This window comes from Tiliqua scincoides, chromosome 4 (assembly GCF_035046505.1).
Source record: "Tiliqua scincoides isolate rTilSci1 chromosome 4, rTilSci1.hap2, whole genome shotgun sequence".
Taxonomy (NCBI): Eukaryota; Metazoa; Chordata; class Lepidosauria; order Squamata; family Scincidae; genus Tiliqua; species Tiliqua scincoides.
Window position 1 is genome coordinate 164,926,557 of NC_089824.1, and position 55,996 is coordinate 164,982,552.

Below are 55,996 nucleotides of genomic sequence, written 5' to 3' on the forward strand. Positions count from 1 at the left end.
ATTTATTAAATTGGTGTATTTTAGTGGATAATAAAAGAGCAACTTACAAATCAGGAAATCTCTACTTCAGTTCTCACCATTGCCATGAATTCACTCTAGATGGCCTTATTGAGGTTCCAATCCTAAAAAGTAGTAGCGCTGGCACTGAGCTCTGGTGCTCAGATGGGATGGGGAAGTGGGGAGTGGGTAGGACCGGGAAGCGGTGGGCGGGGTAGTAGGAGGAGCTGGGGCAGGAAGGGGGTGGGACAGATGGACCAGAGTGTCCCGCCAGTCCTCCCCCGGCTGTTGCTGCTGGTTCCTGAACTCTGTGTTGGGCTGGAAGGCCTGACTTGAAGTCCCTCAAGTCTGTACTGGCAAAATAACTGGTGCTGATTTGAAAAGGCTTATTGCAGGGCTTGGGGCTTTCCCTAGGAGACAGGGACTTTTGTCTCCTTCCCCCAAAGAGACCTCCAGCGGTGCTGCAGGATGCAGTGGTAGCTATTTTGGCACCACTGCACCTGGTGGAGCCACTGGCTTTAGGATTGGGCTGTTAGTCGCTCTCTCCCAATCTTAACTCCCTTCACCATTTGCAGTATGGGAATAAAGACATCTGCACTGTTTTAACTTTAACTTTACGCTGCTTGGCTTTATTGTGCCATGTTATTTTTATATTACTGTTTTTATTGTTGTTATCTGTTTCTGTTGCTGTCTTGTGTTTTCTTGCTGTGTCTTTTGATCTTTTTGTCGAATTTCATTACTCTGCTGATGTTTATTCCTTTTCACTGTATTTCCTGTATTTTGCTGTGTTATTGTTTTTATTTTCATTATATCCATAACCTCCTTGGGCACCCTTTGTTAGATATAAACAGATTAAATAAATAAAATAAACTTTGAACAATTGAAGATGCATTGTAACTGCTAAATAAGTTATAGTTTAAGTTGTAGTTACTATAATTGCTTATTACAGTTAAGAATTCGTTATTTTTTCAAAGTTCCAAATAGACCAACAACAACCTGTGAGCTTCCAGGATCTATAGAATGTTGAAGGCACTTGAGCCATGAAAGTATCAGTGTGAGGTAAATGGATCGGGAGGTGGGGAGAGAAAGAGGGAATTCGTCTGCTTGAGTCCCTAACAGTTTGTTATGGCATAGGGCCAAGGATTATTTATTTATTAAACATTCATGTCCCCCACTTTCCCCTCTAATTAGGGAGGCACTTGTGACTCAGGAACTCAAGGATTAGGGTAGGGGGAATGTACGCTGTGAAGTTGAAAAACACTCCCTGCACTATAAAAGAAGATGTCAGGGAGGAAGGATACAAAAGCACCTTTACTCCTTCCTATCCTCTAGAAGCCTCCTTCCTTCCTTGCTATTTAGCAGGGGTTGGCAATGAACGGCCCATGGGCTGGATCTGGCCTGCCACCCAAAGTTATCCAGCCTGCAGTTTCCTGCTCGTCATCAACCAATGGGCATTTTTACCCCAGGAAGCTGCAGCAGTGGCATAGGGACTCTGCAAGCCTGGGCAGATGACTCTGCCATTCCCTGTCTGGCAAGTGACAAACTGGGTGGGAGACTTTGCCTCCCAAGCTGAGCTCCATGTAGCCACTGCACTCTGCACAGCCATTTCCAGGAGTTTAGCAACTTAGAATTTCAGCAGTGACACGACATTGTCCCCAAATGCGTAGCCCCTTGGCCAGAAAAGGTTGCTGACACCTGTTGTATAGCAATGTAGTGCTCAGGTTTAGGACTGGCAGCCAGCCCTGAACTTGAGGACTTTACAACATAACAGACAAGGTTTTCAGAAGGACCGGAAGGAGAAAAAGCGGTCTTTTCTCCTTCTCCTGAAATCTGCCCCATGCAGTCACTGAACAGCACTACAATACTCTTGTTCCGGACTTGTTGAAGCCCTGAACCAAAGCTTTCCTGTTGGGGATGGAGATACATTGCAGGTCCTTCTAATGGAGCAGATTAGAATATCCATTTCACTCATCAGTGTGTGTTAAAAAGGCAGAAACAATAACAATACAAAAGGGGGTTAAACATATAAAAAGGCAAAATAAGGAGTCAAATATGCACCTTTAAATGGAACACATAATGGACAGTGGCTGTGATCTCTATTGCTTTCCAAGTACTGAAGAAAGATTCTGGGAATCCAAGTTGACTGGGGACAAGTCTGCACATATTTCCATTCCCTCTTCACACAGCATAATTGGCCTGAGCAATTCATTGCCACAAGATGTGGTGCTAATCATCAGCTCGGGTGTCTTTGAAAGAGAAAACAGATTCATTGAGGATACGGTTGTCTATGGCTGTTAGCCATGACAATTAAATGCAACCTCCATGTAGAGAGTTCATTAAAAAAAAAATGTTCTGAGCTAGTATCCCTCTAAATTCCAGCTGCTATAAACAGACAACAGGGGAGGACTCTTGCCTTCACATTCTGTGGCCTTCCTGGAGGCATCTGGCTGGCCATGGTTGGAAACAGCATGCTGGATTTAATGGACCTTTGGCCTGATCCAGCAGGGCTCTTCTTATGTTCTGATGATTCACATGTGCTGTGGGTGAGTAGGGGGAACTGCTGCTCACCATGCCTGGGGCCTCTTGCGCTAGATCAATGGGTAGGCCAGAGGAGCGGGAACAGAGGATCCTTTGTACTGACTCCTCTCATCCCTGCTTTGTATGTGTTGCAGCTGCCAGCTTCCCTACAGCATGACCCAGGACTATTCATCCTGGCGGGCAGGGGGTAGCAGTCTGTCAGCATAATCAAACTCTCCACCCCAACTGCTTTTTCTCCAGCTGGGGAAGAGAATGTGACTTAGGGCATCAGAAATGGAAGTATTCTAGGCTGAGGGGTGTGTGTGTGTGTGTGTGTGTGTGTGTCTGGCTGCTCCTTTTATCTAGCACCCCCTGTTGGTGGTGCCTGCAAAGGAAGGTCTCCTGGGACTGCAGTAAAAGAGATCCAGAAGGCATGACCTGGAGAGCTGAGCCCCCACCTCAATAACTGATTGTCCTCCTCTTTTGACAGAATGGTGCTGTGCCTGGCGAAACTGGTAAACGAGATGAAAACATCAAACGTGGCAACTGGGGAAACCAGATTGAGTTTGTTCTCACGAGCGTGGGCTACGCCGTTGGACTTGGCAATGTGTGGCGCTTCCCATACCTCTGCTATCGCAACGGGGGAGGTACATATTGACAGCGTGAAGTGGGGCATGCAGTATGTGAGCAGATAGTCAGAAGGACTCAGTTCTGCCATGGGTTAGTGCTTGAGTGCAGAAAGTGGGGTATGGGTACATTAACTCCTACAGCTGACTCTTTGCCCAGAACTGTAGCATGGAACTAGGGGGGGCTTTATAATGCATCCTAATAATTCTGGAATTTGACTTCCTTCAACCTTCCAATAAAGATTCTAGGGAGAGTTGTGTGCAGGCTCTAGTGAGCACACAGTTCCCCCTGCAGGAAATTTGTGCCATTACAACCAGTATATGAAATGCATGGTACTGTATGTCCTTAAAAATGGCAACTAAAGAAGGCAAATTATGAAAATGTATTAAATTGTGCACAGTGTGGAGGAAGTGGATAAATAAATATTTTGTCTCTCTTTTGTAATATCAGAACTCAGGGTCATCTAATGAAGTAAATTAGCAAAAGACTTGGGACAGTGAAATAATAATTAATGTATGGAATTAATGGTGGAAGTCATGATCTCAGCGTATTGGAATGGCCACTCTTAGATGTTATCAAAAAAAGATTAGAGGAGTTCATAGAGGATAGGTCTATCAATAGCCAATAGAAATGAGAGCTACAGGGAATTTCCTGACTCAACGGCAGGATGCCACAGAGTACCAGTTCCTGGGAAACAACAGTGGAAGAGAGCTACTGCTTTCAAGCTCTGCTTGTGAGCTTTCTAGAGGCATCTGGTTGGGCACTGGGGAAAGCAGGATGCTGGAGTGGATGAGCCTTTGGTGTGACCCAGCAGGGCTTTTCTGACGTTCCTCTGCAAATTTCCTCTTCTTCCATCTCCAGGTGCATTCATGTTCCCTTACTTCATCATGTTGGTGTTCTGTGGAATCCCTCTCTTCTTCATGGAACTCTCATTTGGACAATTTGCCAGCCAGGGCTGCCTTGGTGTCTGGAGGGTTAGCCCCATGTTCAAAGGTGAGAGGTGGCACCCTGTCTCTTGTCACTTCCAGAAACACATTCACCACTTGTAGCCTGTGGTCCTCCTGGGTTGTGTAGGGACACTTGTTCACACATTTGTCTTCAAATGTAGACTCCGGTGTATGGGTTAAACTACAGGTGAGCAGAGCTCTGACCAGTGATGGACTGCATATGCGATGCCGCTGCTGGTCCCTGCACACACCCCAAAGCCTCCAAAGCAGAGGGGAGTTCTGCTCCCCTTGTCTCAGGGGGCTTTTCTCAACCTCGCTCTGCGCACAGCCTCTTTGAGGCTCAGAATGCCTGAATCACTTGAGAGACACGAATTCTGGTTTCTCTCAAGCAATTCGGGCATTCTGAGTCTTGCAGAGGCTCAGAAAAGCCTCCAGCACAGCTTCTCCTCATCTTTGGAGACTTTGTATAGCGTCAGGCCTCACGACGACATGGGTGCCAGTTTGCATCCCTGTCACTAAGCGACATTGCATTGGTTGGCAACCTTCAGTCTCGAAAGACTATGGTATAAGCCTACAGCACCTGGTATTCCCAGGCGGTCTCCCATCCAAGTACTAACCAGGCCTGACCCTGCTTAGCTTCCGAGATCAGACGAGATCGGGCATGTGCAGGGTAACAATTGCTGCAAACTAACGTGTCACTAAGCGACACGTTAGTTAAATTAAATCAGCTAGAAGCAGATCGATGGCTGTTTGCAGTGACAGCATGGCAGCCCATGCTGTTACCTTTTCATCATGTTTACCTCACATGTGGCATTCTAGTGCACACCACAATACAGATGCAGTATCCTTATTTTACACTGCATGCACACACGTTTGCATACACATGGATGTCTTGGTGCAGTTTTCTCTCTGGTTTAATGAACCAGGAACAGGCAGCAACACAATGAATCTGGGGGAAGAGTAGACAGGTGTTCAGAGTAGGTGTGTCAGACCTGACTACAAGTCATTCCTCATTATCCACAGGATAAAAAAAAATCAATGGATCAGTGGAAAATCAGTGGAATAATAGGTTTAAAGTCCTACATCCAGGTTTCTTGCTCCTCTATTGTCACCCCAGAATGCATTGGTTTAGACCAGCAGTTCCCAAACTGTGGGTCCAGGACCCACCAGTGTGTCATGACCCAATTTTTGTTGTGTCGCAAAACTAACAGGGCAGGTTAGGCAACGTGTATCAAGGGTTAAACAAGCTGAAACTTGGGGGGGATGGGACTGCTGCCCAGTCACCATTATAGCCAAACCCCTTGTCATTTATAAAGCAGGCGGCAGCCTCTTGGGCCTGTAAAAAGTTTGGGAATCACTGGTAAAGATGCTATACTGAATTCAGCCACTAGATAGGATGAATAATGGAATCTGGTGGAATGAAATTATAATGATTTAACAGCGCAAAGGTAGGAAATTGGATTTTGGTGCTTTTTTTCATTGTTACAAGGCATTTAAAAGTAGACTTCAGTATCAGTGGTGAGTCAAACCAGTGGATACCAAGGTCCCATTTGTATATGTTACAACCAGATATATGAACCCTCCCCTATCCAGGCAAATCATAAAGCAAACTGACAGTGCCACTTATGGCATGCACACTGAAGGTTGGCCACTTATGCCTTATTACCTTTCTTCAGTGTTTCTCAAACTGTGGGTCAGGACCCACTAGGTGGATCGTGAGCCAATTTCAGGTGAGTCCCCATTCATTTCAATATTTTATTTTTAATATATTAGACTTGATGCTACCTTCGTATGTGACTGCATTTAGGGAAATATTACAGACTTGTACTTTTAACAAGCTACTGTATATACTCGTATTATTTTAACAATGATAGTAAGTGAGACTTACTCCTGGGTAAGTGTGGGTAGGATTGTGTCGTATACTTGTCTTACATTCCCAGGGTTTTGAGCTGCTCAGAGTTGTTGGTTCTGAACCCTAGAGCCCTCAAAGATCCCTGTTCGGTAGTACTGCCACCACCCTGTAAGAGCCAGTGCCTCAGTCCAGGGACACTGAGACCCTCTAGGCTTAACTATATCCTTTATAGGCACTGAGCACTCTTTTTTAAATTTAAAGCCTTAGTCCTTAAGTCATTAGTCCTCAATGAAGATTTGGTAGCTTGCTGAACGGCTAGGCAGGATTCTGAACCTTTGTCCCCAACAGACAATGTACCAATATGGTAAAAAGATTTTTACTTTATTAAGTACATAGGGTTACAAAAAGTTACAAAGGCAGCAAATGCTAGAGGCATAAAAACTTCTAGGAAACATATCAGCATAAAACAACAAAGCTAACTGGCTAACTCTATTATTCTCTAACTCTCACCTGGGCCAGCTTCTTTTGTAGATCCTCAGGCCAGTTACCTAAGAGGCCACATGGTCCTGGCGGGGCAGGATGTGCACCCACCACCTATCTCACCAAGAGACAAAGACCAAAAGACCCTGTCCTACGGAAGTGGGGCTGGATGCTAGCCCTCTCAGCTCTTCCCTCCCCCTGGAGATCTACAGCTGCATTCCATCCTTGATGGGCGTCTTTCTGGCTGCCTAGGTGCTACATTATCACCTTCCATTGAGTTGTAAATTCCTAGCAGCTAGGAACTGCAAGCAACTTCTGTTTTACTGTTTTAGCTTGTTTCAGGCTTTACATGTTACTAGGCCTAAACTGTACATATTCATGACAGATTGCAGCTTAGGATTGTTCAAAATTTTCCTACTTGGTGATGTCACTTCCAGTCATGACATCATTTCCAGTGGGTCCTGACAGATTCTCATTCTAAAAAGTGGGTTCTGGTGTTAAATGTGTGAGAACCACTGCCTTAGTTTCAGTGTTTGCAGAGTTCAATTCTTGTGCATTTTATGCATTATAATTAGCTGCGTTCTCCTGTACTCTTATACCTTAATGTTCTCTTCCTTCCTGCTTTCCCTCATATTTTGCTTTTCCCCACTCCACAGGTGTTGGGTATGGCATGATGGTTGTCTCCACCTATATTGGAATATACTACAACGTTGTGATCTGCATCGCCTTCTATTATTTCTTCTCATCGATGACACGGGTGCTACCCTGGACATATTGTAACAACCCGTGGAACACACCTGATTGTACCGGTGTGTTGGACGTTACCAATAGCTCAGCTGAGTCACCACTCAACCTCATACAGATTCTTAACCAGACTGTCAAGCGCACTAGTCCCAGTGAGGAATACTGGAGGTGATGATGGAGGGGGACTAATGGGTAGGGGATGAACAGGGAACTAGCTGGTCAGTGGGGATGACTCGCCTTCCTTTGTGAGAGATGCCAGCCCAGTTCTCAGTTTCTAGGATCGCATTATGTGGATATAAGCTTCTGAGATAGATGGAGTGTATGGAAAGCAAGTGATGACTTTGGCTGTAGATGGCCTGGAAGTTTCCTGTTTCGTCCCCGTGAACATGAGGAAAAGCTTGATATGCCATGAATGAGTGGAGAGTGTCTGGCTAGGGGACTTCAGTCAGAGGCCGAGATTTCTGAATCTGGAGAAGACAGGCAGGAAAGCTCTTTATTGGGAAGGGACAGTAACTCAGTTGTGCAGGTCATGTTCGTATACAAAATACCCTGATTCAGACCCTTGTATCTCCAGATAGGCAGGGCTGGCCCACCCATGAGGTTGGATGAAGCAACCATTTTGAGCAGCAAGTTGGAGAGGCAAAAAACTGACATGGGGTGTCCCTCACCACATGCCTGCCCACCTTCTCCCCCTGTCCATTACCTGCCTGTCTGCTCTACGCTGCTGATATCTCATCCTTGTCTCACTTGCTATCTTTGGAAAGCAAGTGAGAAGAGGGGGGCAGTAGCATAGCTAGAGGGGTTGCAAAACACTAAGTTTTGCACAGGACCTCACCACAGCATGCAAGTGGCACCTTCTCCTTTGGAGCCGTTCCAGTATGTCCTCCATTTTACTCCAGTGACCCAGAATGGCACCAAAGGGTGAGGCACTGTGCAAAACTTAGTGTTTTGCATCCCATCTAGCTACACTACTGGAGGGTAGTGATGATTCACCTCCTCTTCCAGCACCACTGCCAAAGATTGTGGAGCAAGAGAAGGAGATAGGGGGCCACTGTGATCCTGTTTTCAGATGCCTCTCCTTCCAGGAGAATGAACAGGAAGAGAGTTGCCACTGCCACCTCCTCTCTTCCTCCACTGACCGCCATTTCTTCAAAATGGTTTCTTCTTCTATAGCTCCCTCACTACTCCTTCTGCTCCCCAAATCCCCTCCACTTAACCAATTTTGAAGAAGTGGAAGAGGAGGGAGCAGCAGAGATGAGGTTGCACGCTAACATGTATGTGCCTCCCCCCAAAAGAGCAGGAGACCATTTAGGCACCAGTACAGCCAGGCCTGTAGGTAGGATTGAGAGAGACTGAAGCCAGGGAGGGCCAATTCCAGTCAAACCAACAATACTAACCTAGATGGACCAATGACCTGGAACAAAAGCAGCTTCCTTTGTTCATATGCTGGACCTAAAGATAGTGAGTGAGAAAATGTTTTTGTGTTGCTGACATTTTCAACATTTAAGAACAATGTATTTTGCCTCTTGAATTACAAGATTAGAAAAGAAATGTTGGGGTTTATATTTATCATCTGGTTAACCCAAGCTGCAGTTGTGTTGTGGAACTCCAAGGAAGACTGTAAGCTGGGAGTGAGAATCTAAATTGCTTGTGATTTTTTTTCTGCAAGTCTTGTGATTCCAATGGCCTAGAAATAACCAAAACCTTGAGGCTAATGCTCAGTTGTGTTTGTTTACTCAGGTACATGTGCCTGTCTCCTATTCCCAACAAGTCTGCTGAAAGAGCTAACAGCATAAGACCACCATTCCAACAATAGCCTGGCACTCTTGAAGTTGTTGGAGGCCCTGCTGTCTAGGGCAGAGCCTTTGGGTGGGGCAGGTTGAGGCAAGCAGTTGCAGGTTGGTGTGATGTGCATGCTAAAGATGGATGTGAGGCACCTCGCAACTCTGGCTTATGCTTCTGTTTTCCCTTCTAGGCGGTATGTGTTGAAACTGACTGATGACATTGGGAACCTGGGTGAGATTCGATTTCCTCTGCTGGGATGCCTGGGCGTCGCTTGGGTTGTCGTCTTCCTCTGCCTCATCAAGGGTGTCAAGTCCTCAGGAAAAGCAAGTAGAATTCCCTTTCCCTATAATTTTACTCTGCCTATGCACCCCCTACCTCCAGGGTGTCCTGCCCAACCACCTACAAGCTTTCTCCCCCGGACCCAGTAAGCCTTTTGTGCTGGAGCCTGTGAGAGGGCCCCATGAATATTTACTTCATTCATGGATGGTGTGGTATCAAATCATACACTTCCCTGGATTTAAAAAAAAAAACTGAGCTGTGGATATGGTGCTCAACCATTGACCATTGTTACTAGAGAGCATGATAAGCAGGCGACATGAGTTTGAGATATTAACAGAATATTACTTATTAGGGAATAAGCCCCATTGGACAAAATGGTCCATATTCCTGAGTAAGCATGTATAGGATTGAGCAGTCAGTCAAGGCCTCTGGGGAATTCGTAGTTTCTGGGGCCAGCTTACTACTTTCTGTATTTCCGAATTCAGTCCAACTTTCTCTTTTATTCCCAGGTTGTGTATTTCACAGCAACATTCCCTTACGTGGTGCTGACCATCTTATTTGTGCGGGGGATAACCCTTGAGGGAGCAGTTACTGGAATCATGTATTATCTAACCCCACAATGGGACAAAATCCTTGATGCAAAGGTACTTCTGTGGAATACAGTTTTGCTGCTTCAGGGCCGTAATCCCCGAGGCACGCTTCACAGTCACTATCACACTACACCTCTTCCTACTATCTCTGCTGTAGGGGTTTTTTGGCTGTTGTAAACTGGGCCGGAAGTTATATTGATAACCTGTTTCCCTCACTGACATCTTTTTCTTTGGTAGGTATGGGGAGATGCAGCCTCCCAGATTTTCTACTCATTGGGCTGTGCCTGGGGTGGGCTTATCACCATGGCATCATATAACAAGTTCCACAATAACTGCTACAGGTAAGAAATACTATACAAGCAGTGTGGCAGGGGTGTAGAGAGAATTGGTCAGAATAGCATAGTTCTTGCATCAGGGAAATTTCTATGGGAGAAGGAAAGAATCACAGCAGAGTATATAAGTCTTTATTCATGAGGCACCCCAGCCTTCCAGTTTTAAAGGCTTTTAATTTTAGGCATGACGAACTGTTCTCTAAAAACACGAAGGCTAGAAGCTATTTGTTTTTAGATCAAAACCTGAGGTGTGACACCACAGTCTTGACTAGATCTGTAAGAGCACATACTCAGAACTTAATAAGGTGGATTAGTTACCGCTTATGTACATCAACTGCACTTTTGTAGTCATTGCAATGAATAAAAGTTGGCTTTCCCTATCCTTTTTTAAAGTGATATTTTATGACTTAAAATTTTGTAGTCTTTCTCTCTTCTCCAAGAAGTCACAAGCTGCATACATGAAGTTCTGAGAGGGTCTCCCATCTGGGCATTGGTTAGGGTCAGCCATTCTTAATTTAGAAGAGAGAGCTACATAAGGTGGCTTGAGACCATTTTCTGTAGCTTTTCCCCATTCATTCAATGATTTTCTTGGCTGAAATAGTACAGATCTATCTACTAGTAGGTTCCTTCCCACCATCACAGAGCCTTATTACATAAATGCTCCTTTTTTCCTGCCATTTCATGACTTGGTGTGCCCTCCTATTTTCTTCAGGGACAGCATCATCATCAGCATCACTAATTGTGCCACAAGTGTCTATGCTGGCTTCGTCATCTTCTCCATCCTTGGCTTCATGGCTAACCACCTAGGAGTGGATGTCTCTAAGGTGGCTGATCATGGTCCTGGTTTGGCCTTTGTGGCTTATCCCGAGGCATTGACACTACTGCCTATCTCTCCGCTCTGGTCTATTCTCTTCTTTTTCATGCTCATCCTCCTGGGGCTGGGCACACAGGTAATCCATGAAAATGGGCACATAGGGCAATGTGGGTTGGGACATAGGTACCTACAGGAAAGAAGCACATTTGCAGTTATGACATAGTACCTAAAGAGTGAGTGGCCTACATGAAGCAACAGTGCAACTAGGCAAACAAATACACATGGTGGAAATTTGACTTTGGGTTTGGGCGTGAGTAGACTCTAGTTGTGGAATAATGAGTGTGTGAATTCTCAGTGTGAGCGGAAGGACACACTGGTATATGTAGAGCATAAATATTAGTGGAGAGTAGGATCCAGTTAGACACAAGTGCTGACATGCAGGGACTTTCCAAACATGGTTCAGGTAGCTCAGTGGGAAGGATGAGTGAGTGGCACCAGAAGAGAGGGAGCACTGGGTGATGGTAGATTCAAGGGGCCCTGGAAACACCTCATGAAGAATGGTTATTCTAATTCTGGGCTGGGCAGAACAAGAACAACAGTAAGTCAACAATAAGCCCAAACTTCCTTTAGGGCAAGCTATAGCACAGTGTTGCAAGGACACCAAGAACAGATCATGCCTTAGAGTTAGCACTCCATTGCTCCCAAAGTGCAAAGGCAGACTTGCCTGCTGGCTAGGTCATTTTACAAGCCATCCAGGCTTTTCCTCTGCTCTTCCCAGAAACAGAATGGGAATTGATGTGTATGGAAGTGAAAGACATCTGGCCCCGTTATTAAGGAAGGCAGGGTTATGAGGTTGGAGCCAGCTCAGGATTCTCATTTCAGTTTCTCCTTGATTCATTCTCTCCCCCCAACCTCAGTTCTGCCTCCTGGAGACTCTGGTCACAGCTGTCGTGGATGAAGTGGGAAATGAGTGGATCATCCGTTGGAAAACCTTTGTGACATTGGGTGTGGCCATCCTGGGCTTCCTGCTGGGTATTCCACTCACTACACAGGTATGGGGCCCAGGGAGCAAATATGACTCTGTAGAATCTTGTGTGTGTGGAGAGAAAGGGCAAAGTCATAGAGGTGAGCACAGGGTTGGTGGGAGGCAGAAATTAACCCTGCCAGGGCTGTAGGGAAGAAGATTTGCTTCCATCCAAGACTAACTGCTTTCTTTTCCTCTCCAGGCTGGTATCTACTGGCTCTTGCTGATGGACAACTATGCAGCAAGCTTCTCTCTTGTTGTCATTTCATGCATCATGTGTGTCTCTATCATGTACATCTATGGTAAGTTCACTGCCACTTGCATGAAACCCTTTTCTGGTTTCACCAGTCCATGGCTGCTTCTTTCATGGGCTATGCAAGGTTGGGCATTTGTGTTTTTTCCTTTTCAGAAGCCAAGAATGTTGAATTGTGATTGGCTAAAGTGACTAAATGCTAATTAGGATTCAGCAGGAAAGCCAGAGTTGAGTAGTTAACACATCCCACAGCACCAAACCCTTTGGCTTTTGTTTCTTGTGTTACTATGAACCAGGAACCTTAGATTTGTTGCAGAAGAAAATACTGAAACAAAAGGAGCATTCATTGATAGCCCTGGATTCCAGCCCTGAACTCAGGAATGAGAAACAGAGCTGGAGAAAGAATTAGGATAGACTACTCCATGGTCTACTTTGTCTAGTTTAGTAGTGTAGGCAGTAGTTCTCCTGACCCCCACACAGGACTAATGTTCAGGTAATCTGGAGTTTGCAGAAGAAAATGTGTCCCATTACAGTGATTTGCTACACTCCACTATCATCTTTCCCTCTGCTCCACACAGGACACCGGAACTATTTCAAGGACATTGAGATGATGCTGGGTTTCCCACCACCCATGTTCTTCCAAATCTGTTGGAGGTTCATCTCACCTGTTATCATCTTTGTGAGTGTATGAAGGGAACATCAGGGGGATGGAGGTCTGCAGGAACTGGGTGAAAGATTATGACTAGCTAACTGAATGGGAGTAAGGGAGAATGGTAAGCCTACCAGTACAAAAAAACCCAGTGGAACGGGTGCAGGTCAGAGAGATGCAAGGAAATGGCAAACTGCCTGCCAGCAACAGAGTGGAAGAAGGACCACAGCTGCAAGAGGGAAGGGGTCGCTGGCAGAGTAGTAGGTGCAAGAGATGGAAATGAGTCCAACCTTGTAGAGTAGCTAGAGAAGGATATGAAGATATGGAATCTGGGCAGCAGACTATTCCACTTCCTGCTGTCTTTAGGCTTTGACTCTGTCTTCTTTCCTTTCTCTCTCAGTTTATCCTTGTATTCACTGTGATCCAGTACCGGCCTATCACTTACAATACATACGTTTACCCCACTTGGGCTATCACCATTGGTTTCCTCATGGCGCTATCATCAGTCATCTGCATTCCCATCTATGCTGTGTACTGCATATTGAGCTCAGAAGGGGACTCACTGCTGCAGGTGAGACTATGAGATGGTGGGTGAAGGGATGGGGAAGTCAATGCTTCCGAGACATACAGGGCCAATGTGTTCCTGCCTTGGATCCCAATGGAGTCAGTGAGCTCAAAATCACTAATCTCTCCTCCCTTCTGTCTCTGCAGCGTTTGAAAAACGCTACTCGGCCAAGCCGTGAGTGGGGCCCAGCCCTGGCGGAGCACCGGACAGGCCGCTATGCACCCGCCCTCAGCCCCTCCACAGAGTCGCAGCTGGAGGTGCAGTTGCTGAACCCTGAAAAACCCAAGAGCGATGAGGCTGCAGTGGCTGTTGCCATCACCGTTGGAAGCAATGGCTCTACCCACAGCCAGGACTCCAAGATCTGAACCTTAGCCTGGGAGGCGGGACAGGGAGTCCTCCTTGCTCCTTCCCTTTCCCACCTGTCCTGGTCCTCCAAACCCTTCTCTGCTCAGATACACTGCAGCGCCCCCCACTGGGTGGGGGAGCCCTGGATCCCAGGCTGTGCTGGATTCTGGGGGGGCTGTGTGTTCCCACCAACCCACCCCATTAGTGCCCCCCGTGCCATCTTATAACCCTCATGTTTACAATAATGTTCAGATGGCCCCAATTCACAGCCAGGACCAGGGGTCAGAAATGGGGAGGGTGTGCACTGACTGAACAGTTGGGGTGCCTTGAAGGGTAACAGGAGGAGGCAAAACTGAAGCTTCATTGGCTAGCAGCCCTTGAGGTTGTATTCTGGCAGCTGCACCTGGGCCCAGGGGGTCTAGAATCTATTGGGGACAGAATGTCCCTTTACTGCCCTGGATCAGGGCCCTGGGGCCTGGCCCCCAAAGATGAGCAAATGGGGAATTGGGATGGGGAGGGACAAGGGGAAGTCTGTAAATGTGCTCCGGACATCCTAGGCAAAGCTCAGCCATGGGTTTGGCAGTCTTCAGTTAGGCTGTTGCTGCTGTGTGGACTCTTCCAGAAGATGCATGAAAAACTGCACACTACTCACTAATGCACATGCCTTCCCATTTTCCCTAATATGATCAACATGCAGTTCTAGTCATGGTGCCCATCAGCAGAAACATTCATGTTAGACCTTATTTAGTGAGACTAGCAGATTGGTAATTGGGGGGGGAACGGGGAACAATAGGAGACCTCTCCCTAAAGTGGGTTAAACCCAAGGGGGGAGCACCACTAATCTAACACAAGCATGTGCATTGTTGTCATGCAATTGCAAAACTAGCCTTATTTGCACAAACACACATCCATCCAGAATCACACATAGATGCAGATGTATAAACACGTAGCATCTCGTTCCCACACATATGTACAGTTGAGAGCCTGCATGTTCTCTACTTCAAATACAGGGCAGTACCACAGGCTCAGAGCAGGATATGGAGCCACTATACTACATAGGTGTACCTACTGGCTTACAATGTCTTCTGGGTGTTCACCCAAGCCCATTATTCTTGTACTGACCCGGGGGGGGGGGGGAGATAGTTCTGAAGCAGTGTTTTGTGCCCCTCCCTGGAGAGGAGCAAATTAACTTGAATGGGGTCCCTATACTGGTGAGACCCCCATTGGGACCTAGCCCTGCCCCACCTTCTAAGGCGAAGAGGCAGAGCCAACCATGGTGCTAAAAGCAGATGATGTGCCAAGTCCTGCCTACACCATTTGGAGGAAGCACAAAAGACAAAAGCACAACCTTCTCTGAAGGCTGTCCAAAGTACAGCCTGGGCTCCTTATGGGTCACTCCTCCAGTATTAGTGGGGAATGGAAACTGCCAGCCATGCTGGGCATATGGAGGGGTTGGCTAGAGGCACCAGTCCCATGTTTAACTATAAACCCATCTCCCTGACACAAGGCAGGGCCCGTGCTGGCTCAGGTGGGTAGGAATTACTAATGGTTCTGTCTTCCATTCTCATAAACTTTTGTTTCCATTTCAGTGTTGCTGCCTGCACTTTATCCCTAGAAATGCCAGTGTGGTAAGGTCAGGAAGCCCTGGCAGTCACCATCGTGCCCTCTACCCTGTGGCAATGATGCCAAGTCACTTAGCGGTGCCAAACAGTGCACATAGGGGGCACCCCAATGCTCCCAATCATGCACAATTGCTGCAGTGTAGCTATGGTGCCAATGGCAAGGGTGCAGAGGGCGTATCTGGTTCCTACCCACATGTTACCTGCTCCAGCCATGGGATGAGCACAGTGGCCAGTTCTTCAGTGGCAAATGAGCTGGTAGAGGGAGGACAGGTGGCTCCATGCAGTGATGGTACTTTTGCCCTAAGCCTCCAGCACCCAAACCTTTCCTCATCTATGCACTATTTAATGCATGGTTCCATGTCTGTCCTTTCTTCCCATGTGGAGTGCAGCAACCACCACTGGTCACCTCTTGTTCATAGCAATAATTGTGACATGTCTCCCATACTGTGACTCTCCCAGTTGTAGATTTTTAAAGTCTGATAGATTTTAATGAAATTTATATTCCTGAGCCTAGGATGGTGCAGTCCTTTCTGTGGGGAAAAGGGGGGGGGAAGTTCCCCCATCTTAGCCTCCTCCCACTGCTGACATGAAGCTCATTGCACTGGGTTGTAGATGAGAAGGAAAGTCTAAATCTCAGTTGTTGCTTGCTTGCAGGAGGACTATCTGTGCTGAACAGGAGATGCTACTGCTGCTTTAGTTTCCCCTTCACATAAAGATGAGCAAAGGCCTGCTTGGGCAAAGGAAAGGGCAGGATAGGGTCCCCTTAACACACTGCATTATGAGAGCATAAAACAAGGTGTCAAAGGAGAAGAGAAGGTGTCCTCCATCTAGCTGGGCCCTTTGCAGTGCAGCAGCCTAGTACGGGGGCAGAAGCGGGGCAGTGGGCATGGTTCTGCGGGAGGCATGGGGTGAAAGGCAGGATTCAACCCTGGTATTACAGTCCTGCAGGCTGACACAATCCTGTCTTCTCTGGGAAGGGATGCAATCACAGGTCTAAGCAGCCGAGTGTCATTTTCCTTCCTTGCCGATTTGGATTCTTCACTGTTTTGCCAAAGCCAGCCTGACGGGCCCCTTGCTAAATGATTCTGCTGAGGTTGTGCCAGATGAGATAGAGGAAAAGTCTGATCTCTGGAATTTGGTGGAAAAGCAGCATTAGTAGAAGGGCTGGTCTCCCCAAACTTTGAACTTTTTGCTGAGCCTCTTGGATGACTGCAAGATAAAAGGAAGGAGTCAGTACACAGAAAGAGGTGCTACTCACATATCTCTGCGTGTGAACCATCAATGACAGATATGTCTTGGACAGCATGTTCCATGGGTCGCCAGTAGTTCTTCCATGGAACGCTCTCCAGAGTTTGGCAAGAATGGCAGAATAAACCAACCTATCCATGCCCAGGTTCCTTCCAGCTCTACAGCTGCCTCTCTGTGGGGTATGCAGCCTTGTGGTATCTTAACTCCAAGTGTTCCTATGTACCTGGACCGGCAGCTGCTACTCTCAAGCTGTTTCAGCGTTAGAGACAGACTAGGGCATGCCTCATGCTGGCTCAGCTGCAAATCTCGCTCCATGGCACGCTTCTCTTCTTGTAGTTCTGTGGAGAGAAGGCAAAGAGACCATGTCCTACTACAAATACCACTCCTTCCTAGCAGCACCAGGGAATAGCAGAAATGTTCTATCTGTACACATTGTGATGCTGTATTGGTTCCTCACCCCTCTTCCCTCTTGACTACTTTGGGCAATGGTGCGAGGCCTTGGCTCAGCATACCTGCCATAGTGGGCTCATATATTTTCTTAGGCAGCTGTGTAGCACACTGATGTGCCTCCTCCAGCTGGCACTGTAGAAGAAAGAAAACACATTCTAAAGAAAACAATGTTGCAGAAGTTAAATACACAGTTTCCCCAAAGGTGAACACATCCAATCTAAGGGGACTTAGCCCCTCATGTGGTACTCTATTTTCTCTTCCCAGACGTCTTGTTGTCCCAGTCACTGCAGAAAGCTAACAGGGATAGGCACGTGCATTTCTAGCCATTCAGTGAGCAACACTAGTTTCTCATTCAACTGAAGAATAGGTATACTAACTGTTTGCAACCATGAGTTATTCTAGCAGAATTTTCCTTCTTCCAGAATTCACTGGCATAATGCTGTAAAGCAAGTTTTGATGAGCAGAGGCTGACAGCAGGGGGTCCAGTTGCAGCTGTTCTGCAACTCAGTGTGATGTTTTCAGACCTGAGATGCTGTTCTGCCATCCTGCTACCTACAGTTATCTGTTCACCCTTCACTCAGTTGCACAAGCAAGGAATCTCTTGAGCTGTTAGGACAGACAGAGCTGGGGTAGAAATTAAACACTCTTTTAGTGTTACCCAACCTGGTCCTTTTGAAATGCCATGGAGGCCCTACTTTCACTTCTGAAGATTCAGCCCTTACCTGTAAATGAGAGATGTATTGTTCCAGAGCATGGCATTCCTCCTCTAGCAGGGTCCTAGAAAAAAAATAAAAATGAGAGCGCCAGTGAAGTCTGTGGGCGGCTTGGAGCAGAAGGCAACTGCCAGCTTTGCAGACATAAGAAAGATGGGGGGAATCCTCCTAACTCTTATGTTTCCCTTTTCAGCTCAGAGATTTTAAATTCAAACATAAATTGAGAGGGTATCCACCAGCTCTTGACAGTTGTACTTCACTGTGCTTGAGTGAAGGTGATCTAGCCCACTTCTGAAGCATTTTGCAGATCTCTCTATATAAAGGCAGAAACACTCTAACCTTGACTACCCTCCAGTACATTCTGCACTCCAGTTATGAGTTTCTCAAGTTGCTTACTGTCAAACCGTTTCTGGCATATCCTGGCTCCATGGGGGTGGAGGGGGAATTTCCTCTATCTACTCTCACTGCCTGGAATCTGCAGGAGGCCAGGAGCACAGCATGGGAGAATCTCTATACAACACTTTGTGATCTCTGGTTGATGCTCTGCTAGGAGCTGAGACTGCACCCACTTGCAAATGCTGTACTCCTGTTTTCTATCCCGCCCAGAGGGCTTGGTGGCATCTGCTTCTTAGGCCTCAAGGCCTTGCTCTCACATGTCAGAATAGTATGGTGTACAGAGAGATGCCTCTCCTCCTTCTGCTTACGCACATAGGAGAGAAGGAAATTTTGAAAACCTTGCCACTACCAAAGCTCAATCTGGTTCACTTTTTGCATCTACACAGAGTAAGATGTGCATTTCAAGAAATTTGGAAAAGAGTTCTTGCAAATCTCTCAGTGCTCTTACTTGTTTTCATACCTGTGGGAGTGGCCATGTTGGTAGGCCAGACTGAGAAGGAACAGATTAGGAAGAGGTTAGAATACAAGCCGCCTGAGCTCATCTGTACATGTTTTCTTTCACACACTGCCAACTCCAGCCATCTTTCTATCTCCACCACCTGGTGCTCTCCCTCCCATACCTGCACAAGGCACCCATAACCTTTTGTGTCTCCTTTCCTCTACGCCAGTGCTACTCAGGTGGTGTGTGGACTGGCAGACTGGCAGCCATAAGCCATTGGCTGCCATCCTTTGATGAATTTCCAGGAAAGAAACAATAATGTGGTAGAGAAAATTGTACTAGTCACTGTGGTGGAAAAAATTGCTAGTTTGCCACATCAGATAGTCTGAGAAGCAGTGGTCGACACCATCTGTCCCAAGAAGAAAGAGTTGGGAGCAAAGAAATTAAAACAGAGCATAAACTTACCGAAGTCGTGAGGCTACCTCACCAATACAGGCAATGCTCAGTTTATTACAGAGGGGTCCCAAGTCATTAATAGTTCTGGAGGACAGTGGCCTGGGAAAACAGAGACTGGATAAGTCCTGAGAAACTCAAAAAGAAATAGCTGTTCCCTGTAGCCAGTTAGACCCAGTGCCTGCAACTGGTTGTTCCTGCACTTTAAAAAGTATGGAAATGAGGCAGTCATAGCAGCATCTGGAAGCATGCCTGGGGTTCTTAACTTTCCTTCCATGTTCCCTGGCCTTTCTGGTTGCTTGTACTCCTGCCTCCTGGATGGACATTACAGGGTAAGGGCTACCCCAGTTGAATCACCATGGTTCTCAGAACTTCAGCCTAGCCCTGGAATTACTTCCATGCACAACTGCAGGGAAAGAGTGGTGAGCTCTTGAAGTAGAATCCAAATGCAAATGGTCACCATCTTGCTGTAGATTTGGAGCTAAGAAGATAAGCTTATGTGGTAAGTAAGCAGACATACTTTGGACTGATAAGAAAAGCATGCACAGAATTCACAACACACAAGGCTACCAAACTCATCCCACCTAAACCCTATAAGTAGTGCAAAGCTACACAGTACTGTGCAGGGCCATATGGGTTTTAGGTTCATGTTCTCCACCTCAAAATAAGCATATATATTCTTAGACTAAAGAAAAGCTTTGGGGGGGGGAACACAAAAAGAAACATAAGAATTAGATGTCCAAAATCAAGACTGACCAGTACATTTAAGATAAACATACTATTATTAATACTACAAACACTTGATATGAATAAATGCAAACACACTTCTAGATTTATGTCACAATGGGAGTGAAACTACCATGTGCAGCCACTACTTGTAAGTCCCCCAGTCTGTCTGAGGTTGAAAAACTGGACAGCAGTGATGAGCACCAAAGCTGCCACATAAAAGCAGCAAGAACCAATTGCTGCTAGAATTCCAAGTGTGCAGCATGTGATAATCTGTGGTATCAAGCTTTCCTGACTGAAATAGACACACTCAGACCTGGGTTTTTGGACCACGTGTGGTGCCACAAAGCCCAACCCATTGTGCCCAAGGTGAATTTGGTGGGAATGAGTCACAGCCTGATGCACCCTGTGTAGAAATCCTACCTTTTTGCAGACGGAGCTATTCCTTGATCACGCCGGATGAGAGCACTACTCCAAGATGGAGGCTGTCCATTGCCAGCATTTGCCTTCAGAGCAAAGGTGATCACATGGGGGCTGTATTTAGCAATTGCACAGTCTTGGTCCCTGAAACGAGACACAGTAAAAAGACATAAGGTAATGCCTTATCCCCAACCTCTGGACCAACAGGAACAGGAGAAAGCAAGTCTTTTCTATGACCCAGCACTCCTGCCAATTGGGATTCAATTCACAGAGAGCTCCTCAACGTAAAAGGTTGAAACAAGCTGTACCAAGGAAAACAGTTCTCACCTTTTGGACAGTTCACGGGAAGTCATAGCCTGTGACTGCTTTGGAGTGCAGAATGCTACCAAGAGGGGAATTCTTTTAACATGAATGCAGCTATTTGGAGCTTCTAGTTGGGGATGGGGCAATGGCAAAGAGTAAAGGGGGAGGAAAGCTTTCATGGGCATATGGTACCACTGTGAGGCCAAATGGTCCAGAGAGAAAACTCATTCCTACTGGCCAGTCTATTCTGATCCCTGCACCCACTGAGCTTTCGGTTGTTTTTACAGGAGAAAGGCAGGGAGTTTGTACAGGTGCCAAGGGTTTGTACAGGTGCCGATTCCTGACCTCACTTGGATGAATGACCCTTTTGGGGACATAATCCCGGCCTCAGGCTATGGTCTAAACACACCAGCAGAACAAAAGCGCCAGCTGGACCAGCATTCCTAACGGTGGTGCTCACCTCTATCAGATCTCTGTATGGAAGGGTATTAACAAAGACTGCATGCTCAGGATATCATGTGAGACAGGGAAGCATCATGCAAATCAAAAATAGACAAGTGACGCATGGTCTTGAACAAACAGAGAAGCCGCATTTGAATGGCCAGACACACAGACAAGTGAACTGCTCCATTCCCATATCTCTCTGGTACAAACCCAGTTCACTGGACATTCACCACATAAGTGGCCACTACCTTCACATGATACTGGAAGTGGCAATCAGGCTGCAATGAAACTGGGAATCCCTAAAGCGCTTCTGGAACAATTACTCTGCGATCATGGAGGTATCATGGATACCAAATCATTCTGGCTTTCCCAACCTTGACTGCCCTGAACAAAGGTGAGATAACTCACCCATTCTGAACACAGATCTACCATGGAGCCCTAGCGACCTCATTTTTTCCTCAGAGGCGCCTCAAGCTTTGAGTTGTTCCGATTCTCCTTGCTCCATCAATTGCTACCTGCCCCCAATACAGCTCTTAATCCTCTCAAGTACCTTCCCTCCTGCAATGCTTTTTGCTGGAGGCCAATCAGAAGAAGACGGATTTCCTCCCTCACCAGCTCCTTGAGGTGAGGTGGAGCAGCCAGCAAAGCCAAGCTGTCAGTTGTTTGTAGAGAGCTCTGCTTCAGTCTAGGGTGGCCTAGCTGCACGTCCTGATATAATTCCAGCAATGTCTGCACCTGTAAGTTCAGTTCAAATGGATTAGGGACATAGCCATGCACAGATACACCCATGGGCATGAACTGCAAAAGCATCCTCCTGGTTCCCAAATCAAGAGACACTTTAGCTAAGAGACTGTTACCTTGCATGTGTCTGATCTCAGAAGCTAAGCAGGATCAGGCCTGGTTAGTACTTGGATGGGAGACCGCCTGGGAATACTGGGTGCTGTAGGCTTATACCATAGTCTTTTGAGACTGAAGGTTGCCAACCAAACTTTAGCAAAATATATTATTGATTAAATAAGAAATAAGATATTTCAGAAACATTCTCCCATCCTGAAAAGGACAATCAGTGGCCAAGTTGGGAGTCAAAACCTAGCTCTGGGTTCTGGTTCACCCCAAGCATGGTGGTGGGCAGCTACATTTCCCATAAGTCCCAATATGTGACAGCTGTAGTGAACAGATGTGTTTCATGCATCAAAATTGTATCAGTTTGTGAGAAGGAAGGAGGGGATACTGGTTAAAATGTTGTGTCACCATCAGATGTTTGCTCTTCCAGCCTATCCCCTCTGCACAATTGCACATTAGGCTCATTTCCTTGCTTGCCCTCAATTCTCTTATTTTTTGCATGACTCCCATTTGAACATCTTTGCTTGTTCTACTCCATCTCCCCTCTTGGCTGTCCGAATGTCCAGATTATTTTCTGGACCTCTTTGCTCCCTGCTCCTCCCAGGCCTCTCTCACACCCACCCAAACACTCTACATTAACTGGATAATGCGACATCTCTAAACTCAAAACACTGAAAGATTCAATTCATATTCAGTGAACCTTCTGTGTTTCTTTAGAAGATACTGTTTGCACTCAATAAAGAGATATTCTATAGGTATTATAAATTAAAAGAAATGTGGTAGAAAGATGTTCAATGTGCATGGTATCCTTTGGGATGTACGTGTCTGTTCTAGACTGGAAAAAAAATATATGACAATGAAGGAGGACATTTTAAAAGGTGTGACATACTTTATGGACAGAAGTCACTGATGAAAAAGTAGGAAGAGCTACAAGAACCATGGCTGTAATTATGCATCTATCCCAATCCCTGCACATTCCATTAAAATCAGTGGAAGTTGTATCAGTGGAGCTCAGCCCAACATCACCAAACCAGATTGCCTGCCTAGCCTCTGTCTGTCTACAATACACTCTGTTTGCCCTCATGTTCAGATCAATATATAAAGGATAGAACACACTAAATCAGGGGTGTCCAAACTTTTTGGCAAGAAGGCTACATCATCAATCAGACACTGTGTTGGGGGCTGGGGAAAAAAATTAATTTACATTTAAAATTTGAATTCATGTACATAAATATAGATGGAACTTATATAAATTAATGAAGGTCTTGATAGCTCAAGATCTTTAAAAGGCCTTACGTAAAGCAAGGCTGGCCTTACCTTCACTGCCAACGCTGCTTCACAGACATGAAACAGCAAGCAGCAGAAAAAAAACTCAGCCCACAGCTCATCTGCAAAGCAAAGATTGAACATTTGGCCCTTATGTTGAGAAAAGTTGTGTCGGGCCAGTGTGGGCTCCAGCAAGCGTCCAGCGGGCCAGAGGCTCATTGGAGACTGGGTGCTTCCCGTGGGCTGAACTGGGGGTCCCTAAGTGACAAAAATGGCACCTGGACGAGGGTTTGGGCACCCCTGCACTAAATTAAAGGAGACTGCTAGTCTAAAGATACAGAACGGGGATGTAAGAGAGGCAACCCAATCCTATCCTGTACTGGAACAGGCAAGCCGACTGGCCTGTGCTGTACCCAGTGCAGGGTAGGAGGTGGTTGCCATGCAACTTGGAGTAAGGGGATTTATTTTCTCTTAGCCCATGTAGCGTAGCAGCCATCCCAAGGGACTACTTGGATCTGCGTCAGTGAAATTGCTGGCACAGATCCAAGCAGCCTGGACTACTCAGGAGGGGGGTTAGGATACAGCCTAGATCACCCAGGCCAGTCCCACCCCGTCCTAGGCCTGGTCTGCCTACTGGTCCACCAATCCCCAACCCATTACACCCTCCCCGACCCTCTGTATGGGCCACCCTCAGCCTTTGCCAGTCTGAATCTAGCAAGGGGAGTCAATGCATGTCCTTGAGCTGACCTCTTCAGCTTAGAAGGAGGTGCAAATGTGCCTTGCAGCAGGTCTGTGACACTCCTGGGCCACTGCAAAGGACTTGCACCAGCCGAAGGCCAGCTTAGACTGCGCCCTGAGTATTTAAGGTCAAGAATTAACCTTTCAGGCTTTTAGTCTTTTTGCAGAAAATGGGCAGGGTTGCCTGGACTTATCTATAGCAGCACTAGTCTCTAGCTACTTGTTCAACATTCATACTTCACCCCAGGCTGGCCCACAGCAGTTGGCAAGAAGTCACTGCATGGTTGCCATCCACACCACTGACACTCCATAAAAGGCACACAGCTGAGGACAGGCCCCCCCACCACATAACTGTTCTGCTCCCCCCTGCAAGGAAAGGCAAGGTCATGCAGCAAAAATACCCCAGCTGCAATTAACACAATGTAGGACATTTGGGGGGCAAACAAGCTCTAGAATTCCCTTTTTGGCTTCACACATCCACAAGGGGATCACCACAGTCACTGCTGCTGCCCTGAGGAGTCCCCCTCCCCAGGTATCCTAAAGGAGGAGGGGAGGGGACACATAGACAAGAACAGAGCTGACAGAAAATAAGGCTTGAGAAGAAGTGGTAACAGAAGCAAGGTGAGGGGCCCTTTAAGGGGAGTCAGAAGAGTTTATTGTTCACAATGGAAAAACGTCAGTGCTTAACTTTGGCAAGGGGGGGGGGTTCCAAGCAAAGCCCTAAACCTGGGTTCTGGCAAATAAAAGGGTGCCAGCTGGCCAGGGTATGCTGCTCTCCTGGCTTTAGGGAGAGGTAAGGCAATTACCATGTGAAAAGTCTCAGGATGTTTACTGGTACTTCTCAAGCCCCAGTCAGGGCCACACTGAATAAAGAAAGGGCATGAATGGCTGGATGAGAACAAAGGGCCTGGAATAGCATGGATAAGGGGCTCTGGCCAAGCATTAGGAACCAGCTGAGCCAGGGATTGAAAAATGGTGACCCTGCAGACCAGGGAGGAGGCAACTGCATTGTTTCACTCCCTCTCAGTTTTGCTATCTAGCAGCAGAGATTTTATCCCCTACAAAATACACAGAAAGCATCTGGGGCTGCCAGCTCAAAATGCCAAAATTACTGCAAGTTGCTTCAAAGTAGTGTCTATTTTGCCATGGATGCTCACAATGAGAGTCTGCAGCCAGTCACTATTTAGTGGAATATGTGCTTTTTCAACTACAACATCAAAGGGACATCCAGAAGGAAGAATTAGAGAGGCAGAACTGGAATACAAGTAATTCAGGGGTGGACAAACCCCAGCCTGGGAGCCATTTGCAGCCCTCAGGGACCCCCAATCCAGTCTGCAGGGAGCCTCCAGTCTCCATTGAGTCTGTGGCCCGGCAGAGATTGTTGGAGCCTGAAACTGCTGGTCACAAACACCAGACACGTGCTGCAGGCTGAGTTAGAGCAAGGCCTTTTAAAGTCTCCATGTGCTGTCTGCTTTACTCTGGGCATTATTTTCATGCCCCCCCCCCCCACATTGCCTCTGAACATCTTCATGTGTTTCTGGCTTGGTCTGTACGTTTTCCCTGTGCAGGAGGTGTGTGGCAAGCAGTTCATAGTTCTCATGTGCTTCGGCATGCCTGTATTATAGTTCTCATGTGTATTATAAATAAGCTTAGTAAAATCCATTCATTCATATAAGTTCCATCTCCAATGTATTCATTTATGTAGATTTTTGAAATGTAAATTAATTTCTTTTTTTCCAGCCTCTGACATAGTGTCAAAGGGATGATGTGGCCCTCCTGCCAGAATGTTTGCTCGCCCCTGCACTAATCAATAGCGCTTTATCCTGCAGATGCCTGATCTTGTCTGATCTTGAAAGCTAAGCAGGTTCAGGCCTGGTTAGTACTTGGATGGGAGACCGCCTGGGAATACCGGGTGCTGTAGGCTTATATACCATAGTCTTTCGAGACTGAAAGTTGCCAACCATTCACTTTTCAGACACAAAAAATGAGCCATGAGACAGCCAGTGTGGCATACTGTTGGACTTTCGCTACTTTGGCCGGAAAGAGCCTAGTTCAAATCCCACTCAGCCATGAGCTCACCCAGTATCTTTAAGTTAAGCTCTACCTCTCAGGATTGTTGTGAGGATAACGTGAGACAACCCACATCCATGCATGCCATCCTGAGCTCAATAGAGATGGTGAGACACAAATGTGAACATTATTATTAACAATAATAACTTATTCTGGAATAACAGTTCTGGAAAAGGCTTCAGGAGTCAACCTCGAGGCAAAATCAGGAGCCGGAGTCCCTTAGGCAGTTCATGGCTGAACACAGTCACATTCTGGCAACTCCTGCGACGCCGCTGGAACCAACCGTATTGGCTTCTGCCTTTCCATTGGACCATTCCAGCGACGTGGAGAGGGGGGATTTGCTGCATGGGTAACAGCCTATCCTCCATACCTTCTTTACCCAGGCTTCGCACACTGGAGAGGACACTCCAACTTCGCCATACGGCGTCGGCACAACACAGGAAGCAGCAGTTTACCGGTTATAAGTCTTTGCTCGATTGGCGTAGAGCATGACGCCAGGGGCTGCTTCCAACGGTGGGAGAGATCATTGCATCTCATTGGGCAGCTACCGCCCGCCTTAAGCTGGGCAGTCCCCAGCCAGTAAGGTGTTGCCTCGCCACGGTCCGTTAACCTCATGGGGTGCGTGGGGTTTAGGGTGAAAACCGACAAGCGGATCGACAACTCTGCACCATGCAACAGAAAACAGAAAACTACTGCCCTAAAGCTGGGCACCTGGAACGTTAGGACAATGACACCTGGCTTCTCTGATGACCTGCAAGAAATAGACGACACACGCAAAACAGCTGTCATCGACATGGAGCTGAGCAGACTGCAGATGGACATCGTCGCCCTTCAAGAGACTAGGCTGCCAGATTCCGGATCTGTCAAGGAGAGAAATTTCTCATTTTTCTGGCAGGGAAAACCACCAAACGAAACCAGGGAACATGGCGTTGGCTTTGCGGTCAGAAATACCCTGCTGAAATCCATCATCCCACCTACTGTGGGAAGTGAAAGAATTTTGTCCCTGCAGCTCCAGTCATCAGCAGGACCTATCACTCTCATCAGTGCTTATGCACCGACTCTGTCGTCTCCAGCAGAAGCCAAAGACAAATTCTATGATGACCTGGCCACCACTGTCAAGAAAATCCCTGTAAAAGAGCCATTGTTCATCCTCGGCGATTTCAATGCTAGAGTTGGTGCTGATAACAGTTCATGGCCCACTTGCTTAGGTCAGTTTGGCACTGGGAGGATGAACGAAAATGGCCAACGCCTGCTAGAGTTTTGCTGTCATCATGGTCTCTGTGTCAGCAACACATTCTTCAACACAAAGCCCCAACATAGAGTCTCTTGGAGACATCCAAGATCAAAGCACTGGCACCAGCTCGACCTGATCCTCACCAGACGCTCCAGCCTTCCCAGCATCAAGATCACACGCAGTTATCATGGTGCTGCCTGCGACACTGACCACTCCCTGGTGTGCAGCAGAGTGAAACTGCAAACAAAGCGACTGTATCACACGAAAAAGGAAGGAAGACCTCGCATTGATACCAGCAAGACCCGGGATCAGAGAAAAGTGGAGGAATTTGCACAAGCGCTTGAGGAATCTCTTCCAGGCCCGGCCGACGCAAACGCATCCAACAGATGGGAACATTTCAAGAATACCGTTTACAACACCGCCTTGTCCATATTCGGCAAGAAGACCAACAAGGCGGCAGACTGGTTTGAAGCCCACTCTGAGGAGTTGACACCAGACATTGAGGAAAAGAGGAGAGCTCAAGCAGCATACAAGGCCTGTCCCAGTGAGCGCAACCTGCAGGTCCTCCGAACTGCTCGCAGCAAAGTCCAACAGACTGCCAGGAGATGTGCTAACGACTACTGGCTCCAGCTCTGTTCCGAGATACAGATAGCAGCTGACACGGGCAACATCAAGGGGATGTATGATGGTATCAAGCAGGCCCTAGGTCCAACACAGAAGAAAATTGCCCCTCTGAAGTCTGCCACAGGCGAGGTCATCCAGGATCGGGCGCAGCAGATGGAACGCTGGGTGCAGCACTACTCTGAGCTATATTCCAGAGAAAATGTAGTCACCGAAGAAGCACTGAACAACATTGAGTGCCTGCCTGTGCTGGAAGAGCTTGACAGTGAACCAACCCTAGAAGAACTTCACGTGGCCCTGGACTCCCTTGCCTTTGGCAAGGCACCTGGAAAAGACAGCATCCCTGCTGAAGTCCTAAAATGCTGCAAAGAGATCATCGTCACTGAGCTGCATGAAATCCTCTGTCTCTGCTGGAGAGAAGGTGGAGTACCTCAAGACATGAGGGATGCAAACATCATCACGCTGTACAAGAACAAAGGTGACAGGGGTGACTGCAACAACTACCGCGGCATCTCTCTCCTTAGCGTTGTAGGAAAGCTGTTTGCCCGAGTTGTACTAAAGAGGCTCCAGGTACTTGCAGAGAACGTCTATCCAGAATCGCAGTGTGGATTCCGAGCCAACAGGTCCACCACTGATATGGTATTCTCCCTTAGACAACTGCAGGAGAAATGCAGGGAACAACGACAGCCACTCTTTATAGCCTTCATAGATCTCACAAAGGCTTTCGACCTGGTCAGCAGAGACGGCCTCTTCAAGATTCTCCCCAAGATTGGATGTCCACCCAGGCTCCTCAGCATCATCAGATCTTTCCACAAGGACATGAAGGGCACTGTTGTCTTCGATGGCTCCACATCAGACCCTTTTGACATCCGAAGCGGAGTGAAGCAGGGCTGTGTTCTTGCACCAACCTTGTTTGGGATTTTCTTTGCTGTCCTGCTGAAGCATGCCTTTGGAACTGCAACAGAAGGCATCTATCTCCGGACCAGATCAGACGGAAAGCTCTTCAACCTCTCCAGACTGAGAGCAAAATCCAAAGTCCAGCTGAAATGTCTGCGTGACTTCCTCTTTGCCGACGATGCAGCTGTCACTACCCACTCTGCCAAAGATCTCCAGCAGCTCATGGATCGTTTTAGCAAGGCCTGCCAAGATTTTGGACTGACAATCAGCCTGAAGAAAACACAGGTCATGGTTCAGGATGTGGACTCACCTCCCTGCATTACAATCTCTGCGCATGAACTGGAGGTTGTCCATGACTTTGTGTACCTTGGCTCAACGATCTCCGACACTCATTCTCTCGATACCGAGCTAAACAAGCGCATCGGTAAAGCAGCTACCACGTTTTCCAGGCTCACAAAGAGAGTCTGGTCCAACAAGAAGCTGACGGAACATACCAAGATCCAGGTCTACAGAGCTTGCGTCCTGAGTACACTTCTGTACTGCAGCGAGTCATGGACTCTTCGCTCACAACAGGAGAGGAAACTGAGCGCTTTCCACATGCGCTGCCTCCGACGCATCCTCGGCATCACCTGGCAGGACAAAGTTCCAAACAACACAGTCCTGGAACGTGCTGGAATCCCTAGCATGTATTCACTGCTGAAACAGAGACGCCTGCGTTGGCTTGGTCATGTCGTGAGAATGGATGATGGCCGGATCCCAAAGGATCTCCTCTATGGAGAACTCGTGCAAGGAAAGCGCCCTACAGGTAGACCACAGCTGCAATACAAGGACATCTGCAAGAGGGATCTGAAGGCCTTAGGGATGGACCTCAACAAGTGGGAAACTCTGGCCTCTGAGCGGCCCGCTTGGAGGCAGGCTGTGCAGCATGGCCTTTCCCAGTTTGAAGAGACACTTTGCCAACAGTCTGAGGCTAAGAGGGAAAGAAGGAAGGCCCATAGCCAGGGAGACAGACCAGGGACAGACTGCACTTGCTCCCGGTGTGGAAGGGATTGTCACTCCCGGATTGGCCTTTTCAGCCACACTAGACGCTGTGCCAGAACCACCTTTCAGAGCGCGATACCATAGTCTTTCGAGACTGAAGGTTGCCAATACAGTAATAACTTATTTAAGCATCAGTCATGAACATAATTTAGGCACAGTGGCACAACAGGTCTTCTTTCAGAGACAGATACGTGCATTTTGGTTCTCAGGTTATAGTGGTATAAATGTTTAGATATCAGTATAGAACAAAAAGGGACAGTGTAGAGCTCTGCTGTCTTCTATATAGAGTGCAAGAACACTGTAGCATTTTCCCAGTCTGCTGAAATTTTTTTTTTAAAGCACCCAAGATACAGAGTACTGTCAAATAATTATAGAAATTTGGGAAACACATAAAACTCATTGTCATCATTGCATATCAACCTGCTTTCGGCAATGGTTGAATTAAACTCCAGCCCTAGGCTACAGATGGTGCTTATTGAATGGAAGGTGTGATCTCACTGTATGCCTGTGTGGGTCTTGTGTCCAGCCTTAAACATCTTAGGGCCCAATCCTATCCAACTTTCCAGCACTGGTGCAGCTGCAATGCAGCCCTGAGGCAAAGGAACAAACGCTCCCTTACCTGGTGGAGGCCTCCATAACTACCCTCCCACCACAGGGTGCAGTGCATGGCTATACCAGGGCTGGAAGGGTGGATAGGATTTGGCCCTCAGACAGGAGACCCTTCAATCAATCAACCCCTTTTGACAAACTGCTGCTGCCTCTGCATGAGATCTTGACTTGATCTTTTGTTCTGATGCTGCTTTGGCACTAACCACTAGTACTAAGCTTCTCACTAAGGCTAGTGCATGTTGACAACTCTCCCACACAGCATTTCAAACAGAAAACCCAAAAGACACACACAACTCCATTTCACACTCTGGCCTGGAGGTCCAAAAGTCCTGTACTTAACCTCAGCATGAAGCTCTAAGCTCCGTTCCACAGCATCAGCACCCAAGATGGTTTTCACCTCCAGTCTCTCACTGGGCAGGACTTGTTCCTCCACCATCCTCCAGAGGGATGGCACCGGCTGCTGCAAGGGCTCCCCAGATGCATCTGACAAGGACAACATTGGGGCAGGGCCCAATTTCAGCATATAGGTCTGATAAAGGAAAAGAGAGGCAGTGCAGATGAAGCTGGGAATGACAGATCCATAACACAGGGATGTCACACAGCACAGTGGCATACAGCACACTCCTCCCCTCAGGCCCAGGGCAGCAGCCATGGGGCAATAAGTATGCAGAAAGTCCCTGGCCTGGTACATACCAAACCAATATATACAGACAATAATCAAGGCAACCAGCTGCAATAATAGAGGACAGAGTGCCGATACCTTTAACCACTGTATAGAAGGGGGAATCTTGGTAGGTGCAGCTTTTTAAAACTCTTCCATGTTGAGCTGCACCTGCCCAAATTCCCTCTTCTCTACAGCCCTTAAAGGTATAGGCACCCTGTCCTCCACTGTATCTGGTTACCCTGACACTAATGGATCTTCATCTCCAGCAAATAGGGTACCCATTTCCCCTTGCCCCCACCAGTGTCCCTGCCTGGACGGACGGCGCACCTGGCACTGTCTGGAAAGCCCTGCGCGCAGCGGCCAGGAGGCAGAGCCTGCTTCCCTGCAGATCGGTGGAGGCTCTTAGGAGTATAAACCCGCTCTCTCCATGGAAACGCCCCTCCTCGTTCTTCAGAGACCTCGCCTCTTAAAGGACCCGCGGCAGGAGGCTGAAGTTCGGGGGGGGGGGAGAGCACAGCAAAGCCCTGGTGTGCCTGGCTATGGGTTGCTGTGCAAGGCGCTTGGGGCTCCCCCCTTGGCGCTTTTGGCCACTCAGCTGCTGCTGCTGAACTGCTTCTCCTGCCAATTCTTGCTTCCAGTACTGTAGTGGGAGAAAGATGTTGTGGGGGGGCTTGTGCTGGCGGGGAGTGCCGGAAGCTGGCAACTGGGGAGTGCGCCTGCTGAAGGAGGTGCGGATGGATGTGGAGGGCTGGCGGGTGGCGCGTGCAGGCAGAGCAGAGCAGGAGGTGCGTCGCGCTGCCCCTTCCTCTCAGGGCTCAGGTCCCGCCCGCCTGGCTGGGGAGGGGGCGCTGTGCCCCTGGCTGGGCGGGCTGGGCTGGGCTGGGCTGGGCTCGAGTTTCATGAAGGGGCGGGCCGGGCCGGCCGGGCCGGGAGGCGGTGGCACAAAGGCCGAGGCTCGCTGGGGCTGGCCAGGGTGGTTCTCAGCCTCCAGACGGGACCCCCTCCGGGGCACGGAGGAGCTGGTCGTCTGGGCTGGAGCAGACTGCATGCCCACTGCCCTCGCCCCCCTTCTTCCTTCCTCCTCCAACTCCCATGCCCAGCGGGGGCTCCTCCTGGCGCGGTCCCGGGGTTTAGCGATGCCCTTTCCCCTGGCACAGCTGAGCCTGGCGCTGCTGCTGACTCTGATGCCCATGCCAGGGCTGGCCGGGCCGGTGAGCACCTGCGACGCCAACGGCAGCCTGTACTACGTGGGCGAGTGGTACTTCCTGAACAGTGACCACTGCACCCAGTGCGAGTGCACGGCCGAGGGACCAGCCTGTGCCCGCACCGAGTGCGCCGCCCTGCCACCTGCCTGCATCCACGTCAGCCACTACCCCAGCGACTGCTGCCCGCGCTGCGAACGCGTCGGCTGTGAGCACCGCGGCCAGGTCTACGAGTTGGGGCAGCACTTCCAGGTAAGGCGTCGATCGGGCTGGAATGGGGGGGGGGGAAGGATGCCGGGCGGGCACCCACCAGCTCTGGAGGTCTTCCTAAGCAGCAGGAAAAGTGGATGATTCTGTGAACGAGGTCAGGAAAGGAACTCCTTGAAGTCACCAAAACTCTTTCTTTTCTGAAAGGGAGGCCTGGAAGCAGGAGGAATGCTGGCGCCAGCCATCCTCTCCTCCCCATTTTTAATTTTTCTTCAATTTTTGGTAAATGCAAAATTTAAATGGAATTGTGGACTGACTTTTTCCCAGGCCAGATCAGTGCCTGAATAACAGAGCAGTGTGAAGCCTCCCTAAATCAAAGCTGCTTGACAATTCTAGAAAGGACTAGGCTGCCCCTGACTTCTGTGCCCCACTCCCCTCCCACCCTTTATTATCCCCACTTGGCATTGACCATTACAGCATCTTTCTTCGGAGCTGGCTATCGCTGTTAAAATTGCAAGCAGTGTATTTTAGGATCTGAGTCAGCTCAAACAATCTCTGGCCTGTCTGAGCTGGGCGCAGAGGGTGGGGAAGTTTCTGGGCATGAGCCCAAGGGAGTTAGGCCCTGTCCCAAAGTCTGCAGGTGGAAAGTCAAAACCTGCTCCATCCCTCTAGGAAAAAGGGTAATTGAATTTTTTCAAAAAAATAAGAGCACAGATGGAGAAAGGATGGATCCTTGTAGGTAGCCAGAGAGTGGGCAGGAGCGTACTTCCTAGGTGCTGGCCCTGTTACCCAGAATGTCCCCAAACCATCCCTTGACTAAGCAACACACTGAAAATTCCTTTGAGAAGCAGGGATTTGGGGATGAATAGGTGCAACCTCGAATGCCCAAAGAAATGTGCTCAGCCCTCACTTATCACCAACTCTCCATGTCCACCCCCCCAGCTCCTGAGATGGCAAGATTCAGATGGTCTGGGTCCTGGGCTTCTGGGGCATGAATGTGAATAATCTTCTGGCTGTTCCTCAGCAGCTCCCAGAACTAGAACACCTTGGATGTGCTCAAAAGTGGATAGTGGGATTAAAGTAGGTTTGGAAAAACAAATCATTTTAGGAAGAAGTACAGTATCAGGAACTGAGGGCCAATCCTATGCATGCCTACTCAGAAGTAAGTTCCCTTATAGTCAGTGGGGCTTACTCCCAAGTAAGTGTGGCTAGGATTGCAGCCTGAGCTGCTTAATGTTTAGCATTACAAGAACCAACTTAGACTGATAAAAAGTGCAAAGTATTTTAAAATAAATAGTTAGGGTACACGTGATGCATCACTGTAACTACATCACATGTACCCTAACTGTATTTATTTTAAGTTACCAGCACCCAGACCCCAACAGAGTCAGCAAATGTGAATGTTGGGTAAATCTGAGCATCATTGTCATATAGGGGTGGTGGCTGTGGCCAAGTGGCAAAGCACCTGATTTGTATGCGGTGGGCCCCAGATCCAATCCTTGGCATCACCAGGTCAGATTGGGAGGTACTCCAGCAGGAAACCCCTGGAGAGCTGCCAGTGCAAAGATAGCAGCACTGAACTGGATAGATGATGCTCTAGTTCAGTATGGAGGCTTTATTTGTTCATAATGTTGAAGTAAATGTGAATCAAAACGGTGTACTCTACAATAAATAGAAATAGCAAGAACCCCTGCCCATCAGCCAACAGTTTGAAAGGACAATGTGGAATCCCCTTTGTGGAAGATGTGAGAAAATGTCTGGAGAAGCAATTAAATGATATGATAAATGACACATTTATCAGCTTTGGGATCTTTGCCACATTTGCAATACTGATAAAAGCCTCACACCTGGCACAAGGGACCATTGTCTTTGTTCTTTTATTTAAGTTTAACAAGAATAATCATCATTTTTCTTTTCAAAAATAATGAGATTTAACAAAAAATAAAGGTCCAAGAGACCAATATCTTCATTACTAACTACTGGACTGCTTTGCTAAGGCTGCAACCTTATCCACACTTTCTTCAGAATAAGCCCCATTGAACAGAATGGGATTTACTTCTGAGTACACACACACACAGGATTGTGCTGTTAGTGACTTCCAAGGCTTTATCAGTACCCAACCTGGAGGTTTGATGTGTGGGAACTATTGTGTAGACTAGAGAGGGAATTTCAAACAGGCAGGTGGAATTTGGGAATCCCCCCCCCAAGGTAGTGACGACAGACCTGATCCAGCATTGGCTGAGCAGGAAGGGGACAAAGGAGAGCAAAGAACAAAATCCAAAAACCTTTACTGCCTAGAAGGAATTAGAACTAGAAGGAATGGGATGATGACAGTGGTAGCTACTTTTCTATTTTTCTTCTAGTTTAATTGACCCCAGCATCTGCTCCTGAGGTACATGAGGGGAAATGGACTGAAAAAGAATACCAGTATTTTTTTATGGAAGAGCTTGATCCAATGATGCTATAGTTGGTTTGTGGTCCCAGCTTCATGTATCTTGTCTGGAGGGCTCAGTGCCACTGATGTAGTGGTAAATATTGAAGTCCAGGAACATCCCCATAATACCCCCATTGCCACACCCCACTAAGACTATACAGTTGATTTTTGTTGTTGTTGTAGTATATTACTTCACTGGAGTGTTTTTTCTCCTGCCACATATTTCTACCTTGAAAACTTTACTTTGTTCAACAGTCTAGCTCAGTGAACAGTCTACCTCACTGGTTCCCAAACTTTTCAGCACCAGGACCCACTTTTAAAAATAGCACACTATCAGAACCCACCTAGCTTTATGAGACTAAAAACAGGTTTCATTTTACCAGTCACTCAAGCCTCTGCTTTTCTCCCTTTTACTATGGTGGGGGGGACGGACTTCCCTCTAAAGCAGGGGTGCTCAATAGGTGGATCGCGATCTACCGGTAGATCGCGAGGCAAAATGAGTAGATCGCAGAGTGCTGACCCCCCCCTTCAGGTGCCTCTGGGAGGAAAAGCCGGGAATAAGGCCCATTGTACTCAATGGGGCTTACTCCCAGGTAAGTGTGGCTAGGATTGCAGCCTCACAGCCTAATCCTAGGCATGTCTACTCAGGAGTAAGTCCTGTTATACTCAGTGGGGCTCAAGGTACACCAACATACATTGTACACATAAATGTTATATGTTATGATGGCGCAAACATTGTAAAAAAAACTCTGGTAGATCTCCGGGCCTTGCTGGGTTTCAAAGTAGCTCTCGAGCCAAAAAAGTGTGAGCACCCCTGCTCTAAAGCATTTGTTGAGCTCCACATTCATCTGATAGGTGGCCTTGCATTCCCCTCAGCCTGCCCCTCGCAGTGAGTCAAGGCACATTTGCCTACTCCCGAATAAGCATGCATGTTCTGCTCAGCTTCAGTTTCCATAGGGCTTATTACATTTACCTTGTCAGCTATCAGCTTGTCATTTTCACTGCCCACTAGAAACTGGGTCGCAAACCACTGGTGGGTCCTGAGCCACAGTTTGGGAACCTCTAGCTCATTCCATCCCAAATTCTTGGAGTGGATTACAGTGGTTTAAAACAAGGGTGTCCAAAGTTTTTGGCAGGAGGGCCACATCATCTCTCTGCCACTGCATCAGGGCCCAGAGAAAAAAGAATTAATTTACATTTTGAATTTGAATAAATTTACATAAGTTTACATAAATGAATATATTAAAGATGAACTTTTATGAATGAATGAAGGTGTTACAATAGCTCAAGGCCTATAAAAGGCCTTGAACAAAGCAAGGCTGGCCTTTCCTTTGCTGCCACTACTGCATCACAGACATGAAAAAACAAGCAGTGGAGGGAGCCTTCATCCCACAGCTCACGCAAGAGGTCAAACAGTCGCCCTTGTGCAGAGAGCAGTTGCGTCGGGCCAGTGTGGGCTCCAACAAATCTTCAGAGGGCCAGAGGCTCATTGGAGACTGGGGGCTCCCTGAGGGCCTCATTGAGAGGCCTCGAGGGCCGCAAGTGGCCCCAGGGCCAGGGTTTGGGCAGCCCTGGTTTAAAACAAACGTATAAAAATGGGAAAATACCATTAAATATATTTCTGATAAATATAAAAATATTGTGCTCACCTATGCATGTTTACTCAGAAGTAAGTCCTGCTGTGTTCATAGGACTCACGCTCAGGAAAGTTTGCATAGGATTGGAACCTTAATAATGTCTCCACAGTCATTCCTTGGGAAAGAATATTTGCTGGGGTGGGTATGTTGATTTCCCAAGGCTAATTTCTCAGTTTGCCTCCTGCTAAGCCTGATAGTTCTTCTCAGCTAAGGCCTTTTTGAAAAATGTGGCAGCACTTGAGCTCTCCTGTGGATAACATAATTGCTCCTGCTTTGCTCTCCCCCACAGTCAACTACACTTCTCCTTAGTCTCTGCTTAGCATATATTAGGAGGTCTGGTAATTTGGTTTCTATGCGGGGCTATTATTTCACACACATACACGGTACACTCCTTAAGTGCATCAGCCAATAGATTTGCCCAGTTTTCAGCCCACAAAAATGTTGGATTAGGTGGACAAAGTTTTAGGACCTCCCTGGGCCAGAGCCAGCCTGCTACACAAACTGTCACTTCAGTTCTACGGAGCTTTGTAAACAAAATCAATCAAGTCTTGGCTCATAGTGCCCTCTGATGGTGCAGTCCCAGAACTGCTGCAGGTTTACTCCACACATTGAGAAACAATGGGCCTTGTTTTCCTACTGTGACCAACCCACCTTTTTCGCAATATTTGAAGCAGATATACCATGCATCCAAGACCTTCACCCAGGCGTATGGCGTCCTCTTTCCAAAGCCCCCCCCCCCAAAAGACATGGCTGATGTGACTGAAACTGCAGAATCTGCCTCTTCTGCAACATGTTAAACAATCCTTGTGTGCATCGGCATATTGACAACTGATGGTACAGAAGCTGCTATGTAAAGGAATGGGGAATAACTATGCAGGAGCCCTGCCAACTTCATCATAGTGAGCTCCAATACTGTTGTGCATGTATAGAGATGGGACTGAAAAGAGGCAACTAAGGGAGGGAGAACATGATGGAGGCTTACAAAATGATGCAGAGAGAGAAATGTTTTTCTCCCTCTCACAGCACTAGAACCAGAGGACAGATTTAGGGCAGACAAAAGAAAGTACTTTGTCACATAGTGCATAATTAATCTATGGAACTCATGGCTAGATGAGTTCATGGAGTTCAAGTCTAGCAATGGTACGAATCACAATGGGAACATGCTACTTCCAGACTGAGGCATGCTGCCTCTGAATACCAGCTGCAAGGGAGCCACAGCAGAAGAGAGGCATCCCTTTGTCTCTGGCTTGTGGACTTCCCAGAGGCAACTGATTTTCCTGGCAAATTGATGCTGGACTAAATATAGGCCTTTGGTTTGACTTGTCTACTTATGTAATCTGCCTTGCCAAATTAACCAATTTTTCTCTCCTGCAGCCATCAGAGTGTGAGCAGTGCACCTGTGACCTAGATGGCATCGCCCGCTGCCTAGTGGCAGACTGTGCCCCTCCACCCTGTGTCAATCCCCTCTATGAGAAGGGTCATTGCTGCCCCACTTGCAAGGATGGTGAGAGATGTGCAGGGCAGGGACAGAAAGTCTCCTGCTTGGTTTACTGAGGGTCTCTATCCTAATGGGGAGGGAGAGGAGAAATGGTAGGCCAGGTCAGCCAGCTTACAAAACAGTGGGAAATAGGGTCCGCTTAGGAGAGCCCATGAAGAGGGTTGAAGGGCACCCTGTCTCTTAGCACTAACCAGGACCTGCTGGGGGGCCCTTTCCATTCAAGGAATTAGCACAGCAATGGTCCTGGCTCCTGCTCCAAGGAAAGGAGCATCCCAAATAATGAAAAAATGCTCTTCAAGCACTATGAAAGAACAGACAATAGCACAGCATCTGATGGATCCCAGGTGCAGATCCAGTTTGGGGGGGGGGGTGTTACAGGAGTGGAGTGAATTGTCCTTCAAGACTCTTGAGCTGCCTGCTATTTCCATGTCTAAGATTTACGAAGTGGCTTTTGCAGACAGATTCTGACACACACTCTTTTCTCCACAGGGCCTAATTGTTACGTAGATGGAAGTCGGCAGCATGTCATCCCTGCAGGGGAGAGTGTCTGGGTGGGGCCCTGCACCCACTGCCGGTGTCATGATGGGCAGGATGCTGGCTACTGGGAAGGAAACCGTGTAGCCAAATGTGAGCAGCTTCAGGGATGCCGCACTACGATCAGGCACCACTCTTAAGCTCCTTTAGGCAACCAGCCAAATGTGATCGGCTACAGGGATGGCGCACTACGATCAGGCACCACTCTTGAGCTCCTTCAGGCAACCAGCAGGTCTTCAAACCATCTTCAACCCCTTTGCATAACTCCCCCTTCTGTTGTTTCCAGTCATGTACAAAAGAAAGCTCCCTTGGAAGGGACACAGTCCCTTCCAGTCATATACACAAGCAAGCTCCAGCCCCAGCCCCTATCAGAGCTACTACATACAAGACTATCTTCATAAGACAAACACATCATCATAGGAGAAGGGGCTATGGCTTAATGGTCAAGAACATGCTTTGCCTACAAGAAGTCCTAGGTCCCATCCCTACCATCTGCAAACAGGAGTGGGAAAGACCCAGCTGAAATTCCAAAGAGCTATTGCATAGATAGGTTCATGCAGCATAAGGCACCTTCATCTGTTCATAACCAGACCACTTGAAACAGAACCCCTTAATGTTTCCCTTGATTTAGGAGATCACCCTCTCACAGGTTACCTATCAGTTCTATTTTATCACAGCACCTTCTGAAGATTTCTCCCACTATTTAAATGTTTTCACCTGTGTGTAATTCTGAACCATGGCAATAAAGGCTCTTTGTAGAATAGCTCTCTCATCTCTAGATTGGGCAGCCACACTTCCTACACCAGATCAACCAAACTCTCTTACAGACAAACAAGAGGGGCAAATGTAGTATGTCAAGTTTGGCCTGAAAGTGTCGCACTTTTAATTCAATGGTATAAGCCTCCTCCAGCAGTACCTGTCCCTGAGTACAGACCCACCCAAAGTCCCTTCCCAAGGAGTCTCCAAGTTTTGAAACTTTATTGAATACAAAAGTCTGATCATAGTGACCAGTGCTGCATTCACCATAGGCTTGAAAAGGGATCAAAACATTCAAATGTACAAAAGTCACCAACACCGGGGCTGTGCAATACGCTGATGCCTGGCTTTAAGCCTGACCCAGCTGCCACCCCAAAAGTGGACAGACGCAGGAGATTCTACCTGCCAGGCACCATAACCAGAACTGAGGGACACTAGCAGCTTCCTAGCTCCAGGTACTAGGCACAAGGCTGCCATATGTCAAGAGCAGACAATCAGACCCAGGGGCCTGGCCTGAGGTGGTGGCAGCTTGACAAGGAGGGCAGTATGAGTGATAGAAGGCAGATTGCCTGGCAAATGGTGTAGGGATGGGTAGGACTGCTTGGTGAGTGAAGGGTGGGTGTAAGGGAAGTGGATTGGGAATGCAAGCAGGAAGTCAACTTTGTCTTCCTCCACTCTGTAGTAATGGCCGCGGCCCCATTAAGTCTCTATGAAAATGAGGAGCCCATGCTGGAATAGGCCAAACCAAACCATCCTGAATCCACCCTGCTAAGAGGTGAAAGGACACTGCCCAACCAGCTTGCCCCATTTATGACCAGAGGGGCAACTTTTGTGAGGAAGAAGTACCTGTTGCCCTCTGCCAGACAGGCTACATGTCACACTAACCCAGGAAGCACTCAAGTATTTGAATGAGGGTTTGTATAAAACACCCCTGTGTTACTGGAGCCAGAAGCGACATCCAGGGCCCAGCAGGGGACAGCACCAAGCCATGAATGGAGGTGGGCAGTGGCCAGACCCATTTGAGCTTCTGCTCTGATGGAGCTCTCCTCACCTGGGTACAAGTAAACCAACATTACACCTTGTGAGCCAGCAGATGTCGTAACATAAGACCATACTCTGGAAGGAAGGCTCAAAAAGGCAGTAGTCTTGCAGGCTGCGAGAAGACGAAAACAGACTATTGTACTCCTGGAATCCATAAGGAACTCATCCCTGCAAAAAGTTCAGGGAGAAAACAGGCTGTGGCTGAGACACTGGGAGAGTCAAGGGCCTGCTCAAAACCTCTTCTGCTCTTGGCACCTTCCAACCAGAAATGGGGCTTGACTGTGCCCGAAACCCCCAGCACTGAGCCAAGCACCATAAAACACTCACATTCATTCCCCAACCTCTGAAGGGCACTGTGGAGAACTGACTAGTGATAAGAAATGGGCTTCAGCCAAAGGCTGGGGCAAGGCAAAAATATAGTTTGGGCCTTTTCCTCCCATCCCCACGAAAGAGGCAGACAGGTCCTCCAAGCCAGGACACAGTTCTCTGAACCAGTCGGGGCTGGGATCCGCACAGCTCCTCATGCATGGGGCCATGGGCAGGGCCAGGCAGCAAAGAGTCAACCCCTAGGGGGGCGTGGTGGTGGACGGCCAATCTCCACAGTTACATTGGTGTACATGGGGCGGCGAGACATCTCCACCAGGCGGTACTGTAACGAGCCAATGCCGTCCCGTTTCATGGTCACCTTGGTATTCTGGATTTTGGTGAACCTGTCAAGGCAACCAGATAAAATTTCATCTTACATATAGATCTAGACCTTAACCATTAACCCACTTTTGCCTGGCCCACAGGTGTACACATTTGGTCCCTGTTGCATAACATTAGGCAGAAGTAGCTTATTAAATTCAGCCTGTCCTAGAGTAGCTTCTCCTTATCATTCAGCCCTTAACAAATGATATGGAAGATATAACAGCTGCTCAAGTCATTTGGAAAGATTATGAACAATGTATAGCAGTTTCTATGTAATTTTGCCAGCATACTACACACGTTCGAATTTAACTCATTTACACTGCACAGATCTGCTAAAATCATGTGAAACATATAGTGAGAGAGCTGTAGATAACAAATTTAGAACTGAGTCCTGTGAGTAGATAGATTCTTGTTCTATCTTGGCACCCCAACACTGGAAGGTATGGCATGATAGGAACCTGGAGGGCTGTGGATGACAACTGCATATTTAGACCATATTTAAGCTGCAATCCTAGTATATACACTTACCTGAGCATAAGTCCCATTTAACAAAATAGGACTTGCTTCTAAACATGTGTGGGGTTTGTACTGTAAGACAAACAGGAGGTTAGGACACCACCATCCCCTTATACTGGTATGCTGATACTCTGCCAACACAGATGGTGTCGTACTGAAGATGGTGTGTAAGGTATTGTTCTCATATGACCCAGACTGCATGCCCTACTATTAAACGCTAGGGCATGGCAGCCTTTCTGCCTAGCATCAGCAAATCATGGTTTCACTCAAAAACACCTAGGACATGGTAGGGATTCTGATGAATATTTTTTATATATAGTGTCACCAATGCGTAATGAACCCTTTGGTTTGTTTAAGAATAGAGGTACACGTAAGTGTGGAAAAAAAGAACAGAGAGACAATAGAGAAAATTCTGTGGAAAAAGCAGGAGGCTTCTGCTACTGAAGCTGAGTTCATAGCCATGCTAGCAGGGTTCACAAAGCCTAGGTGGCATACAGCACTGCATGAAGAATGGTATACAGGGAAGCAAATGTGGAAGGTTACTCTTGCTGAACACTGGGCTTTCAAGCAGGCCATACTTACTTAATAAGGACTCATGAGGGCATCTGGGGTGGGTGATGGCAGTACCATCTTGTTGTCTCAGCCCTTGCTGCTGCTTAATAGTTGCTCTGAAGAAGAGATAGCAGCCAGCTGTCTTACACCCTTACACTGAAATCTGATAGAGAAGAAGCTGCCACCCCATCCCATCCAGCACTCATCATCTGCTTCTAGTTTATTCCTGGTGTCCATTTCCCAGAGGGATGCTTAAATTGGGTCTGCTACCACCAAGATCCACTACTAAATGTAGTCAGAAACCTGATTATGTTGTTGTAGTTTTTAAATTGTATGTTAACCATTTTGAAAAGCCTGGCCAGAAGATGTTTCTGGAAGCTCACTGTCTCTTCACATAGCCATTGTATGTGTAAATGCATTATGGAGCATTATGCAAAGAGCCAGGATACTGTCACTCACCGCTGGGGATTTGGTTCATTGTGCCGGTCACGCTCATGCTTGATCATGCGGTAGCGCCCAATACGGGCATCAGGGCGTGACACTTTCATACCATTAAGGGAGATCCTGTGCAAAGAGAGGTTAAAGCGCAGCGATCAATGAATGGGTAGAGTCTCAAACTGGCATTTGCTCCAGCCCCCTCCACTCCTCAGCCCTCATCTCATGCTTGGCTTTCAAAAGCTCTGACCCCATCAATCACAGACTCAACTCTTATGTTTGGCTGAATGGCTGCCTGCCTGTGGCCTCCATCACATACTTGGGAACATTGTCACAGAAAATAAACTTATCACACACCAGCACCTGCTGCATGAATAACTACCCCACCCTCCACAAGAGAATACTGGCTCCTATCAGTCCACATATTCTCAGCAGATTCTTCACTGAAAGACAGGCTACACGGCTACTGCAATTCACTCGCAGGAATCAAGTTCTGGCTTGGCCTGGCCCAGCTTTTCACCCACCGATTGAAGATGTCGTCATCTTCCCCACCCCAGCCCCAGTATTCGTTAGGGAAGCCATTGATCTTCAGAAACTGTGTCTTGCTCAGGCCAGAGACGCCTCCAAAATACCCAGAGTATGGCAGCCTGCAAGGGACAAGCAGGAGAGAGAGGGATCAGTCAAGCAAGGAATGGGTTTTGGGGTACAGAACCTGGATGGTCCAACTGGTTCTGCTACAGTTTTAATATGCGCTCCCAAGTCAAGTCAAGAAGATCCCAGAATGGTAACACCAATTATCCACTGTTCCCTAAATCCCCATCTGATTAGCTGGACTCCAAGGTCCCATTTTATACATGCAATACCCCCCAAAAGTCTTCTCTTGCTAGCTTTGGGAGGCAAGAGTCTCCAAGAGGCTGACACACATTCAGGAAACCGTTCTACTTGTTAATGTCATCAGTATACAGTATAAGTTTTGGAAGTGCTCATTCCAAAATGCAGCATAACAAATAAATACTTGGGTTGCTTCAGCAACTGACACAGAGGCACTGAAGACAATAGATTTTTTGATCACAGAAGCCTGTAAATGCTCTGGAAAAATGCAATAGTGGGAGCCACAGAAATGAGGGAAGGCCCTATACTGCATTTTAGACACAAGGCAGATTTCAGGCTTCCACAAGGCCCAAGCAACAGGAAATATAAGCAAGAGGGATATTCTTTTTCCAGGAAATCTCCAAAGGGACACATTTAAGGATGCTACATTGGCAAGAAAAGGTGTGGGTGTACAAGGACAGAGCTGCCTTCCCACTTTGCCTTTGGCACAGAACAATTGCAGAGGGCCACTTGTGTCTCACAGAAGAATGCATGAAGTGACAAGTTGAATTTCCAGGTAGACGATCTCATGTACAAGCTCCCTCTGTAGGATCTAAAAAATCTCTTCATATGAGAGCCTGAAGAGTTGCATTTGAAACTAACTACAAGGCTGACAAAGGTGGATCCCATGACTAATTGGTATTCTTGTTGGCATCCTTCAGTCTCGGAAGACTATGGTGTCACGCTCTGAATAGTGGTTCTGGAACAGAGTGTCCTCTCCAGTGCGCGAAGCCTGGGTAAAGTAGGTATGGAGGATAGGCTGTTACCCATGCAGCAAATCCCCCCCCTCCACGTCGCTGAAATGGTCCAATGGAAAGGCAGAGGCCAATACGGTTGGTTCCAGCGGCGTCGCAGGAGTTGCCAGAACGTGACTGTGTTCAGCCTCAGGGACTCCGGCTCCGGATTTTGCCTCGAGGTTGACTCCTGAAGCCTTTTCCATAACTGGATGTAGCCACAAGGCAGTGGAGGTTTGGGATCAGAGTTTTCCTTCTCTCAGATGAGCTGCCTTCCCAGGCTGACGAGTCCCATCTACCCGGTGGCTGTTTAGTCGCCTCTTACGACAAGTACAGCCAAACTGAGGGCCTATTCTTATCCCCAGCCCCCAGGGGTATAATTGGTATTACTCAGCGTAAAGCAAGGCAAGATACGGTCAGTTATTGATGCAGCATAGTGCGACTTCCAGTCCAGCAGTAGAGAACATGGAGCAGGGAGTCATCCAATCCATTCACTCACCTGAAACCAAACTTATCCATGGCAACAGCAAAGTGCCGGGGCTGGTCATAACAGCGATAGAGATTCCGGTCATCCATGGGTACAAGGTCAACATCACTGAAGATGAAACAGTCATAGCTCTCGTCATCTCTCAGGGCTTCCAAGAAGCCCACATTCAACAACTTGGCTCGATTAAAGGTATCTTCACCAAACTGCAGAAAAAGATGACAAAAGCAGGGTCACTTCTACTGGTACTCCAAAGTCAGTGATACTCTGTGCATCTGGCTTCCCTTTCAAGTTACTCTCCATTGTGAACAGTGAATGTTTCAGAGCTGTTCAACTTTCCTTGGAGCTCATTCTGAAGACAGCACATTTGTACCTCCTAGAGTGTCAGCTGGTTCATGCTGGCCGAGCTCAGCTGGCATGGGGGCCTGGGGGTGGTGTGGGGAAGGACAGGGAGGAGGCATTCTGGGGCAGGGGGAGGGTGGGTGAGCCTGTGGGCAGGTGGTGGGAGATGGGGCCACGATCCAGCAGTTATGTCAGATCCTGACCCCAAGTCCAGGCAGCCCAGGGCAGCTCTGGGCTGCTCAGATCTGCGCCATCTCTTTAGGTGGTGCAGATCCAAGCAGACCCATTGGGGCTACAGCAGCTCTCCCCAGGGTAAGGGAAAGCAATTCCCCTTGCCCCGGGCTGAGCTGCTTTCAGCCCCAAACTCACGCTGGATACAGGCCAGGCATGCCGGCCTCCCCATTCCAGTGTAGGTTAGGACTGCGCTGTTAATCAGTTTGGCAAATTCCATCCACTATACTTGAATATTATTGACACATAATGGGCAAATCTAGAACTTTGCAAAGTGAGCCTCTGTTCCCCCTTAAGAGACATAGCCACGGTAACTCATAGTAAGATACCAAGTGCATACAAATTGCTATCTCCCCAAAGTAGAAAGTTTTCACTTTTACTAAGGACTGAGAGATCTGTTTGGGCCTTTGTCATCCCCTACCAGGTTCTCTCCCAAGAATAGCACTATGCTCAACCTCCAGACATCTCATTCTTTCTCCACACAACATGATCATTCCCCACACACCTGGTTAATTATATAGATGCCATAGGACACCTTCTGGCGTCGAAGAATTGGGTGCAGATAGTGCAGCCAGTACTTGAGGTGGTGCTCACGGTGCCGGAAGGGAATGAGGATGGCCACCTTCTGGCGAGGCACACAGTCTGGGGGTGAGTATTTGCCACCCTCCTGCACATCTGGGTTCTCCCGCTGCACCCGCTCCATGCTCATGGGAGAGCTGAATTCGATAAGGAGCCGCCCCACTGCAGGAGAGGAGAGTAAGCTATTTATGCATCGGCCATCTAGGACTGGTAAAACTTAACAGTTCAGACATTTCTAATAGGCCATGCCGAGGCTACAGGGCACTGTCAAGAAAAGTTCAGCAAGCAACCCAAAAAACCCAGACGTGTATCAGGCTTCAAGGTGGCAAACACAGTTAAGTCTGCCTGCCTCAGCAAGATCTGAAATATATTCACAAGGTATCAAGCTGACCAGCTGCAGGCTGCTCAGTGGGACAACTGGCTCAAAGCCATCCTGAGTACCAGGCAGAATCATCAGCACTCACAGCAGGGGAGACATCAGAACGGAGCAGTGCACAAATCACCCATTTTGACAAGGAAGTTACGGCTCTGCCATCCCTGTGAGAAGGCTGGCCATCAGGACTCTCATTCCAATAGTAGCAATATCCATCTGGTATGCAAGAGTGGGGTGAAGTATAATCACAGGTTACTACCTTTCTTGCTGAGAATGAAAAATGCTTTGAACTCCTGGTAGAACTGAGGACATTAATGCGCTTTCTCAGGTTGGATCATCTGAATAGATCACCTCCAAAGGAAAGAGATCATCCATTCATTAGAAGGGGTCTACTCCTGCATCTCATGCTGAAGCATGTCTGGAAGGTGTGCAGATGCTGAGCCCTTCTCCTGCCAACTATACATGTAGCACATCTATACAAGTTCTAACAATTTTTACTAGGGCATTTACCCCAATTTTGCAATTAGCATCCCAAATCATCTGCTGTAAGATACCAATTGATTCTGCATATGTCTCAGGTCTTTGAAAATATGGGCAGTAGCTAGAAGGGAGACCCTTGGGAATCTCAGTACACAGCTTTGAGCTCCTTGAAGGAAGGGAGAGGTATAAGCTCTGCAATGTGGAGCCACAACTACTGTGCAGAGTAAATTATTAATACTGGACGATACTGTTGTATTTAATCTACTTTGTTCATTTGGCTTTTTACAGAATGGCTTCCAAAAGCTACAGAAATATTTTGTCAAGGACTGAGGCAGATGAGGTGGTGTGTGGCCTGGAAGGACAGAGGATTTAGGAAGAGAGGAAAGAGGAAACATGGGGAGGTAAAGGGAGTTGTCCAGGGTAGAGGTATTCCACACCATCTGAGAAGGAACTACGTATATCACCCTTGGAGGAAAGGCAGTATAAAAATGTGAAAAATAAAATTAAAATATGTCACCCAAAGCATTATTTGATTTGCAAACTTTCAACAAATACTGTCCACATATTTTTGAATTATTTTTTCACTATTGTGAGAATCAGATTTGCCATTAGGGATCATATTCATGATTTGAAAAACAACGGTTGTCTTATAGATCCCTAGACCTCTCATCTCCTTCCTGTATGAAGCCCAAGGTCACTTGTCATACTGTACTGACAGAAAGCTAAAACAAAGAACCATGGGTGACAAGCTGGTAGAATTCCATCCAGAAATGCCGGGTCCCCTGTGAAAGGGCCTATATATTGGGGGGGGGGAGGCAACATACAAAGCCTAGCAGAAAACTCCGAAAGCTAATCCCCAAGAGAACAACATTGCAGGCTCACCTAGACCAGGAGGCATCTCTGGGCAGGGTGGTAAGGGCTTCTCGGCAACGGTGCTGTTGCTGCCGACAGACTTGGCACTCGGAGCCAGGAGCTCAGGACCCAGAGGCCCAGCAGTGCTGTTAGGCCGGGAGGCATTAACATAGGGCACGGTGCGGGAGGAGTTGCGCATATTGAAGCGGCTAAAAAAGTCCAGGCGCTGGGCATAGACGTCAAAGTACAGGATCATTATGATGAGGAAGTGCAGCAGACACAGGAGCAATACAGCCTTGCAGATCCTCTCCAGGGTCACCCCCACCAGCAATCTGCTCATCTTCTGGGCACAGGCCGGCCAGCATCAGGGGAGCACAGCAGAGGGGGCTCTGGCCCAGGCACTGAGCCTACTGGAGAAGACACATGGGAGTCAGAAAACACTTTTCCTATTAGGAATGGCCATTAATCCAATGGTGTCTCCCCATCCCTTGCTAAGATATGGTTCTTTAACATTTCAAACCTGCTCTGCCTCATCAAATACTTAAGATACCAAAAATGTATCAGTCTTTTAAAATAGGGTACAGTATCTTAAAAATAAGCAAGTGCAACCCCCGCCCTAACAACTTTGACAACATTTGCAGGTGAAAGAACTGCTTTCTTCTTCCCTTGTTCACCCCCCCCCCTCCAAAAAAACCCAATATGACTAGGCATGCTTATGCTATGGATATTGACTCCAAGCCACACAGACCAGCTCTTTCTATCTAATCATTCTCCTCTGTCTCTCTCTCTCTGTAGGGAAATATTGACAGCTGGGCAGGAACAAGCCCGGCCTAAAGAGCTGCAGGATTGGTAATCAACAAGGACAGACATCCAAAGGAATGAAGAAGAAAGAGATGGCAGCCCACTTACCAGCAACAGTAACCTCTTGCCTTTAATAGCCAGACTGTAAGGAGGGGAAAATGTCCCTTGAGCATTGAGAAGGGCAGGCTTAGGAATCACATGGAAAATATACCAGGGAACCCATTGTCTCGCTCCCAAGGAAGCAGGGCCTCTGTTATCTCACCAATAATAGCTCAGACATTAACCAGACCCAGCTCATGGCACTTTATGAGCAAAATAGTCCTCATGTCAGATTCACCCACACTCTCCATGCACATTCAATCATCTCTCAGCTTAGATCTACAGCACACACAGGCATACAAGTCAGTTAACATAGTTCAATCAACCCTCATCACACCTTTGAACAGAAAGGGCATGAGTTCTGCAGCTTTCGGAAGGATATAATTCAAAGCATGCGCCATATTTAAGAGGGGCTGGTCTATTTTCAGTTTGAGATCCTGCTGTCCTGAGCAGAGTCCTACCTTTTATAAAGGAAAGAAGGCAAGCTGAAACTAAAGCACAATTGAACATGCATAGAAAGCATCTGATCTTATCAGCAGGATACCTTCTCTCTTTTGACAAAGAATTACATGGTGATAGAAGGAATTGGCAAGCAGAGAAAGCAAGGGCTCTCAAGCTTTCTCTTGCCACAATCTGTCCCATACCTTAGCTACAGAAACTTGACCATAGCTGGTAAGTCACTGCAAGCGAGGTGTCAGCATCTGTGAATACCCTCTTCTATTCCTTTTCAGCTATTTCAAATATTAGGAGAAACAAATGGGGGGGGGGTCGGTTTTACTGTCATGACTGTAGTAGATGGAGAAGGGAGCGTCTGCAACAGCAGGTTAAGTAGGACAGCAAAGATGAAAACCCTTGTTGGACTATCCACCACTGGCAAAAGGGAACAGGCGTTAAGTAGTGCTACTTCAGACAAGCCGGAGAGCTAACTGATTCAAGCTGTTTTATTCAGGGAACTAGTGGGCTCCCCTTACGGAGAAACAAGCTGGGTACGAACTGAACAAAAATCAAACCCCTCTTTGAGTGTCTCCCTGCAGGAAGGGAAAGGTGAGATACAAACATTTTAATTAATGAACACCTAATCACAAAGTGCTTGACATATCAAACAGCTGCACATACCATACCTTCACCAGCATATCCTAATCCTACAAAAGATATTTTATATTTGGTAACCAGAACAGTAGAGTTTGTGTGAGATTTCTGCACCAGTTCTAAAAGGATAGAGGCCAGGTGGCTCTTTATCACTTGATGGAAGAAGAAAGGAGTGAACGCTATCTCAGGAGAAACAGTTGGGATGAACTGGGGAGAATAACTCTTTTCCAACACTCCACTCATAAGATCACAGCTCAGTACTTGTTTTACACTGCTCAGTTGGGAATAACATCAGCACCCTCTGGTTTCATATAACAGTACTAGTCAATCAGAATTGTCTCTTCACTCAGAACCGGTGCATACAAATAGCACAGGGGTCCCCAAACCCCGGCCCTAGGGCCACTTGCGGCCCTCAAGGACTCCCAAATCCAGCCCTCAAGGATGCCCCAGTCTCCAGTGAGCTTCTGGCCCTCCGGAGACTTGCTGGAGCCCATGCTGGCCTGATGCAACTGTTCTCAGCATGACGGCCAACTGTTCGACCTCTCGTGTGAGCTGTGGGACAAGGGCTCCCTCCACTACTTGCTGTTTCACACCTGTGATGCAGCAGCAAAGGTTGGCCTTGCTTTGTGCAAGGCCTTTTTTAGGCCTTGAGCTATTGCAAGACCTTCATTCATTCATATAAGTTCCATCGCTAATATATTTATTTATGTAAATTTATTCAAATTTGAAATGTTAATTCTTTTTTTCCCTGCCCCCGATGCAGTGTCAGAGAGATGATGTGGCCCTCCTGCCAAAAAGATTGGACACCCCTGAAATAGCAGATTAAATGACAGGATTGTCCCTAGACCATACCATGAACTCTAAGTGAGAGGGGGGGTTTAGAGGTAAATGCTTTTTTCCATGAGGAAAAAAAAATCCCTTTACATAGAAAACTTTCATGCCAGGGTAAAGTCTATACTAGAACTCTTCTCCTAACAACTAAATTTCTAACAGCATAGAAATTTTACATTAGCAGTGAACTAGGAGACATGAAATGAAAGGGTGGGGGAAACCAGCTCTCTGTAGGCACAAAGGGGAGGAGGCATTCTTCTTATGCTCTTAAATTTTAGTGTGTTCCAGTCTTCAAGGATTTACTGTGTTCCTCCTCCTGGAAGTACTGAAGAGGTTTAAGGGGTTGGGGGAGGGAGAATTTGAAAGACAGTGAGTGGGGTGAAAGCATCTGGCATCAACCCCTGGTCCAGCAGCCCAACACTTCATCTGCCAGCACTTTGGTACAGTCAAAGAAGTTCAAGAACCAAAGATAACACAGCCAGCAGCATTCTAAGTACTGTAGTGTGAGAAAACTAAAACCCCCTAGAAAACTCTAGCTACCCTGAACTACAGTGTTCCCAAGCCCACTGATGCTCTGCACCAGAGGTGTATAAGAGCAACCTCCCAAGCAGAAGCAAGTCTCAGAGACATAATACCTACCTACCTAGCCACATACCTTCCTAATAGTAAGCAGTAAAGTAGCCTACATAATGGAGTTGTAGTCTGGAATCTCAACCATTGCTATTTCCTGTCTTAATGGTTGCAAGTGTGGAACAACACAGCCTTTGTGAGTTCGCTGGATAAGTAAGTTCGCCTCCCTATCTTCATCGGATGGTGCACCCAGCAAGACATCATTGCTTAACAGAAATAAAAGGGGCGGAATTGCTTTAAACGTCTCATGGCCTTCCTTAACCTCACCAAGGTTTTCTGCCTGGTGGGCAAGCTGCTTTTTCTCACGGTCAGGGCAATAACCTCATTGCATGAGGGTTTTAAAGACCAGAATTGCAACCAAGAACTTCTCAACAAAATGGCACCTATTAAGAACAAAAGCAGAATACATGGATGCCCATTTGTCTCCTAGAACTACCAAGTGCAGCTCTTTAATCAACTGCCACTTGTTCTAGAGCAGGGGTCTCTAAACTTTTCTGTCGAAGGGCCACATCTAACATCTGGCATAGTGTCGAGGGCCGGAAAAAAATTTAATATAAAATTTAAATAAATACATTGGAGATGAAACTTAGATGAATGAATAAATGAGCTCAAATGTTCAAGATTTCTCCAACCACCAATGCAGCCCAAAGCACACACTTAAATCAGATCAGGAGAGAGATCTTGGGGTGGTGGTGGACAGGTCGATGAAAGTGTCGACCCAATGTGCGGCGGCAGTGAAGAAGGCCAATTCTATGCTTGGGATCATTAGGAAGGGTATTGAGAACAAAACGGCTAGTATTATAATGCCGTTGTACAAATCGATGGTAAGGCCACACCTAGAGTATTGTGTCCAGTTCTGGTCGCCGCATCTCAAAAAAGACATAGTGGAAATGGAAAAGGTGCAAAAGAGAGCGACTAAGTTGATTACGGGGCTGGGGCACCTTCCTTATGAGGAAAGGCTACGGCGTTTGGGCCTCTTCAGCCTAGAAAAGAGACGCCTGAGGGGGGACATGATTGAGACATACAAAATTATGCAGGGGATGGACAGAGTGGATAGGGAGATGCTCTTTACACTCTCACATAATACCAGAACCAGGGGACATCCACTAAAATTGAGTGTTGGGCGGGTTAGGACAGACAAAAGAAAATATTTCTTTACTCAGCGTGTGGTCGATCTGTGGAACTCCTTGCCACAGGATGTGGTGATGGCGTCTAGCCTAGACGCCTTTAAAAGGGGATTGGACAAGTTTCTGGAGGAAAAATCCATTATGGGGTACAAGCCATGATGTGTATGCGCAACCTCCTGATTTTAGAAATGGGTTATGTCAGAATGCCAGATGCAAGGGAGGGCACCAGGATGAGGTCTCTTGTTATCTGGTATGCTCCCTGGGGCATTTGGTGGGTCGCTGTGAGATACAGGAAGCTGGACTAGATGGGCCTATGGCCTGATCCAGTGGGGCTGTTCTTATGTTCTTAAATGGGCCCCCATTCCCCCACCCCACAAGCACAACTCTGGTTGTGTTTGGTCAACTTGGCCAGAGACTCTCGGGGGATCAGAGGCTGGCAGCGGGCCGGATAGAGGCTTGCTGCGGGCTGCATCTGGCCCCCGGGCCAGGGTTTAGAGACCCCTGTTCTAGAGTAATGGACACAGTTCCCTCAGAACACTTTGCTTTGGAGCAAGCAATTGGTGGCAGGGGAGGGGTGCCAATGAAATATAATTCTTGTGTTTCAGAAGTGTTCCTAGGCTCTAGTTTATTCTCAGATCTGTCCCTTGCCAACTTGCACCCACTACACTTGTGAGTCACTTGGCCTCCTCTCATACAAGGTCATGCTGAGAAACTCATAAAGAAGTCTGTTGTTTCTAGAGTTGCAACCTGGCCAGCATGTTGGTGACTCCATAACAAACAAGCTAATGTACAACATAGAAGCTCATTAGCCACCTTGCTATGCCTAACTGCAGAAGCCCCTTGAATGAGATGGGAGAAACTTAATAGCCCTGACTTAACAGCATCCCAGACTTCACCATGCTGCCCACACAGGAGTCATTCCTCTCCTTTTCCCCTTGATTAAGTATGTAGTTGGATATCCTATTGTACAAGCAGAGTGCACACAAGATGGGCAAAACACAAGTTAGCATAACTGGAGAGATTGGCTTTTTGCAATGTTAACAATCCACTAATGGAGCCAGGCTGCTGCTGGGCTGCTCCTTGGCTGTGAATAATTTATCTGGAAATTCAGTCCTTTCTTCTACCTGGCAATCAGCAAAGAGCAGCCACTAATGCTGAGATACTCTGTTGGCATTGAGAGGCATTCAGGTTCTCCCTGGACCAAAACACAGCTATGAGTCAGTGATGTTCCATACAAACTCTATTTGGCACAGGCAGTCAAAATGGTTACCTGTTCAGGAAGGTTTAGAAATGTTACAGTTTCCCTACCTGTGAAAACAGGAGAGTGAAACACTGTGTACCTGTGAACACAGGAAGACCCAGGCAGTAGAAACTATTGCTTTCTAGATACACAGCTGTTACAGGGTATTTAAGGATACAAAAATTGAGGGAAACTTGTTCAGACCAGGCAAGCCAGCTAGCATTCATTCCCACACAGGATCTCAAGGGACACACAAACACTGGGCTTAGGAAAACCCCTTGGGCATGGGGCAACGCTGGTAAGGTGAGATCCTGCCAGCTAACAGTGCAATCCTATGCATGTCTACCCAGAAGTAAGTCACATCTTAGTCAATGGGGCTTACTCTCAGGTAAGTGTGGATAGGATTGCAGCCTGAGAGTCCAATCCTATGCACATCTACTCAGAAGTCAGTCCCATTATAGTCAATGGGGCTTACTCCCAGGAAAGTGTGGATAGGATTGTAGCCTGAGCCTTTTACTGATTTGATCCAGATGCCAGCAAGAAGGATATTCTTTTCCATACCCAGCACCCAGGCTTGTAAACATACACACGTCCTATTGATTTCCCTTAGGTTCCCATCACTATGAGGCCCCAGCTCCCCAAAACAGCTGCCCCTTTCCCTGAAGAGAAAGACTGCATTGTTCCCCCAGGAAGCCCCTGCCTGGAGCAGGAAATCCCCCACCTTGGGGATAAGGACCCCAAAAGTGGTCTTGTCAGAAGCAAAGGGGGAGGGGGCTGGGCCTGTACAGCAAGTGGCAGACCCCTGGAAGCCCAGCCTCTCTCCGGGAGCAGAAGCACCTTAGGGATTGTGCAGGAGCCATCTTGGGGGAGGGGGGCGGGCTGGCTGGCTGGCTAGCAGAGGGGCTCAGCTAGGAACACCCTAGAGATGCAGGCACACCTTCACTCACACTCCTGTAAACAGGCACCCAGTGAACCCAGCAGCACCCGTGCAGCCTGCACACCCCCGGGACTGTGCCCACAGGGGCAGCCCTATGCCCACCTCTGCTCCAGCAGGGCTCAGAAGGCACGTGCCCCCCACGCAGCCAAGGGGTCCCCCACCCCCGGAGACCCCAAAGCCCGACCCGCTGGCCACACACCCAGCCAGCCCCCTCGACAACAAAAGGAGGGCGGGAGCAAGGTCTCCGACCCCCGCCCCGCCACCCGCCGCCGCCGAGGAGCTTCGCCTTCCCGGCACGGGCGGCTCGGCTGGTCTTCGGCCCCGCTCGCTCCTGCTCACCGCCTGCGCGTTCCCGGCCGCACTCTCGGTGCCGCTGTCTCTCGGCGCCCGGGCCGGGCGGCTCAGGGGACGGCGCGGCGGCTCCCCCGGCCCCAGCCCAGCCCGGCCCGGCCTCAAAGCGGGCGGCTGCCCAGCCAGCGGCCCCTGCGCCCCATCCCGGGCAGCACAGCGGAGCCCGGGCAGCCCGTGGCCACGCAGGGGAGAGGATCAGGCCTGCCTGGCGCGCCCGCAGCCCCGCCTCCCGCACACTCCTCAGCGCCGCCCTCGCCGCCCCGCCAGCCATTCCTCGCCGGCCGGCCGGCTCGCTCCCCCCGTCGCCCTCCTCGGCCCCAGCCAGCCAGCAGCCAGCGAGCGCAACAGGGCGCGGGGCGGGAGGCGCTCCGAGAAGTCACGCGGGGGAGGCTCCCCGGCCCGTTCGGAGGCGGGGCGCCCGCAGGACGGAGCCGCAGGTGCGCCTTCAGGGGGCCAGGCTCTTCTCGGCCGCCCCAGTGAAGCAGGAGCGCTTGCGAGGGGAGCCCCGCGCGTGTCCGCGCCCATCCCCTGGCCTGCTGGCGAGGAGCTCCCAGGGAGGCTGGACCCACTTGTAGGAAGTCAGACCCACTTCTCCAGCCCGGTCTGCGACATGGACTTTCAGCCCTGGAGGGTGCCTGGGAGCGGGTGCAGGAACGATAGCAGAGAGTACTTCTGCCCATGTGCAGAGTGCATTTCCTGAATCACCCCATCTCTTAAGAGGCAGGACTTCCAGGTGGGCGATCCTCTTCAGACATTAACAGCCCAATCGTATTCAACTTTTCAGCAGTGCACCCCCAGGGTAAGGGAACAAATGTTCCCAGACCTTAAGGAGGCCTCTGTGACTGCATCCTCAACACCAGGGAACAGTGCATGCCCCTTAGGCACAGCAGCACCAGCACTGGAAAATTGGATAGGATTGGGCCCTAACCCAGCAATTTTCAACATTTTTTTCATCTCATAGCATACTGACAAAGTGCTAAAATGGTCAAGGTGCACCATTGGTTTTTGGACCATTGACAAGGCACACTGTGCTGCTGGTGGGGGGCTCGCATGGTCCAGTGGCTCTATTAATAAATGACCATCCCTCAAACTCCTGCAGCACACCTGTGGACCATTCAGGGCACACCAATGTACCACGCCACAGTGGTTGAAAATTGCTGCATTAACCACTGCCTGGGTCACAAAAATGTATTGAATGTTTGGAATGAGAAATGGGATTACCAGATGAAAAAAAGGAAGGGGGGAAAGGAACATTTGGTGCAGTATCTTTAAATCAACTATGACCCATGGGGTTGTGATGTTTTGAAATAAGAGACACAGAAGGGTGGGAGGGATGATTGGCCATCTTTTCTCCAAAGTGCATCTCTGCCCAGTGGCATAGACTCTGCCACTCTGGAATGTATTTTGAGGCATAGTGCTGCTGGGGGAACCATCTCCTTCTAAGCCC

The 55,996-nt window shown here is 48.0% G+C and overlaps 4 protein-coding genes and 1 pseudogene across 7 annotated transcripts; 2 read left to right on the forward strand and 3 right to left on the reverse strand.

Annotated features, from left to right (window-relative positions):
* Positions 1 to 4,656: 4,656 nt before the first annotated feature.
* Positions 4,657 to 4,776, reverse strand: LOC136650409 (5S ribosomal RNA; annotated as a pseudogene).
* A 2,300-nt stretch (positions 4,777 to 7,076) lies between these two features.
* SLC6A9 (solute carrier family 6 member 9) lies at positions 7,077 to 14,337 on the forward strand. Of its 2 annotated transcripts, XM_066623399.1 has the most exons (10): positions 7,077 to 7,332; positions 9,140 to 9,272; positions 9,738 to 9,872; positions 10,056 to 10,159; positions 10,863 to 11,100; positions 11,882 to 12,016; positions 12,191 to 12,290; positions 12,820 to 12,920; positions 13,291 to 13,461; positions 13,602 to 14,337. In XM_066623399.1, exons 1-10 carry the CDS (start codon positions 7,091 to 7,093, stop codon positions 13,818 to 13,820), a joined length of 1,578 nt encoding a protein of 525 aa, XP_066479496.1. In that variant the 5' UTR covers positions 7,077 to 7,090; the 3' UTR covers positions 13,821 to 14,337. The 2 variants fall into 2 exon arrangements, with proteins under 2 accessions (XP_066479496.1, XP_066479497.1); XM_066623400.1 differs by lacking the exon at positions 13,291 to 13,461.
* Positions 14,338 to 15,881: 1,544 nt separating this feature from the next.
* Positions 15,882 to 31,376, reverse strand: CCDC24 (coiled-coil domain containing 24). Its single transcript, XM_066623401.1, has 9 exons — positions 31,325 to 31,376; positions 30,674 to 30,862; positions 21,565 to 21,749; positions 20,271 to 20,411; positions 19,134 to 19,223; positions 17,843 to 17,897; positions 17,183 to 17,252; positions 16,894 to 17,008; positions 15,882 to 16,631 (listed from the first exon to the last, which is right to left on the reverse strand). The coding sequence occupies exons 2-9, from the start codon at positions 30,854 to 30,856 to the stop codon at positions 16,250 to 16,252; spliced, it is 1,221 nt and encodes a 406-aa protein (XP_066479498.1). The 5' UTR covers positions 30,857 to 30,862; positions 31,325 to 31,376; the 3' UTR covers positions 15,882 to 16,249.
* A 499-nt stretch (positions 31,377 to 31,875) lies between these two features.
* Positions 31,876 to 39,272, forward strand: LOC136649690 (von Willebrand factor C domain-containing protein 2-like). The gene is made up of 3 exons (XM_066626496.1): positions 31,876 to 32,451; positions 37,852 to 37,981; positions 38,465 to 39,272. The coding sequence occupies exons 1-3, from the start codon at positions 31,897 to 31,899 to the stop codon at positions 38,647 to 38,649; spliced, it is 870 nt and encodes a 289-aa protein (XP_066482593.1). The 5' UTR covers positions 31,876 to 31,896; the 3' UTR covers positions 38,650 to 39,272.
* A 198-nt stretch (positions 39,273 to 39,470) lies between these two features.
* On the reverse strand, positions 39,471 to 54,626 carry B4GALT2 (beta-1,4-galactosyltransferase 2). 3 transcript variants are annotated; one of them, XM_066626494.1, is made up of 8 exons: positions 54,538 to 54,562; positions 48,354 to 48,387; positions 47,475 to 47,854; positions 45,666 to 45,901; positions 44,603 to 44,793; positions 43,024 to 43,146; positions 42,524 to 42,628; positions 39,471 to 41,016 (listed from the first exon to the last, which is right to left on the reverse strand). In XM_066626494.1, the coding sequence occupies exons 3-8, from the start codon at positions 47,782 to 47,784 to the stop codon at positions 40,866 to 40,868; spliced, it is 1,116 nt and encodes a 371-aa protein (XP_066482591.1). In that variant the 5' UTR covers positions 47,785 to 47,854; positions 48,354 to 48,387; positions 54,538 to 54,562; the 3' UTR covers positions 39,471 to 40,865. The 3 variants fall into 3 exon arrangements, with proteins under 3 accessions (XP_066482591.1, XP_066482592.1, XP_066482590.1); XM_066626495.1 differs by lacking the exon at positions 48,354 to 48,387 and having other exon boundaries at positions 47,475 to 47,851; positions 54,538 to 54,626; XM_066626493.1 differs by lacking the exon at positions 48,354 to 48,387 and having other exon boundaries at positions 54,538 to 54,626.
* Between the last annotated feature and the right edge of the window lie 1,370 nt (positions 54,627 to 55,996).

Coding starts and splice junctions, on each gene's coding strand:
- LOC136649690 (XM_066626496.1), top strand. CDS start 31,897: ATGAAGGGGCGGGCCGGGCCGGCCGGGCCGGGAGGCGGTGGCACAAAG. Junction 32,452..37,851: donor AGTTGGGGCAGCACTTCCAG/GTAAGGCGTCGA, acceptor TCTCTCCTGCAG/CCATCAGAGTGTGAGCAGTG. Junction 37,982..38,464: donor CTGCCCCACTTGCAAGGATG/GTGAGAGATGTG, acceptor TTTTCTCCACAG/GGCCTAATTGTTACGTAGAT.
- CCDC24 (XM_066623401.1), bottom strand. CDS start 30,856: ATGCTGAAATTGGGCCCTGCCCCAATGTTGTCCTTGTCAGATGCATCT. Junction 17,253..17,842: donor AATACATCTCTCATTTACAG/GTAAGGGCTGAA, acceptor TTTCTTCTACAG/TGCCAGCTGGAGGAGGCACA. Junction 16,632..16,893: donor AGTAGCAGCTGCCGGTCCAG/GTACATAGGAAC, acceptor TTTATCTTGCAG/TCATCCAAGAGGCTCAGCAA.
- SLC6A9 (XM_066623399.1), top strand. CDS start 7,091: ATGATGGTTGTCTCCACCTATATTGGAATATACTACAACGTTGTGATC. Junction 9,873..10,055: donor ACAAAATCCTTGATGCAAAG/GTACTTCTGTGG, acceptor TTTCTTTGGTAG/GTATGGGGAGATGCAGCCTC. Junction 12,921..13,290: donor TCTCACCTGTTATCATCTTT/GTGAGTGTATGA, acceptor TTTCTCTCTCAG/TTTATCCTTGTATTCACTGT.
- B4GALT2 (XM_066626495.1), bottom strand. CDS start 47,784: ATGAGCAGATTGCTGGTGGGGGTGACCCTGGAGAGGATCTGCAAGGCT. Junction 45,902..47,474: donor AGAGATGCCTCCTGGTCTAG/GTGAGCCTGCAA, acceptor CCTCTCCTGCAG/TGGGGCGGCTCCTTATCGAA. Junction 44,794..45,665: donor GCATCTATATAATTAACCAG/GTGTGTGGGGAA, acceptor CTTTTTCTGCAG/TTTGGTGAAGATACCTTTAA.